The sequence below is a fragment of the Oryza sativa genome, chromosome 6 (assembly GCF_034140825.1).
Source record: "Oryza sativa Japonica Group chromosome 6, ASM3414082v1".
NCBI classification, from domain to species: Eukaryota; Viridiplantae; Streptophyta; class Magnoliopsida; order Poales; family Poaceae; genus Oryza; species Oryza sativa.
In genome coordinates, this window is record NC_089040.1 from 11,185,238 (window position 1) to 11,246,185 (window position 60,948).

General features: G+C 42.6%; 5 protein-coding genes and 1 long non-coding RNA gene across 11 annotated transcripts; 3 read left to right on the forward strand and 3 right to left on the reverse strand.

Annotated features, from left to right (window-relative positions):
* Positions 1–8,358: 8,358 nt before the first annotated feature.
* On the reverse strand, positions 8,359–11,981 carry LOC107275856 (uncharacterized). Its single transcript, XM_015787183.3, has 2 exons — positions 9,237–11,981; positions 8,359–8,658 (listed from the first exon to the last, which is right to left on the reverse strand). Exons 1-2 carry the CDS (start codon positions 11,979–11,981, stop codon positions 8,359–8,361), a joined length of 3,045 nt encoding a protein of 1,014 aa, XP_015642669.3.
* A 4,496-nt stretch (positions 11,982–16,477) lies between these two features.
* Positions 16,478–24,143, forward strand: LOC9269758 (uncharacterized). Of its 4 annotated transcripts, XM_015788140.3 has the most exons (3): positions 16,478–16,893; positions 17,115–20,554; positions 20,696–22,002. In XM_015788140.3, exons 2-3 carry the CDS (start codon positions 18,915–18,917, stop codon positions 21,819–21,821), a joined length of 2,766 nt encoding a protein of 921 aa, XP_015643626.1. In that variant the 5' UTR covers positions 16,478–16,893; positions 17,115–18,914; the 3' UTR covers positions 21,822–22,002. The 4 variants fall into 4 exon arrangements, 3 of the variants coding, with proteins under 3 accessions (XP_015643626.1, XP_025881895.1, XP_066167692.1); XR_010742022.1 differs by lacking the exons at positions 17,115–20,554; positions 20,696–22,002 and adding an exon at positions 22,576–24,143; XM_026026110.2 differs by having other exon boundaries at positions 17,115–22,002.
* A 759-nt stretch (positions 24,144–24,902) lies between these two features.
* On the reverse strand, positions 24,903–28,649 carry LOC9271459 (nucleotide-sugar uncharacterized transporter 2). Its single transcript, XM_015786378.3, has 7 exons — positions 28,416–28,649; positions 27,026–27,177; positions 26,731–26,939; positions 26,550–26,643; positions 26,248–26,414; positions 25,997–26,167; positions 24,903–25,423 (listed from the first exon to the last, which is right to left on the reverse strand). Exons 1-7 carry the CDS (start codon positions 28,504–28,506, stop codon positions 25,141–25,143), a joined length of 1,167 nt encoding a protein of 388 aa, XP_015641864.1. The 5' UTR covers positions 28,507–28,649; the 3' UTR covers positions 24,903–25,140.
* A 5,900-nt stretch (positions 28,650–34,549) lies between these two features.
* LOC4340809 (uncharacterized) lies at positions 34,550–37,714 on the forward strand. The gene is made up of 2 exons (XM_015787579.3): positions 34,550–36,487; positions 37,311–37,714. The coding sequence occupies exons 1-2, from the start codon at positions 34,640–34,642 to the stop codon at positions 37,407–37,409; spliced, it is 1,947 nt and encodes a 648-aa protein (XP_015643065.1). The 5' UTR covers positions 34,550–34,639; the 3' UTR covers positions 37,410–37,714.
* Positions 37,715–40,923: 3,209 nt separating this feature from the next.
* Positions 40,924–48,900, forward strand: LOC4340810 (C2 and GRAM domain-containing protein At1g03370). The gene is made up of 9 exons (XM_066311425.1): positions 40,924–41,835; positions 42,807–44,084; positions 44,439–44,621; positions 44,713–44,996; positions 45,086–45,202; positions 45,869–46,131; positions 46,300–46,468; positions 46,581–46,853; positions 48,215–48,900. Exons 1-9 carry the CDS (start codon positions 41,484–41,486, stop codon positions 48,407–48,409), a joined length of 3,114 nt encoding a protein of 1,037 aa, XP_066167522.1. The 5' UTR covers positions 40,924–41,483; the 3' UTR covers positions 48,410–48,900.
* A 1,404-nt stretch (positions 48,901–50,304) lies between these two features.
* LOC9272020 (uncharacterized) lies at positions 50,305–59,913 on the reverse strand. Of its 3 annotated transcripts, none has more exons than XR_010741922.1 (7): positions 59,500–59,913; positions 58,567–58,726; positions 58,280–58,476; positions 57,005–57,115; positions 56,838–56,925; positions 50,639–50,675; positions 50,305–50,545 (listed from the first exon to the last, which is right to left on the reverse strand). It is a non-coding gene; the product is annotated as an uncharacterized lncRNA (long non-coding RNA). The 3 variants fall into 3 exon arrangements; XR_003243036.2 differs by having other exon boundaries at positions 50,615–50,675; XR_010741921.1 differs by lacking the exons at positions 50,305–50,545; positions 50,639–50,675 and adding an exon at positions 52,865–53,229.
* Positions 59,914–60,948: the final 1,035 nt, after the last annotated feature.

The following is a 60,948-nucleotide window of genomic DNA, read 5'->3' on the forward strand; positions in this document are numbered from 1 at the left end:
CATTTTTTTATTCTACCTTCACCCCCGCTATCCTAGAGAAGTATTCCTGTCAACTCTTCTCGACCATGGAGCAACCTCTTTTTGAGCTGTCTGCTCCTCGGGGCGAATTCTATGAGCCACCTCCTTCATCGGAGCCCATTTATACAACTGGCTATGAAATTCGTCCCGAACTAATTAGTATGGTTAAGGAAAATCCTTTTTCTGGTTTTGATCTAGAGAATCCTTACCATCATCTGCGAGACTTTGAACAAGTCTGCTCATGCCTTAAGATTCGTGGCATGAGACAAGAAACCGTGCGGTGGAAATTGTTTCCGTTCTCTCTTCAAGAGAGAGCAAAGCAATGGTACACCTCCACCGTTGGATGTGTAAACGGTAGCTGGGAAAAGATGCGAGACAGATTTTGTCTTGCCTTCTTCCCAGTTACTCGTATTACTGCCCTTCGAGTAGAAATTCTCGGTTTCAAGCAAATCAAAAACGAATCAATCGGTGCAGCTTGGTCCAGATTCACTAACTTAGTGCAGTCCGGACCAACCCTGTCCTTACCCGAGTATGTGCTTCTCTAACATTTCCATACGGGTTTGGATGAGTCTGCATTCTATCTGGACATAACCGCTGGAGGATCGTTCATGCATAAAACGCCGTCAGAAGGAAAAACGATTTTGGATCACATTCTAGAAAACACTTCCTTCATGACACAGTCCAATGAACCCCAGCTGGAGGCATCCGTGTCCAAGATAGAGGTGCCTCTAACGATCGAGCCACTTGCTGAACCATCTACTTCTACTAGCTCGATTAATGAGAAGGTTCCTGAGCAGCCGTCCGTCGAGAATGAAGAAATTCAGATTCCGGATTGTGCCACAATTATGTTCAGGGAAGGTTTTGACGAAGACTACGGCAATACCCTGAACTATTTTAGCAAGAGAAAACCACCCGTTCCTTTGTCACCTCCTGATCCTATGGAACTTGGGTTCCTGCAAGAAACTGTCCGGGAGTTGACATCCATAATGAGCGACGAATGGCTAAGGGAGGCAGAGCTTTCATCCAAAGTAATTCGGATAAATACCGCTCCCCGAATCATTCCTTGCCATCTGGAAGGGAACGACGTAGGTATTCTCTACAGTCCAACAGTCGGGGCCAACCTCGTCTCTGAATCTTTTGCATTCGCTTATTTAAGCGATAAGGTAGTGACCCCGACAACCAAATTCTTCAAGCATCCGAACGGAAATATCATCGAAGGATTTGGGATTGTGCAAGATGTGCCTGTCTGCTTTGAAGACAGGGAGGCGATCTTGGATTTCCACGTCTTTGAAATCCAATACTTTGATATCCTAGTCGGGCTGCCCATTGAGCAACTTCTCATCAACACACCCCGATTAGGTAACCTCAAAATAACACGGGGAGAGAATGAATTCTCAATTCCATTCTCGCAGGCAAGGATCACCTTGACCGACACTCTCCTAGAAATTGAGTCAGCAGAAGAGGTTACTGCAGTTCCTCCTCATGAGTCTCCCGAGGCCCTTCTGGAAGATGAGGTCCCCGACTTCATCAAGGAAGAAGCAGATCCCGGTGAGACTCTCGACCTACCAATTATGGAACCACCACCTCGACCTCCGCTCGAGCTTAAACCTCTACCCCCAGGCCTACGATATGCTTTCCAACACAATGACAAAGAAGCCCCTGTCATAATCAGTGACAAGCTCTCTGAAGACGAGACTCAACGCCTTCTTACCGTGTTGGAAAAGCATCATTCTGTTCTTGGCTACTCGCTCCAGGACCTTAGGGGGATTAATCTCGCACTTTGCACCCATCATATTCCTATTGACCCCGAGAGTACTCCCTCCAGGTTGTGCCGAAGAAGGGAGGAATGACGATCGTTACAAATGCTCAAAATGAACTAATTCCGCATGGAGGATGTGCATCGATTACAGGAAACTTAACAAGGCTACAAAAAAGGATCATTTCCCGCTACCCTTCATTGATGAAATGTTGGAACGGCTGGCAAATCATTCCTTTTTATGTTTCCTTGATGGGTATTCCGGGTATCATCAAATTCCTATCCATCAGGAGGACTAGAGTAAGATTACGTTCACATGTCCGTATGGCACCTATGCATACTGTAGGATGTCCTTCGGACTGTGTAGTGCTCCTGCATCGTTCCAAAGGTGCATGATGTCTATTTTCTCGGACATGATCGAAGATATCATGGAAGTCTTCATGGATGACTTCTCAGTTTATGGAAAGACTTTCGGTCATTGTCTGCAGAATCTAGACAAAGTCTTACAACGATGCCAAGAAAAAGACCTGGTGCTTAATTGGGAAAAGTGTCATTTTATGGTCCATGAAGGAATAGTTCTTGGGCATCGAGTGTCCGAACGAGGAATCGAAGTTGATCGTGCTAAAATCGATGTTATAGATCAACTTCCTCCTCCTGTGAACATCAAAGGAATCCGCAGCTTCTTGGGTCATGCCGGCTTTTATAGAAGGTTCATTAAGGACTTCTCTACAATCGCCAGACCTCTGACCAATCTGCTAGCCAAGGATGCGCCCTTTGAGTTTGATGACGCGTGCCTAAAATCTTTTGAAATTCTCAAAAAGGCACTCGTCTCTGCTCTAATCATTCAACCTCCTGATTGGACTCTGCCCTTCGAGATCATGTGTGATGCAAGTGACTTCGCTGTTGGTGCGGTCTTCGGCCAAACCAAAGATAAAAAGCATCATGCAATCTGTTACGCTAGCAAAACTCTAACCGGAGCCCAGTTGAATAACGCAACTACTGAAAAAGAGCTGCTCGCGGTTGTTCTTGCTATCGATAAGTTTAGATCTTACTTAGTAGGAGCCAAGGTGATAATTTATACTCATCATACTGCTTTAAAATACCTGCTCACTAAGAAAGATGCTAAACCTCGTCTCTTAAGATGGATTTTGCTGCTCCAAGAATTTGACTTAGAAATTAAAGATAAAAAGGGAGTAGAAAATTCTATAGCAGATCATTTGTCCAGGCTGCAGATCACTAACATGTAGGAACAGCCGATCAATGATTTCTTAAGAGATGACATGCTGATGACGGTTAGCGACTCCAATCCATGGTATGCCAACATAGTGAACTACATAGTATCCAAGTACATACCACCAGGGGAAAATCAACGAAAACTAAAGTATGAAAGTCGCCGTGACATATGGGATGAGCCATACCTATATCGGGTCTGCTCCGATGGCCTGCTACGAAGATGTGTGCCAACTGAAGGACTCAAGATCATAGAACGATGCCATGCCTCACCCTATGGTGGCCATTACGGTGCATTCCGCACCCAGGCCAAGATTTGGCAAAGTGGTTTCTTCTGGCCAACAATGTACGAAGACTCAAGAGAATTCGTTAGAAGATGCACCAGCTGCCAGAGGCAAGGAGGAATCACTGCTCGCGATGCAATGCCCCTCACATACAATTTGCAAGTCGAGATATTCGATGTTTGGGGTATAGACTTCATGGGACCTTTCCCTAAGTCTCGCGGCTGTGAGTACATTCTGGTGGCAGTTGACTATGTCTCCAAGTGGGTTGAGGCTATGCCGTGCAGCGCCGCGGATGTGAGGCATGCCAAGAAGATGTTCACATAAATCATCTTCCCTAGATTTGGTACCCCCAGAATGGTCATAAGTGACGGAGGTTCTTATTTCATGACAAAACCTTCCGAGACCTCCTACGAGAAATGGGAGCCAAACACAATGTGGCCACTCCTTACCATCCACAGACCAGTGGACAAGCAGAAACATCAAACAAACAAATCAAGAATATTCTGCAAAAGACGGTCAACAAAATGGGAACAGGATGGAAGGATAGATTACCGGACGCACTGTGGGCATACTGGACAGCATACAAGACACCCATTGGAATGTACCCATATCAGATAGTTTACGGGAAGCCATGTCGACTCCCTATAGAACTTGAGCACAGAGCATACTGGGCCATTAGGAATTGGAACATGGATTTTGAGGGAGCAGGAGAATGGAGAAAAATGCAGATCGCTGAACTTGAGGAATGGAGAGAAAAGGCTTACCACAACGCAAAGATATACAAAGAAAGGACGAAGCGCTGGCATGACAAAAGAATAAAGATCAAGAAATTCAAGCCAAGAGACAAAGTACTGATGTTCAAATCTAGGGTTAAGCTCTTCGGCCACGGAAAACTGCGCAGCAAATGGGAAGGACCGTTCGACGTCATCGACACCTCTTCGCACGGGGCAATCACACTCCACAATGAATCAGGAAACATATTTAAGGTAAACGGTCAACGCCTAAAGATTTTCCTTGAGCTAAATGAAACTTTAGATGAAGAAGTGGACGTTATTGAATTAATTGATTATGAACCATGATGATCTCATCCATTGCATGCTTAAAACCCTATATAGTTGTCATTTTTGTGCTTAGAATAAGTTTTAGTGGGACTAGGCAGAAAATTGGGGGCCTGCCGGACTCACTAGGGTTCGGCCGAACCTCATGGTTCGGCCCCGGATTTGAATGGTAGTCTCCCCCGCTCGTCCTGAGTCTGTTTAGATGCGAGTTCAGAGGTAGATCAGTCGTACTAGCACCAGAGCCCCTGTTCTTCCTCCTCTCTCTCACATTTTTGCAACCTTTCTCTCCATCTCAACCCAATTCCCTTGCTCCATCATCTCCAAATCACCAATGGCTAGCAAATCCTTGATTCCATTCACCGGCTCTTTATCCAATTCCACATACGACCTCACCGGAGAGCCGACACCGGCGAATCAATTGATCCCGGTAGAACACTACACCATGGAAGGGGTGAACGCTGTATGGGCTCAACCCCTTGCAGCTGTGCCAGGCTCCCCTGCAATTTTGGAGCCGATCGACGAGCTCCCTAGTTCGGCCGAACCAGGGGTTCGGCCGAACCCTTCTCGGCCCCGATCGGCCCCCCGTTTGGTAGCGTGATCCCTCTCCCCTTGCCATGTTACAAGAACAAAAATCCGGGGGGATTCGCCTGCACGACGGCCGACTACGGGAGAGCTCGGTTTGTTGAAGGCACGATGCCTTTTCCAAGATGACGGGAAGGCCGCACCGCCTCCCGCCGAGCGCTATGTGGGTACCCTCTTCACCAAGGCAGGGGATGAGGTGCTCCACAAGTATACCACACCCACCGTTACTCCATCCACCCCAAAGGGGGAGCGTTTCCGCATTCAGGGAGTACGAACTCCCGGCGATGGGTATGGTAAGGGTTTACTCCGGCCTTTGACGGCATTGGAGAAGGAGGGGGCAGAGGAATCCCGTAGCCCTCCACCTATGAAGGTGAAGTGTTATTTGACGCCCCCTCCAATTGTAAGGGCTCCCGGCCAATTCCAAGAGGATGAGGTGAAATCGCCGGAGCCCTCGATCCACAAGCTCGCCGCTCAAGTGAAGAAACTCCGCAAGGAGAACATAGAGCTTAGGGATCATAATGCGGAGCTAGGGGTAGAACTCGCTGAACTTAGGAATAGTTTTGATACCCTTAGTCGCGGTTTGTGCGCTAAGATCAAGCGTGCATTCATAGATATGGGAAAGGAAAATAAGTATTATGCTAATTAGATGTTTCCTTTCCCATGAATAAAATAGTAGTAGGTGCTTGGTTTTATCTTTTCCAATCATGTAAGCACTAGCTATAAATAATGTGGCTCATTGGTGTTAACCCCAATGTTTGCCAAAGTTTGTTTTTGTTTTATGTTTAATAAAATTCAGGTTTTGAATAAGTGTGGGGGAGATATCCCAGCTTCTGACGTGCATACGCCCTGAAAATTGTTGAAATATCTGAACACCTGGAAGCACTGAACTCTGCAGAAAATTGCAGGGAAATTGGGCACCAGAGTGGTTCGGCCGAACCAAAGCTAGCCCCAATCCCTCTCAATTTTCACAGGTAAGTAGGTGAACACGTCTTGTATCTGTATATCTCCACCATGGTATAGTACTAGAGCTGAAAATTCAGAAACAATTGATTCAAGCATAAGTGAAAGATAAAATTTCCAACTAACGAAATTCTTCATGTGATTGATCTTGTATATTCATTATTCCCAGTTGAACTTGTGCTTGTGAACAACCAACCATGATTAGGGAACCTTATACATCTAAGTGATTCTTTTATGTGAGATGATTAAGATGAAAGGAATTCTTGCAACTCTTGTCATGACTCTTGGGAATTTGTTTTCAAAATAAAATTGTTTCTAAAGGCTCAATCCTCCAAATGACTTTACCTTATACCTACCAAGGCCATATGCAAGTACATTAATGATCAACCTTATAATGCATATGACTGCTTGACATTATATTGAGCTTTGTCAAATTTGTGCGACTGGTGTTAGATATCCTTCATACTCTTATGATCAAGGGGTCAATTCCACTTTCATTTCCACATATAAAATTAAGCTAAGCTTCTACACTGGAAGTTGGCTTTCCACAAAAATATCCATTCAAATAAACTCCTGTGTTGAACTATGCTTTCTTCTCCTGGAAAAGCTCTTGGCCAAAAGAAAATGAGAAAAGGAGGGAAAGGCATGGCTATATATATATAAAAAAGAGAAGACGGAAATAAAGCTTGCTCTCAAACATTGAGAAAAGCAGAAAAAAATATAAAATATAGCCATGTCCCTTCCACAATCATGCCAAGAGAATCAATTGGAGAGAAAGTATAGGAAAAAGGGAGAATCATTTCTTCAATTCATCATTCCACAAAATATTTTACTTTTCCATTTTCCACCACAAATAAAGACCCTTGATCTAGGAGTATGACTGATGATCCTCTTGAGTCCATATCTTTGGCTTTGCAATATATATAATGCAGGTATGTCCCGATTTATCCCTACCAAACTCCACATATTAGCCTTAGAATAGGGATAAGTTCTGGCACATTTTGCCTTGGTGAGGATCCAAAGAAAATATACATCTTCGAGAGACAAGAGAGAAAGTCAATATGAGGAAAAGAGCTAGTTTGCGAAAATTCATAAAAATCCCTTGAGTCTGGCAGAGAATCAAGAAGGACTGGAATCAAGATCATTCCATTTATCAATTACTCAAGATGGTAAGATAGCCACAGATAAAATTCACAGGTACAGGTATGGTTGTGAATGATTTATATGCTTGATTCATATCTTGAAGAAATTCATTCTACACTAACCTTTACTCAGGGACGAGCAAAGGGCTAAGTGTGGGGGGTTTTGTTGGCGGCTGTTAAATGTCGATTCTATACCGCCAACATCTGCATAAAGATCAGATAATAAAACATCCAACATAGAGATAGGTGCTTAATCTCACATATTCCACAAGTGTTGGTATATATTTGTATGCAGACAATAAACCCCGATGTTGGGAGGAAAATCAGACTACAATGAGGAGAATCATCTATCCATACAAGGAGGGGTTGTGAACTTCATCCAAATACCAGTAAATAAACCCAAAACTCCGAGAAATGGATAGAGGAGGTCCATGGGAGAAGATGGGCCAAGAGCCAGGCCAGATGGGCCCAGCCCAGGTTCGGCCGAACCATCTGGTTCAGCCGAACCACAATCTCAGCCATCCAGGCTGGGGTTTGGCGTGGACGGTCCTGATCATCTCCTGATGGCGGTTGCGGGGCATTTTGGACATTTCCCCTTCGCCAACGATCATACCTACCCCTATATAAAGACATCACTCCCTCACTTTACACACACACACTTCCAAGCTTGAGCTGAATTATAAGAGGCTCTATTGTACTATATTGTATACTAGAATAGGAAGAGAGTGGAGTAGAAGGAGTCAGAAGAATTCCGGAGTTGTCAGTAATCTTCTCCTATTTCTTTTATTCTGTTTATTACTCTGAATTCAATATAATATTCTTCTGGAGTAATTTAGATTTACCTTGTGAGAATTATCTCTTGGTTAGTTCCTAATTAGCGTACGGGATTATTGTTCACTATAATCAACTAAAATATATTGATTGCTTTGGTGAGTTATAAACACTAAAGTAGATATTAATTGCTTAGACGTGGTGTTTAGGTAATTATTATCCAGTAATTGCTGCGTATCCCACAGTACGTTTGAGGTGTGTGTAGAGGTGGTGACAGCCCTCGAGATCACTGAAGTCCTCCCTGTCTGGGTACGTAGTAGAGCAACATCTGGGAACAGCGGGTTGCTAGTGCCTGAAGTATTGCGTTAGGATTCCCTGGACACTATTTCTCACTAGTAAATCCTCTCTATCCTGGCCTATCGTTTTCTTGGTGTCTTTGGATGAACCGGAGGAAGCTCTGATCACACACATTCCCTTGGATTCGATACCCTTGGAATACTCCGTAGGGGAAGTGCATCGGTATATCCATGCGCTTGTGGATTCTATCTGTAACCATATCAAATACCAACAGCAGCCTTGCTCCTACAAGCCTCTATCTCTTGCAACTTATGTAGTATTTGATTGAACTTCTCCTCTTGCCTACGGTTGGCCTCCATCAACTCAAACTTCTCAAGAAGCCGGTCTAAAGCTTTGTCCATGGATATTCCCTCCTTCTTCATGGTGGATTTGATGGGAACAGTCTCTGATATCCTTTCATCATCATTGAACACCTCAGGCTGGCTTGGCATTCCATCGAACATGGGTGTCATGAGCACCACCCTTGCCCAAATCAAGCAACCACTCGCATGGGGGCGTTGCTGAAGTGCACTCCAATCGACTCCATGATAGAAATCCCACGAATCAACGACTCTGATACCAGATTGTTAGGAACCCAATTCTTCCAATTCAATAGCAAGGATCCACCATACAAGCAACCATTGTTTTGGGGTGAAAAAGAGAAGAAGAAACTAGGGAATACAAGTTCTGGAAGCTTCTAGAACTAGGAGAGGTAGCTAGAGGTATGAAGAGAGGTAGAGGAGAGAGATCGCCAAGGTTCCAGCCCGGAAACCAGGACGCCGCTGCCGCCGTGGCCGAAGCCGCCGATTTGATACAAATTTGCTACTAAAACATGTTCCATGAAAACTGATTTCATTTATTTGGGAGACAAACTAACAATCACCTATGGAAGACTCCAACTAATAATAGTTAACATCGAGATACAAACTCTCACACATTTCCAGCAAGCACAACAATACATATCATGTGACTTTCCATCAGATGGCTGGATGGTTATTTCTTACAAGTAGCACAACATCTAAGCACACATAATTGGAAAACGTAGAGCACTAAACGAGCCGAGCCAGCATGCATCTAGCATATATGCAAATCGTCAAACACGAGCAGCTTGCGACGACGGACGAGAGCCGACCCCTCCATTGCCATCCTGTTCCCTGCCACAATGGCGTGAACTCAGACCAGCATATATCGCAACGTAGACCAGCACCGTGGCGGCCACCGTGACGACGTAGACGGAGGTCCCCCGGTCCCTGCTGCTCCCCGTCGCGTAGGCCGCCAGAAGGGCGAGCAAATCAACCACGGCCACCGCGTGCACCACCGTGATCAGTGGCAAGAAAGAGCTCAGCTTCCGCACCACCACCACCCTCAGTAGTAGCACGATGACAAGGACGGACGCCGCGAAGGAGACGGAGTTGCTGTATAAGAATGCAAGGTAGTGCCACCGGTCGCTGTCGCGGAGGATCGGGTCGCCCGCGGCGTGCCCCTCCCCGTCGTCAGCGGCGGGCCACACGTCGCCCGGTGGTGTAAGGCCAGCCTGGTAGGTGATGGTGGCTGCCAGGATGCTGATCAGCATGAGGTACTTGCACATCTTGTGTGTTGTGATGTGCTGGCCATTAGTGACCACATCGCCAACAAGCTCAGTATCATCGTCGGCATGGTTACTACCATCCCCATTTCTGACCATTGGATGGGAACGGTGAATGTACAGGATGGCAAGAGTTAACCCTAGGCTGGCCGAGCCAAGGACGTACATGGATTCTTGCATCCTTCGAGAGGTGCCGCAGGCAAAGGCACCCGTCAATCCAGCCAAGACAACAAATACGCAGCAGTAGAGCGCCTTGCAGTACGCCATATCAATCTCAGAGAGGCTTTGGCTCACCAGGGAAACGATGGTGACAACGGACGCCATGAAGCTCGTCGTGTTGCAGAAGAAGAAGGCCGTGTACCAGCCACGGTGGTTGTCACCAAGGACCGGATCTCCATTATGGTGTTCTTCATCGGCATGTTCGATCCAGAAGCCGCCCGGTGGAGTTAGCCCAGCTTGGTAGGTGATGGTGATGGCCAGTACTGCAAGATTGAGCAACAGCTTTTGCCTCTTCTGCAATTCCCTTTTTCTTTTCTGCTCCGCTAACGACACATTTCCATTGTTCCCTCGAGTCAGAGACTTGCAACTCACAATGTAGGTCACTACTAACAATACAATGATGGCAGCAACCAAGACGAAGATAGATAGGGAGGCACCAATATCTCTCCAGCTTCCAGCAGCGTAGGCACCCATGAGTCCCATAAGGTCCAGTATTATAGCGGCATGGAGCGCATATCGGTTGACTAGATCCTTGCTCTGCAATATGATCACAACAATGATGGATGCCACAAAGGCAGCCGAGTTGCAATAGAAGAAGACCTTGTACCGGATAGCATGAGTAGCGAGGAGTATCAGGTCACCGCCATTGTGGCCACCCTCATTGTCCCGCCAAACTCCACCAGGCGGCTCTAGGCCGGCCTGGTATGTCACTGTTGCCGTGAGTGTGGCTAGTAGAAGTATCATAGAGCGGCCATTGTTTAATGGATTCGCATGGGCTTCACTACTATGCTGTCTATGCACAACCATTGTTGATTCCGTAGGTGTCATTCGGGGGAGACCTGGTGTTCCTGCCATTACTGGTTCACCTTCTCCCACTGGAACAATTGGCACCAATGGTTGTATTGTCACTCTGCGACCGGGTGCTCCTGCCAACGAGTGGTGTTGGCTCTTGAATCCACCGAAAAGACACTCAACAATGGGAAGACAAGAAATGCAGGGGAGGATAACAGCTATAGCACCAGCTACGCAGCCGACTTGCACGGTGAAGATCCACTCCGTGCAGCTGCCCGAGACGTAGGCCCCCAAGAGCCCGAGAAGAGCCATGGTGATGATGAACACGTGAAGTGCAAGGCACGACATGTTTCTCCGCAGCCTGCTGCTCAAGACCAGCATGACGACGGCAAGCGATGCGACGAGAGCGATGGTGTTCGAGACGAGGAAGGCCATGAAGCGCCCTCGGTGGCGCTCTAGCCAGATGGGTTCACCGGCATCGCTTCGCCCTGCCTCCTGGGCATGTTCCCAAGTCCCTCCCGGCGGCCTCATCCCCGCCACATACGTGACCGTCACCACGAAGATGGCGAGTAGCATCAAGACCTTGTTTGGTTTGTCAAGCCAGAGCTGGCCCTTGGAAGAAGGAGCCACCAGCCAGTGAACCACGACGCATCCAAAAACAACCACCGACAATAGCGAGGCGAAGATGGTGGTTGGCCTATCCGGGCAGCTCCCGGCGATGTAGGCCACCATGAGGAGGACCAGATCAAACACCATGGCCACACGCACCGCCTTCAGCTGCGCCGCCGCTTTCACGCAGGGCTGGAGGAGGAAGGGGATTAGCACGAGCGACACCACGAAAGCCGTCGCATTGAAGTAGTAGAACACGTAGTGTCGGGTGGGTTGGGTGTCCGGCAGGATGGGATTGCCGGTGAGGTGCCCATCCTTGGTCTCTAGCCAAACGCCCCCCGGTGGATTGAGCCCCGCTATGTAAGTCACGGTCGCCACTAGGATAGTGAGCAGCATGAGGTACTTCTGCAGCTGCCACGCACGGTTATTGTCTGCTTCCGTCGTCATGGCCTGGCCAGAGCCCGCGGGCTGCAGATTGTTGTGGTCCATTTCACTACCACAGAATAGCACATCAGAACCGCCATTATCAGTGTCGGTTCGAGCAAACCCGGCACGGATGATGGGTTCCCGCCCCTCGGAACCCTCGAGCGTCGTGGCCTGGCCAGAGCCGGCGTGCAGTGGATTGTCGTTGCGCTCCATAATTTGCACGGTGTAAGAAACTTAGAAACTGTAAAATGTAATGGAAGGATGAGTTGATGCTGTCAGGGTCTCCCGGCCGATGATTTATAGCCGCTGCATAAGATACGTTGGTTGTAGGTTAACTGCGTCGTCATAGTTTATATTTTCTTCTCACCTTTCATTCCCCGCGCCACTGATGCGTGACAGCCATACTAAAGTTCATGGATGTGAGAATATGGATGACCCCAATTGTGCTGACGTAAGCCACCAGCAATCCATAAAAGTTGTCATTAACAAAGAAAAGACAAAGGTAATGGAATGGAAACTCCAAAATGACAGTAATCATGGCTAGTTTGTGGTGGGGTGGCTGAAGATTTAAAGTGCTAAGTCCTTCTAACTAATTAAACTTTGAATAAGGTTGTTTTGAGGATGAGAGTTACCAGTTCAATTCAGTTTATACTAATCTCAAACATGTACTTAATCGATTTACACATGCAAATTTTCATATAAATAAGGAGAGGGTATTTTATTTCATATCTGTATTAATTAGGTACAGCCCTGTATCTAGCTGAAGGCGCTCAATGAGGGAGACACAATGCAACCACGCAGACCTAAATTCTGCTCCTATATGCCATGCCACCTATTATTCTTCCCAGATGAAAATTTGTAACTATCGGGACGTGACTACGTATCATTTAACTAAAATCGCTAAAATTTAAAAACTAAAATTCAAAGGGAACCAGGAGAGGACTTTCAACCAAATTGAATGCTAGTATGTGTTGCCTCCAAGTACTACTAGGGAAAATGTTTCTGTGGGTGGATAAAATTTATTTGTAGAGGCGGGTGGCATCCTCGCCTCTAACAAAACACCTAGGAAAACATTGTATTCCCACATGCTGAGAATCTATCGTCAATTAGGGCTGTCAAAAAAGCTCAAGGCTCGCGAACTGCTCGAGCTTGACTCGTCCTAGGCTTGATTCGAGCTCGGCTTGAGCTCCAAATGAGTCGAGCCCGAGCCTGTCCCAAAGCTCGCGATCGAGCTTTGTCGAGTCGAGGTCGAGCTTCTAATGAGCCTAGTAATATATGATTTCTGGTTGCTATTTAATAAATTAATAGATTAAATATGTTATTTGTATGCCTTGTATTTGCATCATATATTTATTTTATTCTTTTTCCTCTTCTATGAATATGATAAACCATAAATTAATTATTTTTAAAAGATTATCTTTTAAAATATACATTGTTCTAATTAAAAATGAAGCTCGGTAGTCGAGCTCGAGCTGAATATTTTATAGGCTCAGCTCGAGCTTGTATCGAGCTTGGCTTGTTGACAGTCCTACCGATAATTGAAAATGATTAAAATGATTATCACATGTGGTTCCTTAATAGGACCACTTGCGATAATCATTTCAAAACCTTAAAAAACAACATAAAACCTAGCAGCCTAGCCCACCCTAGAACCATCACCACCACCGTGGACTAGCTTGTCTGGATCTGCCTCTCACCATAGTGGCATAGTGGACACGCTCATCTAGATCAACTCGCCGCCGCAGTGAACGAGCTCAACCAGGATCCATCGCCATGAACAGGCCGGCTCGCCCTAGATCCGCCGCAACTGATGTAGACCCTCTTCCGCTGCCTGGACGAGCGCGTTGTGGATCATCCACCGTCATGATCAAGACGCTGTTAACACAGTGTTCGTCTAGACCATGGTCTAGACCGTCTAGATTAACTGCGTTTAATTTGATCTGTGAAGGTTGCCTGCTTGTACAGGAAAAGAAATACTTTCATTTGGCAAATTGTGGGAAATTACTTGTTTTCCTATGTGTGGTCATAAATTATCGAAAAAAATTCTCTGTGTGGTCATAAATTATAGAAAAAAAATGAGAATCAAAAGCTTTAAGCAATTGGTGTTTTCATTTCGTGTTAGAGCCTAGCCGCCTTAGGGATATAATGGAAGACTTAGGTGGCAAAGTCTTTGATGCAAAGGTTAGTTGCTACTTTGGGTCGTTGGCCTTCTGCTATTTGTCCCTCTATTAGTCTCGTGTGCAATTGGTATTAGCTTATTATTCAATAATGCAATTAGGATTTCTAAAATTGGAATAAATTAAGAAAAGGGATGGGGCAACTCTTTCAAATATGTTTGGCACGTAAATAAAAGAAATCAGAACGATAGCATATACGGATATACGGGTACTCAATTTCAGAATATCTATATATACACTACTACAGGATAGATTTTTCCGTGCGGTCAAATTGATTTTTTCCGTGTGGAGGTTTTCCCGTCTGAAACCAGGGGTCTAGAAAAATGAATATTTTCACGTGCGGTGGCCCAACCGCACGTTATCCCGTGTGGTCAAATTATACCGCCCACACGGAGCAAAAAAAAACCAAAAATAAAAAAAACGTGAAAATCGTCGCCGCCTGCCGGACCGCACGCCCCCAGCCGCCGCTGAGTCTGCCACCGTCATCACCGTCAAGCTCGCCCGCCGCCGCCGGATCTGGGCGGGGGCCGCCCGCTCGCCGCCGCTGCCTTGACGACGCACGCGACGACAGCGTCATCGTCGAGGGAGCCGAGCGACGACGTGCATGACGAGGACAATGACCAGGAGGAGGTTCTGCCCGCTTGCCGCCGCCCCACTCGCCACCGCCCCGCTCGCCGCCGCTGCCTTGACGACATGCACAACGAATGGCTGACGACGCCTCTGCCTCGCTGCGTGCACGGAAGGGGCCACCGCCGACGCCCGCTTTGACGAAGGAGGGGAGGGGGAGGAGGAGGGGAAGCCGGTAGGAGTTAAGGTGGGGAGGAGGTGGGAAGCCGGGAAGAGATAAGGTAGAGAGAGAGAGGGGAGTGGTTGAGGGAGGATAAAAGGGGAAAAAAGGAAGAGAGAGGATGTCAAAAATTTGAAGTGGGTGGGAGGGAAAGAAGGGAGGTATTTTCCTGTGCGGTCCACTTAAAAAGCCCGTATACGAAAATCGTTTTTTTCCGTGCGGTCCTCTTAAGTTGACCGTACGGGATAACGAGGATTATCCCGTGCGGTCGGATTAAGACGCATGCAAGGGAAAATGCATTTTCCCGTGCAGATAACAACCCGGTGCCGGTCCCTTTATTTTCCCATGCGGTTCCACTTACCGTATGGAAATAAAAGGGGGGCAACATCCAGGAAAATCTATACTGTAATAGTGATAGCACAAAAAAGTTTTCACCATTCACCTATTTCCACAGGTTGGATGTATTTCTTCGGAAAAAGATTCATAACCATCAACTTCTATGGTAATGGTGTTAATAATTATCTTCATAACCATAAATGTAAATGGTTATCATATTAACGAAAAGTTAGGTTATATTTTTGGACAATTCCTGAAATTTTAGCAAATCCTTTCAAACTCTTAGTTTTACTTATTCCTTTGCACTAAAAAACAAATTTTACATATAGTTAATGGTGTTTGCATATGCGAGAAAACCAACTGCCTCCTAACGAACAAACATAGAAATGTTGCATTTTTACAAACAAGACAGCGGTCGCATGTGGAGATGTATTTGGAGACATCAACAGCAGTCGTGATAAGTAAACCGTCTCTAACGCCAGTTCAAAATTCACACACCTCACAAATTGAGCCATAAACTGGGGAAGAACATGGGTCAAAGATACAACAACAAATGAGTTCGCCATTGTTGAGCTCAGCCTCGCTTCTGTCCTCCCACCTCCTCAGTACCTCAGCTACCTGGATCTGCTCAAGCCATACCTGACTTTTGCCATTCCTAGATCCACGAAAGATTAAAATAAATAAAGAGCGAAGAGGAGGAGAATTGAGAGAGGGCAAGAAGAAGGGATAACTCGTTCTCGTAGCTATGGACGCCATTGGGTGTGATCTTTTGAGAGAAAGGTGGCAGGCGTAGGTAGGGTGGGTCGAGAGGTTGAAAGGAGCAATGTTGAGGCAAAAAGAGTGTTTGAATGTCCTGAAGAGATCTTCAGATGAAGATGAAGATTAAGTTTTTTATGCAAAACGATGTGGTAATAACGTGTGATTAATTAGGTTTTAATTATTATAAACTTGAAAAATGGATTAATCTGATATTTTAGAACAACTTTCATATAGAAAGTTTTCGCACGAAACGCATCGTTTTGCAGTTTAAAAAGTGTGCCATGAGTATCCAAAAGTTAATTTTGTTGGAGAAAAGAAGAGCCATAGAGAAAAAGAGAAGACAGTGGTGGCCTAAAATCCTAGTACCCATTTTTTTTACTAACAACTTTACTTAAATACATATCGATCCATATAATTTAAATCGATTTCTTAAAGAAGTGATTTCAACGGTTGTTTATGTTGTTGATCTGAATTCGTTTGCAAATTCAATTTCTTATTGCCTCTTATTTGAGATTCGCGATTTCCAGCTATTCAAACTGCCAGTTATTTCCTCTTATTTTAAAGAAATTCAGTTGTTTGCCAGGGCGGCGGGCCGCGGCACACTGCTGCTATGCATGCTATCAATACTACTAATCTCGCGACGCAAAACTGCTGCCGTCATGTGACGCTAATATCTCGCGCGCGGCGCGGCGCACACGCACGGTGGCGGTGGGAGGCGGTCGACCGTACGGAGGCGCGGTGGCGGGCGGCATTGAGCCGAGCGCGCGGCGCGGCGCGGCTGCTGCTCAGCTCGGCGAGAGCTGCGCGCTTGCCGAGGGGAGCGCCGGGGGTCTCCGTGCTCGACGAAAATGCCCGGTGCCCCCGGTCCACCCGGTAGGTGTTCGACGAAATGCGTGCAAGGGGATGGGCCGGCGCCTTTTCCCCACGCTCATGGCGATGGCGTGGCTTTCTCGGCCCAGCCCCGAGGTGCCACGCCGACCACCATGGGCCGTCGTGGCGCAAGCGCTGGGACCTGCAGAGTGCTGCTGGCCTGGCTGATGCATTTCACAGTTCAAGAAGGCGCCAGGTATGCTATGCGTGCCTCCCCACCCACCCCCAGCTGCTCGTCTCTTTGCTGAATTGCGTCTTGTGCTGCTGTGATGCTTCGTTGCTTGTATATACTAGGACTTGTTTTATATCATTTGGTAACTTTGGGAGGGTTCTCTGGTTCTTTCGTGGTCATAGATTAGCAAAAGAATTGGATTCAAAAAGGTTTAAACCAATTTATGCTTTTATTTTTCATGTTAGGGCCTTAGGTGGAAGACTTAGGTGCCAAAGTCTTCGACGCAAGGTTGCTTTCTAGTGGCAACTGTGGGTTGTTAGCCCTGACTATAAAACAAACAGGTCACTGTCCCTATTCTAATCTCGTATTGCAATTAGTATTAACTTATTATGCAATAATGCAACTTGGGGTTTCTTTGGACTAAAGAGAAGGGGGGATTGGCAACTCGTGCAAATGTATTTGGCACATACAAAAAATCGGCATGACTTGGATTGCACTCTAAAGACCTATACTGAAATAATTAAAGAATCGAGCAACGGATCAGAGTGGCGTGTTTGTTGTATTTCTGTAAGACACTTGTTATAGTAAACTGCTTTCCTGTTACTCATGGAGATAAGCTAGTTGCCTAACCAATGGTAGATGGGAGCAGATTAATTATTGTTTAGACAGAAATGGGCCTTCAAACCGTGTCATAATTGTTTCATCTAGTGGTGCCAAAAACCAAAAGGTTGTTAGAAAGAATCGTCTGTGTGCTGAAGAAATGGCCCCCACGACAGAAATCAAGGAAAAGTCCCCAAGTCAAGTCAACTGGTAAAACAAAGAGAAGCCTCCTTGTTCACATAGCTGTTGCAGTATTGGAACTAAAGTATACTACTGAGTACTGATCAAGTCTCACTAGTCACAATTAAGAAATCTGAATGATGAAAAGAAAACTTTTAGTATATTCTTAAAAGTTTAGTGAAAAGGGGAATTGGAAAGGAGGAAGAAAGAGGGGGCAGAAAGCAGACGAACTAGGAGTCCAGTCACTAAGAAGCAACGAAGACACTGCCTCCTGAATAAAGTATGTAGACTTGACTGACTCTTATATTGCTCTTTTGTTTGGAAAATTTTCCGTGTTGAAGTGCATAATTTGCCAAATTATCTCCTGAGACTGGGTTGAAATGTAGAATTTTTTTTCTGAATTTGAACTAATGCACACATTAGATTCAGACCTGTTTGCATGATCCACCAAACTGACTTCAATTTATATGAGACTGCACTGAGTAAAATTACTGTGATTTAATCGACGGCTAATGACATAACAACATACTAATAGGCCATGTCTGGATAATGGGTTTGGGATATGATTTCCCACCCCTTAAAGGGTAAGCTTCAATCCTAGCCATACATTTTTCTCACTCCATTTCATCCAATCCATCCATTCATTTCCATTTCCCAATCCCACCTCTCCTAACGCTGTGTTTAGATCCAAAGTTTGGATCCAAACTTCAGTACTTTTCCATCACATCAACCTGTCATACACACACAACTTTTCAGTCACATCATCTCCAATTTCAACCAAAATCCAAACTTTGCGCTGAACTAAACACAGCCTAACTCATTATCCAAACACATTAATAATTTCTGCCAGTTTGAGCTGGTCCACGGCTGAGAAGTGAGAACCCAATGTTGGCTGTGTTTAGATCCAAAGTTCGGATCCAAACTTCAGTCCTTTTCCATCACATCAACCTGTCATACACACACAACTTTTCAGTCACATCATCTCCAATTTCAACCAAAATCCAAACTTTGCGCTGAACTAATCACAGCCGTTGACTTGGATTTGTTCCTTTTTCATTTTTTATCGTTTGTTGTACCTCACTCTTCTATCTAGTGGAGGTGTATCCAAAGACCCAAACCCCTGCTCATATAGCAGCTCATCTCCATCTTCTTGCAAACCATCAGTAGTTAAGTTCATCTCTCCATCTGCACGACTTCAAGCCATCCAATGCTACAATCTTCAGAGGAAAACCCAAGATTTTCTTGGAATCTTTGAGCTCAACTCCATGAGCTCTGTAGAGAACCCAAGCAATGGCAGGAGCAATGGCCATGCTCCTGCCAACGCTTCTGCTGCTACTGCTAATTCGGCACAAGCGACGCAGCAAGGCCAAACCGAGCAGAATCCGTGCGACGCGGGCTCCGAGGCCGATCTCCTGTGGAAGCTGAGGAAGTACCTGGTGCTGCTTGCCATCCTAGCAGCGGCCATCACCTTCCAAGCCGGGCTAGGGCCCCCCGGCGGCTTCTGGCAGCAGGACCAGCACGGCTACCACGCCGGCGACGTGGTGCTCAGGTACAGCTACCCGAGGAGGTACCTCGTCTTCTTCTACTGCAACACCACGGCGTTCGGGGCGTCCCTCATCGTCCTCATACTGCTCCTCGTCAAGGAGCTGAGCCGCGACGCCATTTGGCTCCGGTCCCTCCAGTTCGCCATGGTGCTCGGCTTGCTCGGCCTCATGGGTGCCTACGCTGCCGGCAGCTGCAGGGAGGTGAGGACCTCCGTCTACATCTGGGCTTTGCTTGTTGGCATCTTTGCATATATCACTCTCCATGTCGTATTCTTCCGGCATCTGGCACCTCAATGGCTGTGTGAAATATTCTACACGATTCGGAAACACTGGAAGGAGATTCTGGGGAGTATACATGGAGATGGAGGAACCGATAAGACGGGAGAAACTGGGGATTCTGAAAAGACGAAACGTCTGGAACAGAATCGCAGCTTCTTGCTGGTTCTTGCCACATTGGCTGCAACGGTGACATACACTGCGGGGCTAAACCCACCAGGTGGATTCTGGCCTGATGACAACAAGCCTAGCCATCTTGCCGGTGACCCGGTGCTGCGAGATCACTACCCGCGCCGGTTCAAGGCGTTCTTGGTCTGCAATGCCACTGCATTTGCTGGATCACTTGTCATCATCATCATGCTGCTCAGCAATACAGCAGTGGATCATGTTGTCAAGTCAAATGCTCTGCGGTTGTGTGTGTTGGTGAGCCTCTTTGGGCTTATGGGTGCCTATGCTGCTGGGAGTTGCAGGGAAGTCCATACATCTATATATGTCTTTGCCCTTGTTGGTGCTGTTTTCCTCTACCTCTGTATTCAGTGGATCGAGCATATGGTGCCAATACCTTGCATAAAGAGTTCCATGGAATGGGTGGGAAAAAAGAAGACCCATTTACTTCAGAAGCTGGGTTCTTTCATCATGCGGGGGACTAGGAATCCTACTGAAGAATCGCGCTCTACTCCCAGAGCACAAAATCCAGTGAACAACAGAAGGTCAGGCACTTCCGATACTGCTAAGGATGATGTTGAGAAGTTGCGCACATATCTTCTGTTGCTTGGTATCCTTGCTGCCACTGTCACATACCAAGCTGGGCTAAATCCACCAGGTGGCTTTTGGCAAGATAATAATGGACATACTGCTGGTGACCCAATCTTGGAGGCCATCAATCCCAAGCGCTACAAGGCATTCTTCTATTGCAATGCTACCGCGTTTGTGGCATCTTTGGTGATCATCATCTTACTTCAGAGTCAACTGATTACTGTTGGTGCCATGAAGCGTCACATATTGCAAACAGCCATGGCATTAGACCTTTTTGGTCTTATGGGGGCCTATGCTGCTGGGAGTAGCAGAAAGTTCTCAACGTCAGTGTATGTGTTCATCTTGGTCCTTGTTGTTTTCACTTATTTCACGCTTCATGTTCTGCTGTCCATGGCTCTCAAGACTCAACTGAAGACAAAAATTGAACATGTGCCAAACTTATTCCATCGTTTTACGAGATTTTGTTTCAGAAGAACTGAAGGGGGGAGTGATGATGGACGAAGTGATTCGGTGGAGCTGCAAAATGAAGAAAAAGATTTGGAGAAGCGGCGCAAGTTTCTGATGATGCTTGCGATTCTAGCGGCTTCCATCACATATCAATCTGGTCTAAGCCCACCAGGTGGCTTCTGGAGTGACAACGATCGTCACCGAGCAGGCGATCCAGTGCTCCATGATGAGTTTCCAGGCCGTTACAGGATTTTCTTCTACTTCAACGCCACTGCTTTCATGGCATCTCTGGCAGTGATTCTGTTGCTTGTTAACAAGAGGCTGTGTGACAAGGGTCTGAAGTCCTATGCTTTGCGCGCTTGCGTGCTGGTTGATTTGATTAGTCTCATGGGTGCTTTTGCTGCTGGAAGCTGCAGGAGAGTGTCGACATCTATCTACGTCATTCTTGTCGTCGCTGCAGTATTTGCATATGTCATGATTCAAATCCTGGTTCTACAAGTTGCAGAACAAAAAGTGGACTTACTGAAGAAGCGCCGTTCTGGTTTTGAGAGCCAGCAAAGATCCATGACTCTGACTGGTCCAACTGGAAGCACTGATAAGAAACGAACAGAACACAAATGGCGCAAAGATTTGATGCTGATTGGAACTCTTGCAGTCACTGTCACATACCAAGCTGGGCTACTCCCTCCAGGTGGGCTTTGGCCTAGTGACCAAGGCAACCATTATGCGGGAGACCCAATCCTCAAGGTTACCCATCCTATAAGGTACAAGGTATTCTTCTATTGCAATGCAACAGCATTCATGGCCTCAACGGTCATGGTCATCCTCCTTCTGAACAACACAATAAGCAAGTACAAGAGATCACTCCTTGCCATGAAGACAGCAATGGTATTAGACTTGCTTGGTCTCCTTGGGGCATATGCAGCCGGCAGCTGCAGGAAGTTCAAGACATCTGCATACATTTTTGCACTTGTCATCGCCGTGTTTATCTACATCGTCATTCATGTATTGCTGTCATTTGATGAGGTCGCATTGTTAGTGAAAGAGAAGGGAAAGAAATGGATGCCATGCCTTAAGATGTGGGATCAGATTGAAACAGGAGCTTCGGATCAACCTTCTGCTACGCAATCAGGAGCTCCACCTGTGTAATAGCATGATTCATTGTGCCACTATTGTGACATTTAAACAACCTGTAAAGCAGATTTGCGTTTCATTCTTGTATAGAGTCATCGTGTAGAATTGTTTTCTAGGGAGCATTCTGAGCCTGTGAGGTTTGCTGCCATTTCTGTTAGCAGATTTTGGTAAAATAACAGACCAAACATGCCTCAAATACTTCTATTATCAAATTTTGGTAACACCAAATCCAACCCCAAAATCTGATAGGGTAGCAAACCAAACAAAATATGACCTGGTTCAAATCTGAACTGTGAGAGAGGTAGTTATTTCTCAGTTGACAATTTGTAGGCTACTATTTGGAATGGAATTTATTTACCTAGGTAATAGGGAAATAGGGGAATATACTTTTTTTTTCTGGGAGTGGCCAATATTAACTAATATTAGCCCACCTAATCTTTTCTTTTACGGGAAAAAAAAGGACATATCCACCTAGTGGAGAGGGGCGAAACATTGTGCATAGATAAGTCATTTCTCGGCAGGTATATGAAGGGAGAAATGGGATATTCTGTCAAAACCAGAAAGTAATATATATTTTGGAAAACTTGTGTGGCAGCAAAGCAATTCAGCGGATTCATTATTGCCAGCTAGTGATGGCATTTCATCTGCACTGATGCCTTAAGTCAGGTATTAAGGTGCCAAATGCCATGTTCTTGTGGGTTGATGATGTTTATGCGTTTGTGTACTTTCAGGGCTTTTCCTCTTACTAATTTTCTTTCTATTACTGCAGGTAATGTTGACACACTGGCTCTTTAACTAGCGTTTCATTGGGGCATGGAAAGCAGTTCTTCAATATGGGCATAGCTCATTCATAGCAAGATTCTGTGACCTCGTTGTTAGTGAAAACTCATTTGCAGGCAGTGCTAGACTGCTACATTGCCTTATTTCACGATCCTGATGCTGATGCACAGTGCTATTATTGTGGCAGCAAGTGATGTCTGGGCTCAAGCTGATATTTGAGGTGGAATGCCTACCAGGAATCACCCAGTTATTTTCTGATGAAAGGAGGCCCATGAGGAGCTGTCAGAGTTCAATGAAGTGACCCTATGGAAATGCACAGGTGGTGTTCAGAAGTGCTACTGGGGAAATTTTGATTATGATGTTTGATGAAATACCTGCAGAATATCAGGATGCCAATCCAATATCTGTGCAAATCAGCTTGAAAAATATCAGCCATCTATGTGTATGATTCAGTGGAATGACAGAGATAAGGATCCAAGGTGCAAAACACCAGGTGTGTCAGTTCATTTGCTATTGTGCTCTTGATGTATGTTTGAACATGCCTATGTGACTATGTCCATTTGGAAGATACACAAATAGAAACGATTGGAAACTAGATAACTAAATTAGAAGCCAAATCTAACGATACATGGAAAAGTGACAATTGAGTTTAAGATTAACCATCTAGACTTTTTCTTCCCAGCAGAAACCTACAGTCCTTAATGCAGGTCAAATGATAAGCTGAATAGCTATTGATGCATTCATTCATAGGAAAACTAGGATAACAGCATTGTTGTACCTGTATGTACTGACAGTTTATCTGTCACCATAGGAATGAACTAATTTGCATGTGTTCCTCGCATTCCTCAAACAACATCAGTTGCAATTTCTACCGTGATATTAAAAGGCGATCGACTCGGGGTAATGAGTTAAAGTCCTTATTCTCCTTTAAATCAAAGATTGGTAATTCCTCCAGTCTTCCTCACTATTCTCATGGTAAAAAGCTAGTAACCAAATGCTAAATGAGAGAATATATCGGCGCCAATATATTAGCATCAATCAATCTATATACTGAATGTCTCTGAAGCAACTGTAAGAATGAAACAGGACATTGCGACTGGTTTGTCATTAAGGTTGGATATTGGCTGGCAGCTTTACAACAAATTGTAAGAGTTAAGCAAAATGCATAACCTATCACTGCAAAGTAGCCCCTTTTCAGTTTTCACTGTTCCTTTTTCCATTCATTGCCAGTGGCATTGTAATAAACATTCGAAGGGTTTCTGTCAACAAGATCATTTCTTGGTGAAAAGGTTTGATGACATTGCATTTTTCGGAATCTGGACAGTTACATCAAAACCTAAGATAATGCAGATGCATCATCAGTTCCCGGATCGCTATATATTTGGCTAGTTCTTCTGCTTGGTGTATCCAGGATTTGGATATATTAGGCTAGTTTTGCTTTGTACATTCAAATGTAAAACTTTTCTCTATGATCTCGTTTTGTCCATCTGGAAACATCAGCATCCTGAATATATTCCTTTTTTAAAAATTTAAATTGTATTCAGAGCTTATAGTTTTCATATGTTCAGATCACTCGATATCATTTTGCATGTTTCAGTTGTCTTTCAGAACTTGTATTATTTATTTAGTCAGGACGTGCCTTTGTCACGTTACCGGTTTTTGGAGCGAAATTGCTGTTGTGAGCGCTTAATGTCAGGTTCTACAAGGAAACATTGCTGGAATATCTCGTATCTTGATGCTGCTGTTCCAAGTGCTCAGGATATGAGCAAACCGAAATGCTTCAGACTTTGTTTTTTCTGGTTCAAAATGAAAATCTGAACTTTTTCTCGACCTGTCCTTTATATCCTTTCTCATCAGATATGCTCGAGCATGCCAGTTCACTTCGGTAAATTCTGGAGATCCGTTTTTTTTTTCTGTGGATTAATTTGATCTATCTTTAAATGGAGTTTGAACGTTTATGCTGCATTTGAACACTATTCTTTGCTGGTGCCACTCACAACAGCTAGGAGCATGCCATGCTCTGTACATTTTTCTAGGTCATTTTGAAGTACATTTTCCCTAGCATATATGATGTTGTGAGTATGAGCACGAGAGTCTCCTTGAAGAGCAACACAGTGAGTTAGAACAATTCAGTGTTTTTTTTTTAGAAAATGGGATAAACCCGGCCTCTACATCCAATCGGATGTACACAGCCAAGAACAATTCAGTGTATAGCCTGAACGAAATGAAATTCAATCAGGGCAACAGATCATACATTCTCCAAATTCACAAAAAGAAAATTCCACGACCCAAGTGACATCGCAAACGCTAGTATAGTAGAGCAAAATTGCTTAACACTGGAAAAATAATATGTGTCTATATATACAACGGACATGGTCAGCTACAAACAATAGCTGACCAAAATCGCCTAAAACAAGAATCATAGCTAGCAAGAACCAACAAATGCGACTCAGAGGTCGGTTGAACTGGTTGACAACAAATATTCAACAAATGCAATCACCTAATGCTTCTAGTGGATTTTCAAAAATACAAGAATAAATGGCAATTCTTCAACTTAAACAGAATCAATAGGCCTTGTTTCTGGCTTTTCTCCATCTACAATAACCTTGGACTTCAGCAAATGAGAGTTTTGCCTGGATGTTGAAGGAGCTCTCTTACCACCACTGGCAGATTCTTTCAGCCCTAGGTAAGTGTAGACTGACATGCCTCCAAGAGCAATTATAGCTCCGCAAAGACTGGTGAATCCAGGATCAGAGTTAAATACCAAGTAACTAGAGAGCATTATGACAATAGTCTTGAATTGGCCTAGCACAACATGAGCAAGAGCAGAGGTTGCGCTGCATCACACAAAATCCAGTGAAATAGTTAAGTTCATTCCACAGGTTTCGCAAACTAGGATAAGTGATAAAAACTACATTTTTCCAATAAATGGACGGAACAATGTCCTATATTTTTCGGGATCAAATTTGGGTGAGTTTTGCAAAGCTGCTGATGTTAACCTGACATAGGCATTCTGTTGTCAGTTGACATTCTATATGTCAACATACTGCCTAAGTGCCTATCAGCTATAATCATCAGTTGTAACATGAAGTTACAAACAGATAATTAGAGGCATACTGCAAATCCTTGCAGTTCAATTTTATGAGTCTATTTGACATGAAGAATGTGATGCTACCATGTCTAATGATCTAGGCAATAGGCATGCATGAACATTTTTTCATTTGAAATATAAGATATTGTTGGCTAGCTGCAAATAGCACCAGCAAGCGAGTTAAAAAGTTTCAGAGCATAAAGCCATAAACTACTAACAAGCTTTGGCAGAGCTGTATTTCTCTCAGTTTCATCTCACGTTTAAAAAGTGTGCCAATAGAACATAAGAACAATCATGTGATAGAAATAATATGCCTCACCCAAGTGCCAAAGCACCAGACCACTGAAGAAGAAAACCAAACAAAGCAGATATCATGATTGCACTGCTGTTCTGGATATTCCAGTTGAAAGACAACAAGCCCGGAGGATCCAATAATGGCATCAAAACAAGAAAGAAAAACACAGTTATTGGGGTTGTCTTCCACATCAACCTGATAAAAGAACCTGAATGTTAGGAGAAAAGGATATATGCAATATGTTTTTGCCGAAACAGACAAAAATCACAACTTACGCAAGAGCAGTCCAGTTTCCACTCTGTTGTAAATTTGACCACAAGATCTTGTTTACAGCGCTAGGAATAATCCAAGCTACCGCTACACAAGCACCAAAAAGGTTGAACTCTAAATCAGTAACGGTTGCTACAGCCACACCACATGACACGACAGCCAATGTGATAACCTGCGAACGATTAGAACAACTCTTATTTGAATTATTTGACACTTGAACTAGCCTTAAATATTGTGAGAACAATTAGATCAACTGAATACTGAACAGCATATGAAGCTTATAGTTTCTAAGCTCTAGCAAATATACCTTTCGAAGGGAAACTTTTTTCTTGAAAAGAATAAACTCTGCTGCTACAATTGTTGGGGTTACAGCTATCTTAGCCATTTGATAAAATCCTACACTGAAGACACAGAATATTGAGCACATCCCTATAGTGCATATATGCCTTTTCATTTGTTAAATGGAGAAATCAAATCAGCAATCTCACCTATTATGCTTCAAACTGATGTTAGCTAGGCCAGTGGAAAAAGACATGACAGCACCCAAAGCAAATAATGAGGAAAAAGGAGTGGATTTTGAAGGAGGAGCTATGGGCAGCAAGTAAAATGCCTTGAGGACTGCCATCAGGACCCAAGCAGCTATGTAATGAATTAAGGATAGTGCAACTGGGAAGTTAAACCCAACAGCACCCATGACCTGCCAGACAGACAAGAGATGCCATGTGAAGAAAAAAAAACTAAGTGTAGTGAGAATTATAGAATAGGTGAAAAGATGATCCAGACCATTTTGTTTGCCATGATGATCCCGACAGCAACAAAAAAGTTGAATGTCAGTGCAACACTTGGTCCGCAAAACCTCTGCTGCTGGCGCTTGGCCCCTTCTGAAGTATGAAATTCATTGTAGAGTGAACCCCTCAGCTCCTCCAGTGCTCGACCTGTTAGGAGTGAAAACCCAGGTGTGCTCAGTCACAAAGCAATATGGAACTGGAATTGGATTTGAATAGTAAGTTTACAATTAGGTCAATGGGAAGAAATTACTTTCTTGACCTGCAGCCATAGTTCAAAATATTAAATCTGATCACTGGCATCATGATTACTATTTTCCAAAGCTAAGAATCACTTCCTTCTCTATTCAAAAGATGGAGTGCTTCAATAGAAAATGTACGGCATAATCACAATAAAATGTTCCTTGAGATGGCCGATTAGGAGTTGAAACTTGAAAGAAACTTGTATGTCCATTTTGTGTGGCCAGTAATACCATATAACAAGGCAAGTTAGTAACATTATGTGCAATAATATTTCACAAACTGCGCATGGAATCAATGCCCATGAGAGACCAAAGCACCATTATTGCATAGGACATCATTCACATGCCAAGACTGCCATTGTCATCCGGTGAATGGAAACAATCTAATCACAATATGAGAAAGGGGGCACAGCACCCTGGGGACCAGGGAGCAGCAACATATATTGGATATCTGGAATTTCTCACACATGAGCAAAGACAAAGGACAAAAGTAGCAAGTAGGCAAAAGCATGACACTTTTCTTTCCTATGCATATCGAATCAACAAATATAAAGAGTTGATTATGCAATATATCTAATGGAATCAACAGGATGTGTTTTGTTCCACATTGGTTATCAAAACAGAACCAGAAAGGTGGAATTCCCCCCAAATGGAACATTTAACCAAATGGATATGGCACCTCTACTCATTTTTGTTCTGCAGGACTCTGAGGTGTGCAAATCAAGACATTTTTTTCCACAGGTAGAAGGAACATGATGCCAAAAGATACAATTATTATGCCATTTACCCGAACGAAAGAAATATAAAAAAAAAGAAAAGAAGAAGAAACAACTTGCTAATCATAAGATCTAGTAATAATTGCTAGAACAGACCATATTAATCCCCAGGAGACCAGGAACAGAAGCAATGCCTCTCACTCCATGAAGCAACCGAAGAAACACCCGAAAGGAAAGGGCACATCTTCTATTTACAATTACAACCCAAACCAAAAAGGCTTGAACCGAACCAAGAATGGCACTACCACATTGACGCGGTCGCATAGCACCAGGAACTTCTCTCGCCGACAAAAAAGAAAAACCCTAAGAACGTCGCACCGGCGACGCAAGAACTAGAGAAGGGAGGAGGGAAAATAGGGGTGGTCCTGACCAGCCTCGCCGGCGTCGCTGTCCTTGCGCTTGATGAATCGCCGGCCGCCGCCGCCCCCGCCGCCGCGCAGGATGGAGTCCCAGACGCCCATTGCCGCCGCCGCATCAGCTGAAGCTCACTCCTCGCTCCGGTTGGGGAGGGAGGAGGGAAGAGTGGAGTGGATGGGCGCAGCAGATGGAGGGAAGGGGATGGGGATGTTGGTGAGCGTAGGAAGAGGAGGGTTCAGTTCAGTTCAGGGGTGAAACCTGGGGACTATTTTGTAATTTCAAGGGTTTTGTGAGGGGTTTTTTGTGATGATTTAATGCCTTCTTCAATTCTTCGTGACAAAAATGGATGTGATTTCCCAGAACCCCCAAACTGAGTTAAAGTGTTAGTGCGCAATTGTTTTTTTTACTACTTGTGGTTCAGATGGCCACATGCCAGTGAGAGAATGCTACGTATCTCTTTTAAATTTGTTGAGCTTAAAATTCTGAAAAACACTGAATAAATAGAAACGGTTTGCGAGAATCTGAAAAAGATTTTTTTTTCTCAAGCCTTCTATTTCATATTTTGGATCTTATAACTATATGTTTTGAAAAAAAAATCTGGTTTGTTCTAAAGAAAGTTTTAGAAAATTCTAGAAAAAGTTATAGTTGCCATAAGCATTTATGATAATGGTGAATCAAGGGCTCCATTATATGTACCAGTAGTAGAGTATTAGTGTTTAATTATCACAGTTAGGCACCAATCTTCTCAGCCATATGCTGTAGTAGTGTCTACCGTCTAACCAAATACCGTAGTCTAGACGGTTTAGACCGCGTCTAAAAGCTAGACGATGAGTTATCGTCTAGTTTAGGACCTAATCCGTGAATTAGACCGTTTGACCGTCTAGATAATTAAAGATGATCCTAGACTATCTAGACCACACAATTAAACAAAAACGAGATAAATGTAGACTATAAAACTATCGTTTAGACTATGGTCTAGGCAACCAATACATTTTTTGTGTGGTAGTAACTAAAACTTTGTGTTCCACCCTAGGTCCATGTGCCTTGGGTTTTTGACACCATTCCAAACCCCTCTTCTCTGCTCTAAACATCGCGCTGCCATGAAGTCATGTCACCTCTCCTCTGCTAGTTGTCACCGTGGACCTTGCTTCCTCCTCTCTCCAACCCATGGCTCTATGCGAGTGGCTACACCTTTCACAACACCACATGTTCTCCAATATTATATGAAACAAGTTAAGTGTATCTACATGTCATGTTGATCAGGGGCGGATCCAGCACAGGGGCGGCGGGGTCTCGAGCCCCCACTACTGACGTGAAGACTATGAGAGCCCCCACGAAGACCCCACTAAAATTTTTTAGCATATATAGATTGAAGGTGAGACTGTAACTCTATCTAGTTTGCTCAGACCACACTGCTATTTCTTTCTGCATCCGCCACTGATGTTGATAGTATATAGTATGATATATCGTCTAGACTAATCTCTAGACTGTCTAGACTCTAGACCATGGGTCCGTCTAGTGAACGTCTGGCTTCTAGGTGAACACTAAGTAGAGTATATTCTCCCTCCATCCCATAATATAAGTCGTGCACGCATTACAAACCGTTAGCATAATATGAAATGAGTTTTATTTGTTAAAAATTATATTATTAGATTGAGATTTAAATTTACTTTCAAATGGTTATAATTTTTTTTCTACAAACTTTATAGTATATGAGAAATTATAAGTTAAAGATTAGTTTTGAGGACCATGTCAACTTTAACCGCGCCTTATATTATGGTATAGAGGGAGTAATACTTAAATAACTCAATGTAATCTAGCGCATCAACAATATAATATCATCATTTAATCGATATATTTTAAGCATTGTTTTTTCTCTTATATAAGACTATAATCGATTAAATTGGTGTGCTTCTATAGTAAATGTAGATTTGCAAGTACTTACATAAGGTTTGCCAGGCTTAAGATAAGTGTTGGATCCACCACCACAGACTACGATTAGATTTGAGGGGAAAAAGAATACCATCACCTGCAAGTCAAAATTAATTCTACCGTTGTAGAGGTAATTTCTCTTTTGCCAGTACAAAATTGTAATGTTGTTTTCCTCTTTACATATATAATTGTTAAAAATGTGTGGTCACTTTTCCATATGCACCCTTCTCCTATGTTCGCAATAGTACCAAGAATTAGGGCCCACAGATTAATCGGCCCATCTATCTCTATAAATTTCATCAGGAAGTATTATACTCTGTATTTATTACTCTACTACCTTTATTGATACTACCTGTATTATAATCTCTAACCTCTTTTTTTAACTTTTATCTTAGTCAAATTTAAAAGCTAATAGAAAAATATAGTAATATTTTTAACACAAAACAAACATATTATCAAAATATATTTAATGTTATATTCAATTAAAACTTATTTGGTGTTACACATGTTGTTAAATTCTTTTATACACTTGATAAAAAAAGATTGACTACTAGAAAAAACTACTTATAATATGAATGGATGGAGTATATGTACTAATGCAAGGAAACCATGGGATTTTGACATGGACATTAGGTTCTTGTATCTATCGACGGATAAAAATCTAATGGTTCAGAATTTTAGATCAATCTGTACACTCACTATCACTGTGCATGCATAGTACACCCTTGTCAAAAAGAATCAACTCTGTACATAAATCTTGACACAGTTTGTGTTTAGATTTATATATAAAGGGTGACTTATTTTGGGATTGACCGACTGTAAACAGTGCCCTAGCAAGCATTGTTCTACAATATTAATGTATTATCATGCGTGGTCACTTTTCCATACCCACTCAAATTAATCATGTAAACAGTAAGCCGCCTTAATTTATATAATTTGTAAAAGAAGGTTCAAATTTTAGAGGATTCCAATTCCGTAGGAAAAATGGCTAGAAAAACCTTTAAAACCAAGAAATCAAGAATTAAATCCTACCATTCCCTTTAAAATTTATCCACAATCCTATAGACTACATAAATTTTAGAGGAAATTTAGGAAGACCTCCAAACCTATTGAAAAGTATCTCTTGTGTCTTTTTATTTCATTCAATTCCTGTGTTTTTTCTCCTGCGGTCTACTTAAATGGTCAATTTTGTAACAATTTTTAAATTTTTCAATCATTTGTTTTATGCTTATATTCCTATTAAAACTAGGCGCCACTACTATCTTCACCTCCTACTCCTCACCGTGAATGGAGAGGTGATGGTGGTCGCCGCTGGCGTCACTTGCTGCTCCGCCTCCATGTTCTTCATGGGCACCGGCTGCTGTCCTTGTCACTTGCTGCTTTGTCGTCCCTGACGCTGTCCTCACCACGTCATCCCTCTCTGGCATTGACCTCTCTCGCTCCCGGGCTTCGGCGCCGCTCGCTTCGCTAGAGCTCTTTGGTCGGCCTCCTTGCAGTTAACCCCTCGATGGGGAGAAGAAGGAAAAAGACGAAAGGGATGGAAAATGTGATGACAATGGTACGGTTTTAATTTTGTAAAATATCAGTGATACCCAACCGATATCGTGAATAGTAGTGGTAGTTTTTCTAAATCGATAAACTTGCAATGGCATGGATCAAATTAACCCATAAATTAAACACATCCATGCATCCAAAGACTAGCAGCAGCACGATGCAGATTGTTTTCGACAAAGTTCGTTAGGGGCCAGCTTTCTTAGCAAAGCTCCAGAAAGTTGGTGCAACTGATATGAATTGTATATGCTGGAAGTCTGGAATCATGTTAGTGTGGTACAATAGTGGCATACCATCTCTAAAATAAGGAGGATAAAGATTAGATGTTGTTTAGTCCTTAAGTAAAAAATTCTCAGAAGATTATGTTCATCCTAGCTAGTAGGAGTACATTATTTTTGTTTGGGAGGATGTGCATCGCACCTGGCAATCATGCCGTACAATTTCCATTTCCAATGCACCAGACCATGTGTAAACATTTCTTTAAAAAAGAAATTATATTGATGGTTTTGTTTTTCTGGAAATATTGATTGTTGAAAGTGTTTAATTTGGAGCATGCTCTCGTTTGAATTGCGGCTGACAATGTCAAATTTCAAACTTAACTAGTATAAAAATTATTTTAGCTTATTTTCTTCTTCTTCTTTTCTTTGCTTAGTGTAGAAATTTGCAGCTCTTCATCCTAGATCACAGACCAGTACCGTAGTATTTATAGGCAACAATCGGTCAAAATAGTGGATTGAGATCCTCCACAGGCCATATAGCAAAGTGCTGCTCACTGTCATGTGAGCCTGAGAGCAAGAGCAAGTGGGACCTACATATGAGAAGTAGTATTACACATGCATTGTCTGACCATAGTATATGTGATGTGAAATTAGCAGACTGAATCTTATGTCAATATTATTTTTAAATATATAGATATCTTTGTTTATAAATCGCTGCCTACAAAATGCATCCCATTGAGGCTTGCATAAAAAATGCATGTTGTATTGTGGCATACGTAGTTTAATACATAAAAATGCATGCTCTCTGAATTTAAAATACCATCTTTTACAAAAGCACTAGTGTTGTGGTGGTGACTTACGCACACACAAGTATATAGGTTTTGAACACGAGTTTAGTGAGACCGATCAAGGATGTATTATTGTTTTCGTCTTTTTAAGCATGTGTTAGTGAACGTATTTACAGTGTGCGAGTGTGGTATTATGTGTGTAGTGGTGTTTGTGTGTTCCACGTGTAAACGGAAAAAAAAGGCTTCTCAAGTATTTTTCTCCCCAAAATCAATTGAAGACTTCGTAGATGCGTCCAGCTGTATATTGGCAAAATAATGCAACTGTAAACCGGACCCATATGCATGACAGCATTTGCCGGTCTCGGACAGATAGGGAAGAAAGAAACGTGCATATGCGTGACAGTGATTTGCCATCCTCTCCTTAATGAGACTAAAAACATATAATTGACAAGGAGTGTTTAATTAGCAGAGTTGGAACTGCCCTCTAGCTATAAGATCCGATTCCACGTGACTCTCGTTGATCACCCGTTGATGCATAGTCTAAATCTTAATTAGTGACACTTTAATTAGTTTTGTCAACTAGACAGTTTATTAATCAGCAGATTTAATGCATATATAGCCTCGTTGATCAACTGCGCCCACCCTTTCCACCGCCCATCACCGATCTGCTGTTTTTCAGGTTAAATTCCTCTAAACCCGATCCCCTCTTTTCTCTCCCCAACACCACCCTTCTCCCTAATCACTACCCCCATCCCTAAAACCCTACCTTAATCCTAACCCGTGTGTTTGTTGTGACACGGTTGAAAACCCATTCGTGAGATGCCTAGTTTGAGAGCGTTTGCGAACTAGTCTTCCCGAGAAATGAATGTGGTGTCTTCTGGGTTGCATATGCTAATATACTTAAATATTAGATTCTAACCCTTTTTGACAACAAATAAAATTATAACAAGTGCGAGATAGGTCTCTATAAAATATACTGGATTTAATTTTAGGGTGTTACTCTATTTATCAAAAATTATAGTAATTTCTAGCATTTAAAATTTGTCTCAAAATATAACAATCTCTGGAAAATTATGACATATATGTTTTAATATCGTTGGAATCACTTAGACATCTCAATTTTATTTATTTTAGTTTCCTTGAAAAACTCCATAAATATTTGGGAATTGGAATGAAGGGAATAAACCATAAAAAAAATTTAAACTTTAAAAGCTAATTCTAGAGTTGGTTTTAAAAGTTTTTTATTTATTATTTTTTTATTAACTTTTAAATTACGAACAGTATTTTTTTTCATTATTTTTACTCTTATGGTTTATAATCAGTTTAAGCAAAACCTCCTAGCCTATTCATCAACAGTCCACCTCGTATCCTCCTGCCCAAACAGACACAGCTGTCAGAGCAACGCTCCCCATTGCCGACGACGAGAAAGGGAGTTGCCACGTGTCACCATCCCCTTGGGGCCCCATACGTCAGCCTCGGAGCGCGTACCCGGTTAGCCACCGTTAAGGCGTTAACCCGTCTCCTTCCCCTCCCTTTCCAAAACGCGACATCTTAATCCTAATTAATCCCCCGCTTAATTTAATTAATCTTTCCTTAATCTCTCCCATCATGGTTACCCCACCCGCGCTAATCACCCCCCAAATCCCCTCCTCCCTCCCATTCCATTTCCACCACCACCCGGAGGCGGAGCTTGCCCTCCGCGGCGGCGGCGGCGAAGTCGGCGGCGCAGGCATTCCGGCGCCGGTGACATGGCGCTCGTGGCTAAGGGTGAGCCCAACGGAGGCGCGTGCAAGGACGGGGAGGTGATGGACCTCCCCTGGTCGGAGATGTTCCGCTCCGCGTCGCTGCGGCTGCCGAAGCAGGAGGAGCCGACGACGACGAAGAAGCCGCAGGGGAAGGGGAAGGCGTCGGCGGCGGAGGAGGATATCGGGGGCTTGTCGCTGGAGCCCGACGCGCGGCTGGCGCTGTACATCGCGATGGCGCACGCGGGGCTCGCCACGGCGCTGCTCGTGGTGTACGGGCTGTACAGGCTGCTCGCCGACTTCCTCCGCCCGCTGCAGTGGGCGCTGCTCTGCTCCATCCCGCTCAGGGAGACGCAGCGCGCGCTCGTCGCCTTCTGGGAGCCCCCGCTCCGCGGGGGGCTCGGCGCCGCCGTGCTCGCGCTCCCGCTCGCCGCGGTGCGCTCGTGCGGCGCCACGCTCGCCGACGCGCGCGCCGCGCTCCTGCGGCGCCCGCTCCCGCCGTCGCCGTCGTTCCCGCGCCTCCTCCGCTGGCTCGCCTCCTCCTTCCTCTTCCTCCTCCTGCTCGACCGCCTCGGCACCGCCACCGCGCTGGTCCTCCTCGCCCTCTCCCTCGCCTTCTTCGCCGCATCCCCCAAGCCCTCCTCCTTCCTATCCCGCGCCGCCTCCTCCCGAATCGCCGGACGAACACCCTCCTCCCGCTGCCTCTTCCTTACCGGCGGCATCCTCCGCCACCTCAAGACGCTCGTCGCCGTCGGCCTCATGCTCGGGATGATACTCGGGTTCCTATCCGGCAGCGTCTTCTTCTCCTACAAGATTGGGCTCGAGGGCAAGGACGCTGTCATGTCCCTCAAGTCCCATGTCGAGAATGGCAACTACTCTGAAAAGATTGGCCTCAAGAAGTGGCTTGACGACAATGACATCCCCGGCTTGGTTGATCAGTATTCCGCGAAGCTCTACGATACCGTGTGGGAGCAGATAGATCAGTTAGCAGTGCAGTACAACCTTACCGATTTCACTAGCGGATTCCGGCATTTCTTGATCAGCCAATCAGTTGACCCATCTGGTGCAAAGGGCAAGGAGCTCATCACATCCGGACCACACCCGTACTCGATGAAGCTACAGGTTATTGCGAAGCATGTGAAGAACAGGGAGTGGATGGACATTTACAGGGAGCTGGACTCATTCTTTAGGGAGCTGTTAATCACAAGGGAGGATTTGGTGGTGAAGGCCAAGGGATTGGCATTGCAGGGGGCTGAGATCGCAAAAAGTCTGCTGTCTAGCAGCACATCGGTGCTCGGTGGTAGTGCCAATCTGATGTTATCCATTACTCTCCACATTGTCTCTGGTGCAGCTGAGGTGCTCAATTTTGTGTCACAGTTGATGGTTTTCTTGTGGGTGCTGTACTACCTCATCACTGTAGAGGGAGGTGGGGCTACAGAGCAGGTCATTGATCTTTTGCCATTGTCAAAACAAGTAAAGGATCGATGCGTCGAGGTCATCGACCATGCCATTAGTAGTGTCTTGTTAGCCACTGCCAAGATTGCCATTTTCCAGGGATGCCTGACATGGCTGTTGTTCAAGCTCTTCAAGGTGCATTTTGTGTACACATCAACTGTGTTTGCAATCATCAGTGCACTTCTGCCAATACTCCCACCATGGTTGTCCTCGATATTTGCCGCAGGACAGCTGCTCATGGAAGGGAGATATGTGCTCGCTATTGTGGTGACAGTGGTTCATCTCATAATCATGGATTATGGAACTACAGTCATTCAGGAGGATATACCCGGGTACAATGGATATCTCACTGGCCTTAGCATAATTGGTGGCATGGCATTGTTCCCCAATGCTCTGGAGGTACTGACTTTTTATACCAAATCTATTCACTTTTGTTGTGTTAAATGTTTTTCACCATTTTCGTTCAGACAACATTTAGGTGCTTTGAAGATGAACTTTTGTTAGTTCAATTGTATGATTTTACATATGGTGTGGATAATCAGAAGACATAATCTAGAATAAATGCTTTACGTTTTGCATTTGATACTAAAGAATCTCCTACTGTGGGCACCAAAAGCATATCTATTTTACCTATATCCCCTATTCATACATGCTGCTTTTTTCTTGCTCCAAAAATCTATACCTTTTCAACCCTATTTATGGGTGTAACTCCAATCATTTTTGTACTCCAAAAAAAAAAGTTATACTCTATCTGGCCTTCATGCCTATGATGTTATACATTTTAAGGCCCTGTTGAGGAGGGTTTTGGCTGATCAGCCACGTATCTTATCAGTGAAGTTCTGTAATTAACGCACGATTAATTAAGTAATAACTATTACAAGCTTGAAATATGGATTTGTTTGATTTTTTAAAAGTAACTTCTATATCGGAAGTCTTTTAAATAATCTAGTAGCTAAAATCTGAAAAGATTGCGTTTCTTCTAGGCTACAAAAAATGGACACTAATGTATTATGTTGAATGATTTTCTGTATAGTCTGTGTGTGTTGTACACTTGTACTCTGTACAACATCTGTTTGTTTACTGTCCAGAAAATTCTTATGGAATCATTCTAGTCCTTGGAACATGGAGCACACCAATGTACTAGAGTGCCATTCCACCGAGCATCTGAGAATTGATATTTTCTTTACTCACATTGGGCTGACCATCTGATGTAACTCTGCAGGGTGCAATATTAGGTCCCCTTATAATGACAGTGGTGATGGCATTGAAGAACCTGTACACAGAGTTTGTGCTTGCTGATTCAGAGGAGACCAGCAGCTAGCATGAGATGGAAAACAACTTGTCCTGAGGGAATACATGTAGGATTTTTACTCTGTTTCCATGATGGCTTTGCCCTTGTACCATAGTTGAGTTTGCATTGCACCAGTTGTGATACTTATCCTGGTTGTAATTTTCCCTCTCTGTAGTGCTACAATGCTACTTAATCTGCATTTGATCTTTCCATAGTTTTGGTTTTGTTATCTGTGGAAAATCCCCTCTAGTTGATTGGAACCAAAATGTACAGTATTAGTAAGATTGGTGCTATGGTCAATGAAATGAATAAACTGCATATTAGCATTGTTGATATGTTGATGTTGTTATGTTATCTAGTTCTGATGCGCCTTATTACCTGCATCCAACTTCTGTAATTTTTAGTACAAATAATGAAATTAGTCTTGAGGAATCACTCTCTTTTCTTTCACTGTTGTTTTCGATTCGCGCTGTGCTTGCTGAAAGGTTCCAATATGGCAATATCAAGCAGTCTGGAAGAATTCATAGAGTCAAACCTGGACATCTTCACAAAAGACTCCTGTTCCTTGCACTTGTGCTGCAAAAGGTAACTGTCCAGACTTCAGATAGCTAATCACCTCTGTTTCTGCTCCTACTCTAGGTTTGTGCTTTTTTTTTTTACTTCGCTTCTTAATGTGACACTTGAGTTTGCGGGTGAACGATTACCCTGAATTGTTCCTTGGGGCAAATACTGGAGTAATATGTCATCTGCCGTGTTAGCTTGCGCTCAAAAAAGCTTTGCAGCTTTACTTTTGATCTAAACATGGCTTCAGTTGATATGGAGTAACCTAACCTCCTTTTCGGTTTTTGCAAGAATTTCTGCAACTTCCAGGAAAAATTGAAACTGGAACCAGTACACTCCTTAGTTTTGAAATTTTTTCCAACACTTCCTTTACGGGGAAAAATCACGTCATAATCTTATGTGTATATCTATCAAGTTGCTAAACCTTATCTGCATCTGGAGAGTTGATTGTTTAACAGCCCTTGTGGCTAGCACACCTGTAAAACCTGTACTTCTTCTAGAGGTCATATTGGTTGTTCCAAGGAATACTCCATCTTTTAGCACAGTTCATCTAGAGAGAAGCTATTAATTATTGTCATATTCTTCGAACTGTCCGTGTGCTGTGTCCATTGACGTTGACACAAATGCTCCCTGTCAAACTTTCTTAGCTGAAAATTATTTGCTGTCAAGCTGCCTCTTCTTTACCCAGTCCAGTCATGACCACACAGCTGCAACCGACAAAGTACTTCTTGGGAGATTTTTTTTTATTTAAAAAAGACACTACTCATTCTGCTAATTTGGAATTTAGTTTTGTCCTGTGGAATTATGATTATAGCTTGCCTCTAGCTTGGATAATCATCGTGTCGATGTGTCACGCTTTTTTATGACAGCTTCCAGCTTTCTCGTGCTGCATACTGTTGGGTGCATTTGGCACTTGATTACCTGTTTAATCTAATAGGATTATTAATTATTTTTTAAAAGCTTGATTTCACATGAACTTTATAGAGAAGAATATAATGATTAGTCCCAGAAGAACCCACAGTGACATGAAGGCATTCAAGAAGGAAGAGCTGCTGTCAGTGCTGTACCTTAATATGGACCCAACTTATTAGTCAACATATCTGAAGATGGGCATAATTAGTCAAAGTGATCTTATCCCTGTTAAAAAAAAGGACAAAAAACAGTAATCCCATTTTTTTAAAAAAAAAGTCAACATGGCACTCCAATCCTACTGGCTACTGCTCCTGATAATTGAAGCATGCTCAAGAACTGGTCATTGTCTAGAACACATTGATTTCATATAAAATAATTATGTTTTCCACAGGAAAGAGGGATTTTTCCTGCGTTCTAGACAGGGATTAACAAGTGCACAATTTCTTTTGTCCTAAAAAGAAAATCTTTTGACAACTCGTAATTTGGCCTGATTGAAACCCAATAACTTCACTTGAAACACTTCAATTCCCATATAACACCCTCATTTGAGTGCCACGTGTTTTTTTAGATCCGGTAGAATTGATACACGTGGAATTCCTGTGTTCAAATGAAGTCCCGAATTTTTTTTCCTGCCTTTGAATAGGACCTTATTCGACTAGTAAGGCTTTGTTCGATACTACATTTTCTCAACTTTTATTCTCTCATTTTTCTTGTGCACGCTTCTCAAACTGCTAAACGATGTATTTTTTTAAAAAAAACTATAGGAAAGTTGTTTTTAAAAAAATCTATAGGGAATTCTTTATTTTTTTCAAGTTTTCTTTTCTATAGGTAATACTTAATTAATCATACGCTAATGGGTCATTTCATTTCGCGTGCAGGGATAAACAGATCCCAGCATACTCATCTAAACACAAATCTCTTTTGAAACACATAATATTTTTCACAAATTTCTATAAAATTTTGAAAGATTCTTATGAATATCTAATAAAATCTAAATGATTCATAAAAAAACCCAATAGTATTTTTTTCATGTCTTGCACTCTTCCTCCCTTTGGCCGGCGCTTTTCATTGTCTGCTGCTTGTTGTCTTGCTAGCCACAGCCGAAATTTAAATTTTAAAACATAATTGTATATTTAATTTAAGATTTTTTTTCATCGTAGTTAAATTTTCAACGATGACTTTTAGATAGCTAAGAATATGTGTATAAAAAGGTGTCTAAACTATTATTTTTTAGTTCATTTCTCCACGTCTTATCAGCCTTACGTGTCCATCGTTTCGCTTATTAGCAATAAAAAATAATTTATAAGTAAAAATATTATAGACATGTCGTTAACTATTCAAAAGAAAATGCTATAAGATAAGCCACAGTAAAAAAACCACAAAATTAAATATTAAATATTAAATTATAAATTCAAGCATAAGTGAAATGATAGAGTTGTTAAGCTAACTCGGACAAATTTTCATATAAAGCACAGAAAATGAGGTATTACCTAGTACAGTATGTAAGGTGAAAAAAAAGAGAGGCTTAGAGGGGTAGAGATGTCCGTGTACGGGATTGAATACAGGAACTCATAGTTAAAACTACACACCTTTATTAATGTACTATGTACTATCAAGTGTATCTCATATAAGATAAGGTGAGAATTGTGATGTTAGACTCTATTTCGGTAATGATTTGAGAGTAGAAAGTTTCGGAAAATGTCAAAACTCAATAAAATTGAACCGTGTTTAGTTTGTTACCCTTAAAATATTGAAATTTGAAAAGGTTAGAAATGATAACAAACTGAACCAGCCATTCGTGCTTGCCAGGTAAAGTGAGGTAGAGTTTTTTTTTTTCTCGGTGGTAGTGGAGAGGTTGTAGTCATAGAGGAACAAAAGTGTAATTTTTTTTTAAAAAAAAGTCGAAATAGTAAAACTGTACCAGTGCTAAAAGCAAACGCTAACGGGCAGCGGAGCGGTTTTGAAAGTCAGCAGAGGAGAGAAGACCCACACACACACACCGTACGCCTCGCGTTGTGTTGACTGTTGTGTTGAGTCCTCAAAACATTTTCATTCTCATTTTTTCATTTTCATTTTTCAGTTCTTCACCTCCTCTCCTCTTCCTCTTCGCCGGCGGCTCAAATCAAAGTCTTCCGTGCCCGAAGCCGACCACCGCCCATCCGTTGCTTCCACACAAAACCTCACCCAGGCTCCCCCCCTCCAATCGCTCTCTGATTCTGATTGGCCTCCGCAAACGCCCGCCCTGCCTGCTGCTGATGTTTGTTTTTTTCTCCTGATTTTCTTTTTTCTCATTGATTGGGGGTTGGTTTCTAGTTTATGCCCTCGTTTCTTGCCATTTCCCGCTGAGTTCGTGGCGCCTTTAATCTCGATGGATTGACTGATTGATTGATTGATTGATTGATTGGAGGCGGTGCGAGCGGGAAAGAGTGGATTGTTTCCTGGACAAGAGCAAGCGGGAAAGTTCGTTCTTGATTTCTCCGAGTTCAACGACCACTTCCATGTTTCCAACCTGAACCACAAGCTGCAGTTAAAAAAGATAGGATAGGAGGAGCAATCTCCGGTTTCTTGATTTTTTTTTTTTTTGAACCGCGCCCAAATCGTGATTCTTGGAAGAAGAGGGGAAGGAGGGAAATGAGGCTGCTGGTGCAGGTGAGCGAGGCACGCAACCTGCCGGCGATCGACGGTGGCGGCGGGCTGAGCGACCCGTACGCGAAGCTGCAGCTGGGGAGGCAGCGTGGCAAGACCAGGGTGGCCAAGAGGACGCTGAGCCCGACCTGGGACGAGGAGTTCGCGTTCCGGGTGGTGGACCTCAAGGACGAGCTCGTGGTGGTGGTCGTCGACGAGGACAGGTACTTCTCCGACGACTTCCTCGGCCAGGTCAGGGTGCCCCTCTCCGCCGTGCTCGACGCCGACAACCGCTCGCTCGGGACGCAGTGGTACCAGCTGCTGCCCAAGAGCAAGAAGTCCAAGATCAAGGATTACGGTAAATTCATGGCACCCCCCCCCCCCCCTAATGTTATCTTGAGTTCTTGAATTTGCCCTTGTTTCAAGATATGAAAAGGTATTATGCTGCTGTTTTGCAAATTCATCCAGCTTGTGCTGTTTTGGATGGTTTGCCTCGTGATGGTAATGTGTTGCTTTTACCTTTGAAGTGGAGCTTTGTTACTCCCTCCGTTTCGCTTTGACTGTTTTCATAGTTAAACTTTGTTTAGTTTGAATTTTCGATCAAGTTTATAGAAAAACTTGCCAACATCTAAAATACCAAATTAGTTTCATTAAATCTAACATTGAATATAATTTGATAATATGTTTGTTTTTTTTTGTTGAAAAATACTACTATGTTTGACTATGAAATAAAGTCGAAGCGACTTGTAATATAAAACGGAGGGAGTACTTATAGAGTGTTGGATGAGTAGCTGTACTAGTTTCTCACTTTCTTTTTCCTTATTGTTCTTTTTTCTTGGCAATAGTCTCCTACCATGTCTTTATTTACTATTCCATCTTCTCAAATAGATGATGTTTAATGTGTGCAATCAAACATCGAAATCTTAAACCACTCATATAGGCAAAGATGTTAAGATTTGGTATTCAAAAAGAAGCCATTAGTATATTTGGTACGAAAACACTTTCATGTAGGTATGTTTCCAATAATTTTATACGCATTGGAAACCATTGAAATAATTAATAGCATTATTGACAAACAAGAAATTAAGCCATCTACACAATTCCGTTTTTATTGGAGTTATGGTTGTGATGTACTAGTATGGATATGTTTTCGCCTGGATGATATACTAGCACTATTGTTTGCTGTTCAAGCTTTTCTATTTGTTTTTATTCATCCAAGTCTCCAGTCCTTCTCTTTCCATAACAAAGCCCACTTTTGTTTGCCTATATCCAATTTTATTTATGCATGCAAGTAATTTATATACTGATAACAGGCAACAACTTCTGTAGGAGAAATTCGTCTTACAATATCTCTCTCTCTAAATTACCCTGAAGAGACAACGACACTTGCACATTGCGTTTCAGATGACCTCGCGTCATATTCTGACAAATCAACTGAATTACAGAAAGGATCTTCTTTGCCAAATATTCCTATAGAAATACCCACGTCAGTATCAGGGGGTGATGAAACAGAAATCATCAAGGAGGATAGATCAAATGGTGTCCCATCATTTGTCAATCGTCTGTATCAATTTTTCTCAGCGAAACCAAAAGATGCAGAAGCTTCAGCTTCAGCTCCACCTCTCACTACGGGCGATGGTAATTCAGATATTCTTGAAGAAACACCATCAACTAGTTCAGAACTTCCTGATAACCAGGATTATGAAACTGGTGTAACTATGTCCTTTGATGAACAACTAAAAGCCTTTGGATCTTGCCATGAAGGGAATGAAATACCTGAAAACTTGTCAGGTGGAGTTCTTATTGATCAAGTTTATGCTGTTGCACCCAGTGACTTGAATGGACTTCTTTTCTCACCAAGTTCAGATTTCTTGCAATCACTAGCGGAGATGCAAGGAACTACTGGTCTTGAAATCCAACAATGGAGACTTGAAAATGATGGTGAGGTCTTGAAGAGGGTAGTAAGCTACACAAAAGCTCCTACTGCACTAGTCAAGGCTGTGAAAGCAACAGAGGATGTGTCATATCTGAAGGCAGATGGAGATATATATGCAACTTTAGCTGATGTTAGTACTCCAGATGTTCCATTTGGGAATTCTTTTAGGGTGGAGGTTTTAACATGCATAATGCCAGGGCCTGAACTACCTGATAATGAAAAATCCTCACGTCTTGTAGTCTCCTGGCGCTTGAATTTTATCCAGAGTACAATGATGAAGGGCATGATAGAAAATGGGGCTAAACAAGGGTTGAAGGATAACTACATTCAGTTCTCTGAACTCCTGGCTCGAAATATCAGGCCAGTTGATTCAAAAGATGCAGCAGCTACTGATAAAGTTTTGTCTTCAGTACAACCAGAGCAAGAATCTGATTGGAAACTAGCATTCCGTATATTTGGAAATTTTACTGTTGTATCCTCACTGGTTGCATTCATTTATGTTTTTTCACACATCATCCTTGCAAGCCCCAGTATAATTCAAGGTCTTGAGTTTCCTGGCCTGGACCTACCAGATTCTGTTGGTGAAGTCGTGGTTTGTGGAGTTCTTGTTCTGCAAGGACAGCGTGTCCTAAATATGATTGCACGATTCATCCAGGCTAAGAGGCAGAGAGGTAGTGTCCATTTCTCCTTTTGCTGCTGCTGTTATTTTTCCTTGGTGGAAATTGAAAATGAAAGTTCAGTAGATAATCCTACAGTACATGGCACTCAACGGCACATGTTACATGTACTTAGTGTTCTATACAGGTGCTTGTATAATCTTTCCCTGATATGGAAAAATGTTACTGTTGCCTTTTGTTTTCCTCAACAAAATCTTCGCTTATTAATTATTATTGTGGAGTCTGGACATACTGTTACTTTCTGTTTTCTTTAGAAAAACCTTCTATTCTTGTTCTGGACATATATACTCCCGTGATTTATGCACATATGAACTAAACTTTGCTTACATGGTATTTGGGAGTATATAGGAAGTGATCATGGAGTCAAAGCACAAGGGAATGGTTGGTTGCTGACTGTCGCTCTGATTGATGGTACCAATTTAGCAGCAACCAAATCATCTGGTTACTCTGATCCATATGTTGTATTTACCTGCAATGGAAAGACGAAGACTAGTTCAATTAAATTTCACACTCTGGAACCTCGGTGGAATGGTAAAAGTTTGGCTTATTATCTTATGTTATAATTGCTGCTATATAAAATTACAATTCATAATTTTGCAACATATCTTCTCAAAATTTGCAGAAATTTTTGAATTTGATGCCATGGAAGATCCTCCATCCGTTATGAAAATAAATGTCTACGATTTTGATGGACCATTTGATGAAGTTGAGTCTCTTGGTCATGCTGAAGTAAATTTCTTGAAATCTAATCTATCCGAGCTTTCCGACATTTGGATTCCTCTCAAGGGTAAGCTGGCTCAAGCATGTCAGTCAAAATTGCATTTGAGAATTATCTTGAATAATTCAAGGGGTACTGAAGTCATGAAGGACTACCTAGACAAAATGGAGAAAGAGGTTGGCAAAAAGGTAATGCACTTATCTTCTCTATTTTTGAGTGAGGTGAAGTGTCATCCTATCTTGGCCTGCCTCTTTTCTTATGCAAATTTACCATGCAGATTGCTGTAAGGTCTCCACACACAAACTCAGCATTCCAGAAGATCTTTTCTTTGCCACCAGAAGAATTTCTAATCAATGATTTTACCTGTCATCTAAAGCGCAAAATGCTCACACAGGTAAACTGTCTTTTAATTATGACACAGAGAGCTAACAAAGGTGTCCAACACTCTTGTATTGGTTTATCCTTATTTAGTTTTCTTCTTTATTGTGGGGATGGCTTCATTTGTTTCATAAAATTTCACTGTCCTTTGCTGACAGCTGAAAAAGTGAAGTCAGTACTCCCTCCGTCCCACAAAAAACCAACCTAGGTATGGATGGGACATCACCTAGGACTATGAATATTTTGTCCTAGGTGGTGTCCCATCCCCACCTAGATAGGTTTTTTGTGGGACGGAGAGAGTATCGTAAAACCAAACAATCAGCTGTTGGTACTTTTTCAATAATAAATATAAAAGTCTACAGAAGGTAGTCACACTTTTCACCCACTATTCGGTACTAAGTTGTAAAAAGGAATGCATTAAAAATAATTCAGCTTCTGCATCCCTTTTAAATTTAAATAATTCAACTTGTACCCCTATTTAAACAATATATTCAATTTAATCCATCTCCCATTACTGTTTCAGCCTAATGATGATAGGTCACCAAAGTGTACAGTAGCCTTTCTGTTACGAGACTGGTGTATTTTGTCACATAGCCATATTACTGCACAACCAAGTTAGACATTAAGATCTTTTTTTTTGTCTGTGAACTTGCATGGTAGCTGACGCTTGTGTCTGTTGCAGGGCCGCCTGTTTTTATCTCCAAGAATTATTGGGTTCTACACTAATCTTTTTGGCCACAAAACAAAATTCTTCTTTCTTTGGGAAGATATCGAGGACATCCAAGTGATGCCTGCAACACTATATTCAATGGGAAGTCCATCTCTGCTTATTATTCTTCACAAGGGCAGAGGAATGGATGCAAGGCATGGAGCAAAGCAACTTGATAATGAAGGCCGACTCAAGTTTCATTTCCAGTCTTTTGTATCGTTCAATGTGGCACATAAGTAAGTTCTGCTTCTTGGGTGACGAACATGAACTTGTCTTGTCAAGCACGTCTGTTCATTACATGAAAAACTTCTTGCAATGAGGCCCGATTTTTTATCTATTTACTCACCTATTAAGTACTATTTTTGGTAACTTGTTTTTCAAATTTCCCTTTGCACGGTTTACAGAACAATAATGGCGCTCTGGAAGGCAAGGTCCTTGACCCCTGAACAAAAAGTACAGCTGGTAGAAGAAGAATCAGAAATGAAAGACCTCCAGAATAATGAAAGTGATTCTTTCTTAGGAATAGAGGATGCAAAAATGTCAGAAGTATTTTCATCTACAAAACCTTTTGATGTAAGATTCTTATTCCATCCTGAGAATTATCTGCAATCAATCTCTATGCTGCAAAAAGAATGAAAAAGAAAAACATAAGTTTACATTGTAGCCAACTTGTATGTTTCATTAGGTATCAACACTCATGAGCATATTTGAGGGTGGTCCTTTGGAGCATCAAGTGATGGAGAAAATTGGCTGTATGGAGTACTCAGTTTCACCATGGGAGTCCGTCAGAGCTGATGCTTACCAGAGGCAAATTCATTACAAGTTCGACAAGAGATTGGCACGCCATGAAGGGGAAGTAATGAGCACCCAACAGAAATCCCCTTTGCCTGATAAAAATGGATGGCTTGTTGAAGAAGTGATGACGCTTGAAGGTATTCCAGTTGGTGAATACTTCAACGTAAGTGACAATTTCATGGCTTATACTATTTCTTTTATTATGTACATTTCAATCCTATGCCCTTAATTTAGTATTGTAGTCATGTAAACAAGAGAGTTGTGTGTCTCCTAGAGATCTGTTTGGGTCTCAGAATTATGAAAACGAGGTTACATAAAAATAGGATTTAGTCCGTACTAAATAAACTTCCAATATGGGTGTCAGTAACTAAAACCAAATTTTGATTAAACTAGTGAGCAGAACAAGACAAGTTCCCTCTTTTGTTGGGTAAATATATAGTGGAAACCACTAATCCACTATCCACGTGGTAACCATGGAAACCAGATAAAAAAAATATTTAAAAAAATAAAAAGAATATATATCACATAGCTAAGATGATTTCAGACAACCATGCAAAATTTCAAGAAAAAATCCGTCTTTGTTTGTGAGTAGTGAAGAAAAAGACAACCAGGAATAGCATTTCTTCTTCGCCATTTGTTAACTTCCTATCTCAAACTAAGTCGAGTTTGCTCTTGAAATTTTATATGGCTGTCTAATACCATCTTCTCTATATTTTGTTTTTTTAGATTTTACATAAAATAATACTGATAGTTTCCAAGTTTCCACCTAAGGTGTGGTTTCCACAACTGTACATAGTTTCCCCTATTTTGGTTCATCTGACTATCTGAGAAGCTATACTGTCAGCTGAAACCCAGCGCTACGCCAATAACTACTGCAGTATTGACCATTCGTTTGCTCCTTGTTGGTTTTCTGTGGTATCTTCAATTGAACTACTCTCTCCGTTCCATGTTATGAGTCGTTTTGACTTTTTCCTATGTCATTTTTTTTTAAGTTTGACCAAGCTTACATAAAAATATAGCAGCATTCCAGCACAAAACAAATATACTCTAAAAATATATTCAAGGGTGGACTTAATGAAACTAATTTGGTGTTGTATATATTGCTATCCTTTTCGATAAAGTTGATCAAACTTGAAGAAGTTTGACTTACACCCAAAACGTCTTATAATATGAAATGGAGGGAGTACTACAGTAACTGATAAATGTCATCCTGGTTGTGGAGAATTGTTCATTGCCATTTCATAATATCAAAGAACACCTTTATTTACACGTCCAATTACTAATGGTGACTATGGTAAAGAGGTTCATCCAGATTCTGGAAAACCAATACATTACCATATACAGAAGATCTCATTAAACAAATATGCATTTCACCTGAAATTAGAAAAGAAGGCAGTCTCAGATTTATTGAATTGGTCTCTACTTTCAAGTGAAAAATCATCTTTTTGGTCATCTTATTACAACTGAAAGTGTTACTTTCCTTCTCACATGACTGAGCAGCACTCCCTCTTAACTTTTTTACAGCTGCATATGCGATACCAATTGGAGCAGATCTCATCCAAGCCCAAGGCATGCAATGTCCAAGTGTCTATTGGGATCGCATGGTTAAAGAGCTGCAAGAACAGAAAGAAGATTGCTCAAGAGGTACTATCCAGTGCATCTTCTCGCCTCAAGAAGATGTTTGGCCTACTCGAGAAGGAATTGTTACCAGCCAAGTAGGGGCCCTTTTTCATACCCTGCGTTTTCTGGTGCACCCATGTATAGCCCGAAATCGTCGTCTGGTGTCTCTTGGTTTTGACAACATCTTGTTCCTGATGCTGAGCAAGAATCAGTACATAATGCGAAAGGTTCTAACTTCGCAGGCAAGGCAGTGTACCATACCCTGATGAACATCTCCCCATGCAAGATTCAGACTGGAGAACTGACAGCAGAGCTAGGAAGTTGTTCTAGTCATGAAAACGTTACTGTTCAAATGCAGTTCTTGAACAAGAGGTTTGGTATCTTGCCTATACTCTTCAAGATAGATCATTCGAAACTTTGGTCTGTCATTGTAGTTATCAGTTGTCAGTCCCTTTAGCAACAGAAAACAATGCAGCTTCCGTAGCCATTCTTTTTTTAGATTTTTACTCCAGCAAAGATTACATGATCTGTTGTTACGGACAAAAGAAATGGGAAAATTTACCAGAAAAACTGAGCCACTGTTTAACCAATGGACCAAGCCATTCTTTTTTTATGCTACACTGATTGATCTGATTGGTTTCATGGTTAAGTCTGGTACACCACTGGTACCCATGTATACATGGGTTGATCCATTCACTTGAATTTTGGTTGTTGCCGCTCGCGTTCAGGGGATTCAAAATCTTGCACTGTTGTAAGTATGGAGAACATTGCACTTAGACCCTGGAGAGTATGTATATTTATATTCTATTACTATTTGGAATTTTGGATTATCTTAGCAAGGAAATCAAAGGTGGTGCTGTCAGTTGGATGGCTCCCTGAGTTATAAGCATAGACCCTGTTGGGCCGGAGATTCTGAAGTTTATTGTAAGATAAAAGGAAACTTTATTGATTTTAGAAAATTACACCAAGATGATATAATAACTCTAATGATGATTAAAAAGACAAAAGAAAAAATACAACATGACAACAAATATCAAATCGCCGCAAACCCAAACCACAACCACGAGTGATCCTCAATCTCAAACTCCATCAAAGCAATACTTAAACTGTGGAAGAGGCTCTCCTAAAACAACGCCTCTAGAAAGGCAACGACGTTTTTACGCACCATCGTTACCCTCAACAAGGAAGCAAAACACCATTGTCAGGTTCTTCCATCTAAGGCCAGACCTATGGCTGCCAAATGGGATTCTTTTACCCACTTATCTTACTTCTAGTTTATTTTTTCTTTCAAATTTTGTACTATATCATATGAAAAATAAACTAGTGAATTTTTATGCGGGTAGTGGAATTAGATGGTCGCGAGTCAGCCAACAAATCACCATGCCGTCTTCCCAGCCGCCGAACGACCCAAGCGCTACGTCTAACCATCTACCTGTCGAACGCAGCTCATCGAAAAGTCCGGACCACCCCATCCGGAGTGTTCGATTCCACCGACCAAGAATGCCGATTGCCTCCAGCTTCAATCAACCCCAAGCGTGCGGCCGCACGTCTCCCTGGGTGAGAGTAGCTCAATGGAAAATCTAGGCTACCCGCCCGAAGTGTCCAACCTACCGATTGGATCACCAATCGCTTCTACCACCATCAACCCCGGCACCACATCTGGTCTTCTCCCTATTGATTGCAGCCATTGAACGGTTTCAACCACTGCCTGAAGTGTCTGATTCCACCGATAAAATTCCGTTGATTGCTGTCGTGCTCCACCTTGCGTCCATGTCCATCCCTGGACATCCTGTGTAGTCGTCGCGGCGTGGAGCTGTTCGCTGGTACTTTACAAGTAACTAGCAAGAATCACGCACTAAGTTGCGTGCCTGGGTATGAATGTTTCAAGCTGTGTTATTAAGATCAAAACAACACAGTATCTATAATTGTAACTTTTAAGAATTATATATAAACATTCGTCTAAAAGAACTTTATGTCAGAAGCATACCCACATATGCATACACTAATACACATTATGACTATCACCAAGATTCAAATGTGAATATGATCTGTTTGCTCACATAATTGTTTATACAATCATGTACACTTACAGAAAAGTAGCAATGACAGAGGACAATGGATCTTACATGATGTGGGCTAGGTTAGAAAAAACAGCAATCATTAGGGGATTTGGGACAACATTTTCTCATAGATATCTTCGTCATGAACTAATTGAATCTTTTCTCATCTATAGCACTGCAGTACAGAGAACAATTTAGTGCTTTAGCTCAATAAAAACAACAGTACATCACATCATGTACTTACAACAGATTAGTAGATGAGTGGTACCTCCTTTGCATAATGGCACAGAATTTTGAAGTATCCCCTACAGAATACAGGGCATGTTTGGATGTCATCCATATATTGCTACACAATGAATATATGGCAGGTAGGACAAATACTCGTCTAAGAAACTGTGTTGAAATATCTCCGTGGCTTTGGATAAGGGGCAAACATAATATTTCATGAATTAAAAGAAGTAATAAAATCATATTTTGAAGTCAGCATATAATGAAAACTATACAAGTGTATTTGTAAAGCAAAAATTCAATCTGGAAGGATGGGTCATTAGAAAATTCCAATACAGTGCAGCGCTGCAAAAAAAAAAAGAAAGAAAGTAGGAATAATGCTTGTCAAGAAAAAATTACACCCCAGTGTGGCAGTGTGCCCTATTGGAACATATGACATGTCTCATCTAAAATTGTTTGAAGTGCATGTCACTTCGTCACACACCAATAAATTGAAACAATACTTTATGATCAAAGCAGAAAAGAGAATAACACAGTATAGCTAGAGATACTAAGGATTGGATTCTTTGGAATAGCACATATGTACAGTTAATCGGTATGGACTACACAGATCAACAGAGGATGGTACTATGCAGGTTAGAACTTAGAAGTATCTGTGGCTTTAATCCTCTCAAGCAACCATGGTTTCAGTGTTACTGAAACACCCTGCAAACAATGCTAACCTATGAAATCAATGTTCCATTACATATTAAATAATAGTAGCAGATATAGAAATGGGTATAGCACAAGAAAAATGTTAGCTTGTTATACATAGGACCTGAACTGATTTTAAAATGTAGTAATTAGGGTCTAGTAAAGTTCTTAAAAATACTGAAATCCTCAATCAAGCCAAATAAATATTTGTTTGCTAGATGTACAATATAATTTGTGATTACTGCCTTGACTTATAGACCTAATATTGACCCAATGTAGAGGTTACAATATGATTCGTAGAATAATGGAGCTTACACCATATAGGAGGCTAAAAGACTTGCACCATGAAATCAAATCATTACCTTAATATCAGCACAATCATCTGTCTATATTGAGCCCTAAAGACCCTGAGGTTTATCTCATAGAAAATTAACTGCAGGATCCAAATATAAGGGTAATATGCCCAGATTGTCAGGCTTACAGAGAATTTCTGATGATGTATGCATCACAATGGCCAATATAAGATTGTCGACAAAGAATATCATCAATGCAAATGTGTGTAGTGCCATTCTGCGTACAGAATTAGTGCACGACGAATTAACAAATAAAATATGATTTGTTGGACAGGAAGGAAATTGAGGCAAAACCTTCTGATAGCATAAACAAGATATGCTATCATGGACTAAACCTAAATAATCTGATAAGAAATATGAAGACCACATATATCACCCAAAGAAGACAATAAGAAAACATCCAACCTAAAAACAGAAGCATAGAAAGGTGGCAGCAAGAAAACTTACTGACATGCAGAAAACTTACTGACATGCTCACTATATTACCAGTATTGTACAATGAAGGAACACAGACATTACTTCAGAATTCACTCATTAACATGTTATGGGCAGAACTCAGCACATTCAGTCAATTTGTTAGGCTTTATTAGATAAGGTTGTTAGGAGGTTTGTTAGGAGCCGACTCTATTTAAGGAGAGGCACCGCAGTCATTTGGAATGAATCAAGAAAGAAGTTAACCTATCTCTTGTCTCCCCTCCTCTTCTGTTCGTCCTCACCCAAGCTCCGGAGCAGCGAGGCTGCAGGCCTCGCCCTCCCATCGAGCACCCCAATTCATCTACCCACATAACATCTTAGTAGCTGCTAGGTGGCAACATATCCTATGCACACAGGCCCTCACGTGTACACACGTGCACACCAACTAAAAAATGTCACCAAAAATTCTAGAAAAAATCATACACATACTTTCAGTTGTATTACACCTAGGGTTAAAATCTTAACGTCAAATTCATTATATTTTAGCCGTAACAAAAAAAAACAAAAAATCTGACAGTTTTAAGGTTACAATTTTGTCAGAATTTTATCTTTTTTGTTATTCTCTATGTAGAATGAATTTGAAGATGCGACTTTGCACGTAGATGTAATACTATTGAAAGTACATGTATGAATTTTCCTAGAATTTTTTGTGATAATTTTTAGTTGGTGTACACGGTGTACACGCGAGGGCCTGTGTGCATAGGATACGCTCCCCTGCTAGGTGGAGATACTGTACGCAATTTCCATCCGGGCCAATAGATGTTTCAGCTTTCAAGTGGACATGTGGCACGTTAATTACTGCTGCACACGCACGCACGAGGAAGTGCTACGAAGTTACGAAAGGTATTTATACCACTTACACAGGCAACACAAGGGAATCGGGAATAAAGATGCAGGTGAAACGAGATGCATATGTCTCGGTCAGGATAGGCACAGGGAGGTCTTCTATTTGGCCAGTTGCTGGTTCAGCTTGCCGACGAGCTGCCCGTTGGTGTACAGGTACTCCTGGAAAGACATCCGGAGGCTCCGGAGCACAGCCGCTTCGCTGCTGTTGGAGGTCGCGTTGAACAGTGTGCAGAAGAGGTTTTTCCACAGCTCCACGTTCCAGTACCTGTAAAGGACAAAATGGCAGCAAACAGCTCCTGTTACATGTGTTGGCAACTTTTTGTGATAAGTTGACAAGCACGATCGCAGCACCTAAAGTCGCCAACCACCTCAATCTAGCAAAAGCTAAACCAAGATGGGTTTTGATAACTAAACCGGCTAGCGGAGCCGATTCTAGATACCTACCCGTTTCGTGGGCAAAACGGAAGGTTTTCAGGACAAACCTACAAAGAGTAGTCGCACTCTCGCAGCGGCGGCGGACGATTTACAGCGCAAATCGACAAAGATGGACAAACTAAAAGAAAACTAAAAGCAATAAGAAAAACGATTCGATTGATTGATTGTAGATTGATTTTTTACAATGAACCGGCCATGTCCTTATATAGGGGTTGGTCTTACCCTTTACAGGCCCTCCTCCACGTCCAACTCGGGATAGAATCCAAAGGAAACCCGAAACATGCCTTCCCGAGTAAGGAAACTTCAAGACCCGACGAAACAATCCCGGACTCGGACTCTGCCGGTCAGACCGGCCCACTGTCGGCGGCAACTGGCCTATACACGGCGGTCTGACCGGCCCTAATAGAGCCCTCACAGAGGAAAACCGGCAGTCTTCCAAACTTTGACAATTTTCCCTATTTTATCCCTAGGTGCCAAATTTGGGTGTAAACACATGCCCCCCTGCCTTTTTGATGAACAACGTGAATCTAAAAGCATAGAACATGTTTTTGGTCTTAGGGCGATAATCCAATTACCGGCCATAGTACCTCCTAAGCATCTTGCCAAATGCTCGGGAAGTATTTCTTCAAGTATTTCCCGTTGATTGCTCGCTGAAAACGCTCTCCTTGAAGTGTCTCCAAAAAATATGCGTTCCCTCGAACAATGCCGCATACTCGATAAGAACCCTCCCAACTAGGAGACCACTTACCGAACTCCCTGGATCGAGTACCCAAAGGCAAAATTGTCTTCCAAACCAAATCTCCAACTTGAAACAACTTTACTTTCACCCTTTTATTGTACGCCTTGGCCACCCTCTTCTTCTCTTTCTCTATCTCTTCCAAAGTCTTCAAACGCTTGTCGATGACTTCATCAAGATTGTCTCCCATCAACGTCTTATAATCTTCACTTGACAAATCATCTTACTTGATATACCGAAGAGAGCCAAGATTCACCTCAACCGGCAAAACGGCTTCTTGACCATAAACCAACTCAAAATGAGTGACTTTAGTGGCACCATATTTAGATATCCTATGCACCCACAATGCTTCAGAAAGCACCTCATGCCACTTCTTTGGGTGTTCCTCAATCTTCTTTTTGACTAGCTTCAACAACGTCTTATTACTCGACTCGGCTTGTTCATTAGCCTGAGCGTAGTAAGGAGAAGAACTCAACAATTTGATATCATAAGATTCGGCAAAACTCTTCACTTCCTTAGACATGAAAGAAGCTCCTTGATCCGTAGTTAATGTTTGCGGAATACCGAATCTATAGATAATATGCTTCAAAATAAAGTCAATTACCTCCGTATGAGTCATATTCTTGAGTGGCACGGCTTTGACCCACTTGGTGAAGTAATCCGTTGCAACTAGCACGAACCTATGCCCCTTTGATGACGAAGGATAAATTTGACCAATGAAATCCAAAGCCCAACCTTGGAACGGCCATGGTTTGATAATAGGGTTCAACGCGGCAGTGGGCGCCAATTGAACATTGCCGAACCGTTGACAAGCTTCGCATCCCCTATAATATTTGAAACAATCTTCAATCATCCTCTACCAATAGAACCCGCTCTCCTAAGCAACCAATTCATCTTATGGGCCGATTGATGAGTTCCACAAATTCCTTGATGCACCTCTCCCATAGCCACTTTTGATTGATCATTATCTAAGCACTTCAATAGAACTCCATCCATATTACGGCGATATAAATCTTCATCAAACAATGTATATTTGAACGCTTGCCGCCGAATCTTCCGATCAACCTTAAGTGTAGGAACTTTCAAATATCTAATCAAAGGAATTCTCCAATCTTCTTCTGTTTCCTGGGCACAAATGTCCGAATTTACAATTAATTCGGCCTTTGAATCAATTGTGGCGTGCCCCCCAGCCTTCTATCCATAATCGGTCAGACCGGCCATGCAAGGCCGGTCAGACCGCCCGGGGTGGCCGGTCAGACCGCCCCTAGTGGCCGGTCAGACCGCCCCTAGTGGCCGGTCAGACCGGCCGTGCAACGCCGGTCAGATCGGCCGTGCAACGCCGGTCAGACCGCCCCTGGTCTGCGATTTTGCCAATTTCGCTCAAAGATTTAAAATCAAGCATCGGCTCTTCTAATATCAAAAATATTCCCCTCTTCACATTGTAGCCAGATGCTTGCTGTGCTAAATCATTTGCCCTAGAATTATCATGTCTAGCAATATGTCTAATAGAAAAATACAGTCCCTCAAACTCACACTCACGCACACAGCTCACACATCAGAGGCGGAAGAAGATGAGAGAACAGAGAGCACAAACACTTGGTGCTGCTGAACTAATTTGAGCTGCAGCTGCTCTACTACTTTATAGAAGCAAATGTCAACTATCTAGTACAGGCATACTTGAGTACTGCTATACCAACTACACTACCCACTAACATCTAACTATACATTTCCCTTCCTTGCCCCTTTTTAGGTAAAACCTTGGGCACACACAGTGTATGGGAAAAAGGGCATCCCAGATGTTCAACTTGACAAGATTGACTATTCATTCATTCCAGATGTAAGTATAAGTGTTTCCAGCTTCCTTCTTGCATGCAGCAAACTCCTCGTTCAATTCATCTACACATGTAGCACTACAACAAGCAAATCCCAACAACAAATGTAAAAAATCTCAAATTTGGGGGAAAAAAAGTGGTTCTAGGGTTACCCTCCGATCTACAAATTCAACCGATTAAAACGAAAAAAAGGGGGGGAATGGAGGAGTCTACCTTTCTCTTCGATTTCCACAAAAAATCCCACGAAAAAAGAGTTCAAATTAAGTGGATCTGAGGTGGAGAGGTGAGGGGGAGAGAGAGAGGGAGAAGAACTCGGGCTCGGCTCGGCTAGAAGTGCTGGCACAAATGGCTAACTGGAGGAGAAAGGAGGTGGGGCCCGCGAGGGTTAAGCGGCCCCCAGGAGGGGTGCGCCAATACCGCTGGCGCTGTGGTCTGAGGGCCGGCGCCAGAGTGGCTAGCACTCCCATCCGCCCAGTCAACACTACCACAATAGCCCTAGTGCCACGGCAGCACGGTGAGGGCGCCAGGGTGGCTGGCGTTGCCATGTTGGAGGACAGCACCAGCCTCTCTGGCGCACCAAAAAGGGCCGTTCCTGGATTAAGTTTTTCCAGGGATCTATTTGTAAAATAAGTTTTTAAAAAGGACCAAAATGTAAAAAATTCAGAGGGATTTGTAACTAAATTTTATTATATCATCAATATAAATGGCCTTTTTTATAAATAAAAAAGGGTATATTCCTTCCTCTATTTTTTTTCAAGGAGCATTATGTATTCATTGTGACTAACAGAGCATTGATCATGAAGGAGCCAAACAACAAAAATGATTATAGTTTTGGTAAAAGACCGACAAGCAAGAAATTATAGTTTATACCTAATTCAGTGACTTTGTTTCTTAAAACATTCTGAGGCGAAGTTAATGGCACCTTTCCATGATAGACCTTGTTGCTCTGATGATAGCCCTGTCAAGGATTTGGGCAACCGTCCAAGATGAGAGCTAAGCTAAACACTAGCGAATCATATAGAGTAAATGCAACTTACAGCGAACTTCTTCAGGTCAACATTAATGTTCTCCAATAAATTATTCATAGTAGACTCAGACCATGGATCCAGCAAAATAGGTTCTTTCTTTTGCATTTTGGATGGTTTCGGCTAGCAGACAGTAACCAAAAAGAGATGGGAGTTAGTATGGTGAATTATCCACAAAGAAGAATAACATTAAGCGACCATAATATGCTTGCTGGCTACAATAATGGCCAGTAATGACAAGTAATAGAAACAAAAAAAAAAGTATTTGCATAGATTACTTACTTCACAAGCTTAACGGGGTTATATAGATATTGTTCTTCAAAAACATATAGAAATTGCATGTCTCATGTTTCTTTATCTAGTAATGATCAGTCCACTCAAGCAAGGGCAGGGGCGTAGCTTTCAATGGCACATCATGTGGCTTCAGCCCGATATTTCATTTTATTCTTTGCTTTTGCAATTTGCTTGATTTTTCTCTATTTATTTATGAATTAAACCATATAAGAAGATTGTTTGGTATGGTACTGTTATGCTGATAGCCCCCTATATTTATGTTCTGACTTCACCACTATGCTAAAGCTGTGCAGATGCACTCCCAATTCTAATATATTTCCGAGACAAACTCAAAATGGAACACATGCACCACAAGAATCAGTGGAAAGTACATCCTGAAATTCATTCCCAACTATGATTAAACTAAATAAAATATATCTCTAAACATATAACAAAAAGCCACTCTAAAAAACTAGAATCATGCTATTTTTGTAAAAATAGAGTTGTAGGAATGACAGAACAGAAACTCTTTCCATGAAAAATAAACCATCCTGTATTTAGTTGAAATAGATGTTACAGATGTACGAGCTAGTAAAGATCGGCAAGTACAAAGTAGATATCATTGTGATTAGCCCCAAATAAATATTCAGTTCACAACAGGCAAGCATGCAAATAAATGAATAAATTATGTAAATTAGACTTGGTAAAAGAATGTATCACAGTTCACCAGCACAGAAATGTGAAGACAATTATCCTATTGCTTGCCAACCTTTTTTGGAAAAGCAAATGCTCCACAACAGAAAAATTATCATGTAAGAAACAATATCAAAGCAGTTCTTACTGCCGCAAGTCTGTCAGCCTTGTGACCAACTGACCATATATAAAATATTACAAATCTACAACACAGCCACAATCTCCTGATTACTAAAATGCAATTGAATACGCAATATGTGAATCATTTGACAAATATTCAAGGACTCGACAAATGTCCATTCCACCACACAGTTATCATACCTGGGCATCGGCATCAGCTTCTTCTACAATCTTCTCCAAGTGTTTTAAAAATATTGTATGTGTCTTCTTCAAATGATCAAGTGGCTCGGCTTTTCTGGTACCACAGAAATGGTTTGCGATCACATCAACATGGCAAATTTGACATCAGGTTATTGCTGCCCAAAAAGTTCACTTCAACAAAAACATAATGCATCCGCCTAACATAGAACGAAGTGGGGGGGGGATGAGCAAAAGGGGATAGAAAAATGGATAAGGTAAGAATTGAAACTTCAAAGCCAATCAATTACATAGAGGATCCAGATCTTGAGGAGTCGGGGGTCTGTGGAGTACTGGTAATCGTCACCATACTTATCAATGCATTCCATTACACAAATCTTGAGCCAATCAAGGGCTGCTGCTTCAAATTTTGGGCCTCTCCTGAGCTCATCCATAGCCTTGTTGATAGACCTGAATACCAAGTCAGAAACTGGCATAAGCAAATGCATACACCAGGACTGGCCCTGACCAGGACAAACAAATCACACTGATACATAGATAAATTATGCATGAATACCAGCATGTGCATGAAAGATTAGATTTACCTTACAAAATAGATATGATAGTACCAGGAACAACATAAAAATAAGTTATATATGCAAAGTTTAGACCAAAATATCGGAAAGCAAAACATTAGTACAGGAGGAGCAAATAAAGTGGGCACATTACATTACTCGACAGTTCAAGAACTGATAAGGGAATAAGAGAAACGTCTCCACATAAACAAGGTAATCCTTCACAAGAAAAATCAGCCTAGCTGCACAAAACAAATCAGCTCCAGAACTAAATCCTTCCCCAAGTCCCAGCACTGGACATTACTCACAATGTCTCCTCAATATGCACTTCTATCGTTGCCAGACACTCAAACAGTGGTGGTCATATCGTTTAATTCTTTTTCTTTTCTTTTTTTTTTTTTGGGGAACATACGCCCCCATTCTCACATTTCCGTTCGTCCAAGTTCAACTGCACACAGGCGAAGTGTCAAAATCAAAATTACACGCCCAATTAACTACATAACTCAGAGGAAGGGACAGAATCCCAGTACGATTCCGACGCGCGCATAGCTTCAGGCGAAACCAAGCACTATTCCACACAGCTACGGCGGAATCCCACGCTGGTACACCCCTAAATAGGACCTAAATCGAAGGAGCAGGTGCAGATATGGATACTGATTTGGCAATTACCTGAAGGTAGGGGAGGATGGGATCGAGGGGAGGGGGTGGCACCTCCCTCCGAACCCTAGGCGACGGCCTCCGGAGCGGGCTGGAGGCGGCAGCGGCGGCTGCCTCCGGCACCACCAACGGCGATCGTTCGAGCAGAACCATCTACCGCGGACGCAGGAAGAAACCCTCGGATTCCTGCGGCGATCGCCGGCGGCGAGCTCTCCGCTCCCGTGTGGGGGTGGCGGATGCGTGCTCTGTGTGGAGAGAGAGAGAGAGAGAGAGAGAGAGAGAGACGGGAGAGTGGAGCGGAAGAGGGGAATAATTTGAACGGCGGCGGTACACGGCAGCGGCGGCGGCGGAGGCGGTGGCGGAGGCGACGGGGACGGCGCGAGGGGGAGGCGGAGGGTTTAGGGGGTTTAGTGGATGTTATTCTGCGAAAAAAAAACCCTCCTCTTCCACATTTTACAACACACTCCCTGTTCGCGATTTTTCTTTTTAAATACTCCATCCATTCCAAAATATAAGGGTGTGTTTGTTCATGGTCAAGCGTGAATGGGATATGGTGGTCCATATTTTGTTGGATATGGCGATCCAGTTTTTTGTTTGGTTGGATGGATATGACGATTTAATTTCTTGTTTGGTTGGAGGAATGAAGGTGGTTTTGGTGATCTAATTTTTTGTTTGGTTGGAAGAAGTAGGGTGGATGAGCAGGTGTGGTCACCTCTCACTTAGAGAGGGTGAGTATACCCCCAACAAATTCATATATACTACAAATAACAAATTCCCTAACAAATCACAAATTCATATATATATATATATATATATATACATATATATACACACACTACAAATCCACATAGAGAAAAAAATAAAAAAGAAAAAGGACAAAAAGGAAAAAAATAAGCCCTCGCATCCTGCCGCCGCCGAGCTCGCATCTCACCGTCGCCTCCCGGCGCCGCGGCTCTCGCATCTTGCGCCGCCGCCGCGTTCACATCTCGCGCCGCCGCCGACCTCGCCTCCCGCCGCCAGTGCCGCGTTCACCTCACGCCGCCGCCGACCTCCCTTCCCACCCCGCGGCGTTCGCATTTCACGCCGCCGCCGCGGACCTCGCCGACCTCTCCTCTGCGTCAACCGTCGATTCACTCGCGTGGCCGCTGCTAACGCTCGGTGAGGGGGTGAAGCGACCCGTCGCCCTGCTCGCCCGGGCGCCCGGGCGGCTGCATCCGGGCAAATCGTCCGGACCCCCCCCCCATCCAGCATCTAACAGGAATATTCCTCTTGGGGCCGTCGTATCCCACTTCCGCCCATCAACCAAACAGCCACAAAAATGGGCCGCCATCTCCTATCCACCCAAATCCTCCCATCCAAACACACCCTAAGTCACAACTACCCTTAACCCAAAGACCAAGAAACAATTATTATCATCTTCTAGTTTGGATCACCCTAATAAATATAATGCATGCATCCAAT

Bases quoted from the DNA above. Each gene is read 5' to 3' on its own strand.
- LOC107275856 (XM_015787183.3), bottom strand. From the start codon at position 11,981: ATGGAGCGCAACGACAATCCACTGCACGCCGGCTCTGGCCAGGCCACG. The intron at 8,659-9,236 runs GTTTGACGATTT...AGTGCACTTCAG, and splicing joins CGTCGTCGCAAGCTGCTCGT to CAACGCCCCCATGCGAGTGG.
- LOC9269758 (XM_026026110.2), top strand. From the start codon at position 18,915: ATGAGCTCTGTAGAGAACCCAAGCAATGGCAGGAGCAATGGCCATGCT.
- LOC9271459 (XM_015786378.3), bottom strand. From the start codon at position 28,506: ATGGGCGTCTGGGACTCCATCCTGCGCGGCGGCGGGGGCGGCGGCGGC. The intron at 26,415-26,549 runs GTATATTTGCTA...AATCGTTCGCAG, and splicing joins AAAAAGTTTCCCTTCGAAAG to GTTATCACATTGGCTGTCGT. The intron at 26,168-26,247 runs GTAAGTTGTGAT...TTCTTTTATCAG, and splicing joins GGAAACTGGACTGCTCTTGC to GTTGATGTGGAAGACAACCC.
- LOC4340809 (XM_015787579.3), top strand. From the start codon at position 34,640: ATGGCGCTCGTGGCTAAGGGTGAGCCCAACGGAGGCGCGTGCAAGGAC. The intron at 36,488-37,310 runs GTACTGACTTTT...GTAACTCTGCAG, and splicing joins TGTTCCCCAATGCTCTGGAG to GGTGCAATATTAGGTCCCCT.
- LOC4340810 (XM_066311425.1), top strand. From the start codon at position 41,484: ATGAGGCTGCTGGTGCAGGTGAGCGAGGCACGCAACCTGCCGGCGATC. The intron at 41,836-42,806 runs GTAAATTCATGG...CAACTTCTGTAG, and splicing joins GTCCAAGATCAAGGATTACG to GAGAAATTCGTCTTACAATA. The intron at 46,469-46,580 runs GTAAGATTCTTA...ATGTTTCATTAG, and splicing joins CATCTACAAAACCTTTTGAT to GTATCAACACTCATGAGCAT.